At 45.6% G+C, this 61544-nt stretch overlaps 1 protein-coding gene across 1 annotated transcript; it reads left to right on the forward strand.

Moving 5' to 3' along the window:
* Positions 1-13158: 13158 nt before the first annotated feature.
* Fndc7 (fibronectin type III domain containing 7) lies at positions 13159-57468 on the forward strand. Its single transcript, XM_041658051.1, has 13 exons — positions 13159-13221; positions 13710-13728; positions 21448-21702; positions 23633-23893; positions 25245-25502; positions 30117-30371; positions 31780-32037; positions 33564-33818; positions 44038-44292; positions 50577-50837; positions 54551-54580; positions 56749-56810; positions 56893-57468. Exons 1-12 carry the CDS (start codon positions 13159-13161, stop codon positions 56790-56792), a joined length of 2214 nt encoding a protein of 737 aa, XP_041513985.1. The 3' UTR covers positions 56793-56810; positions 56893-57468.
* The last annotated feature ends 4076 nt before the right edge of the window (positions 57469-61544 follow it).

The following is a 61544-nucleotide window of genomic DNA, read 5'->3' on the forward strand; positions in this document are numbered from 1 at the left end:
TATGACTTGTATTCTGATTTCAGAAAACCATCATGAGTATGGAATAAATACTGGATTAAATCCTTTATCCTGGGTGTTGGCTTCCCCACATTTGTTAACATGTAAGGAAAAGCATTGTGGAAACTGGTAAAATGTCTGCAGTTTTGTGAAGGGAATATCTTGAGCAAAAGTGTCTTTTAAAACAGATGTGTAGCTCAGGTTGTAAAGGTGCTTGCAACCAAGCCAGCCATCCAGATCTGAGTTCATACTGGCATGGAAGGAGAAACCTCTGGCTTCAACCCCATCCTGTGCACATGTTCCCTGTGCACTTTATTCCTTGTATATTAGGATTTCATGTGCTGTGCCCGATATTACTAGAATTCTTAATGACAGGGGAGTGTTTGCTTTGTCTACGTCAAAAGTAATTGTTGACGTTATACTTGGATTGTTTGTATGAACACCATTTTTTTTTAAAGTTCTGTTTTGTAGAACAAACTGGATCAAAAGAATGTTGGGATTGTCTTAGCCCACTGGCTGTTTTGGCCAGTTGAAGAATACTCAGTTTACTTTACAAAAGTGTGGAGCAGGAGACAGTTGTACCAACTACGTTTAAGGAGAAGAAATACTCATGGAGGAAATGCTCTACTTCAAAAAAAAAAAATGTAGTCGTGTTTCACACTGAGCAGCTAGTCTGTTATGACTAGAAATTAAAGGTCAGCAGGATGGTTCCATGGATGCTGCCGAGCCTGCCAACCTGAGTGAACTTAGAACCCGCGAGGTGTCCTCTGCCCACACACAAAAAAACTATAAGTCAGCTTTACGTTAAATTCAATTTTTTTATATTACAGTGATGGGGAATGTAACCCTGGGCTACCTGATAGGAAAGTGTTCTCACTGAGCCTTTGAGCATGCCGGTACTGCTATATTTGAAGTGTGTAGTGCTATGTTGTAGGCAGAATGAGGAAAACCGAAAAAAACGAGTCTCATGAAAGGTTTGCAAAGGATGCCCTCAGTAGGTCTGAGAATATATAATGCCATTGTTACATGTATGCCTGCCTGTTTTACTTGGAGAGTGGCTTCCTATGATGAAAAGACAAGTTGGCGCCAAAAGAGGCATTGATGATTTCTTGGAACCTGGGGAAGTTGGAAGAGTGCTTTAATGGGGGCTAATGTAGATCTGGGCATTAGGTAGGGGTGCATACCTTTAATTCTAGCACTGGGAGGCAAGGCAGAGCAGCCTGCTCTACAGAACAAGTTACAGGACAACCAGGAGTACACAGTACTGTATCTCAAAAAAGCTAAAAAAAAATAACAGCTTAATAAGCACCTTTCATTTTTTGTAAACTTGGAGATCCCTTTGTGTTCCCTTGGCATCTGCTTTATGTCTGTGTTAGGTCCTGTAGATTACTTAATATAGTACAGCCTTGATGCTAAGTTTTGATATAACACAGTGTTCTGCTCAATCGAGTTCATAATTGAGGCTTTTTGTCCCATTCCCATCCCCATGCTGAGGCTCAAACCCAATGCCTTGCACACTAAGCAAAGATTCTGTGGCTACACTACAGCTATTCAAGGGGGAACAAGTTTTGCCTCCCTTTGATAGCATCTTGTCATTCCTTATAGGTCCTAGAGAATTTCCACATACCTCTGAAGTTACATTTTTTTTTTTTGCTTAAGGACCAGTCTTAACGTGTTACAATAAGGAACAGCGTGGAAACACCCACGTGTGTTAAAGCTCACTTCAGAGCCGGTCTACTCTGCATCGTTAACTCGGGGACTGTCTGCTGGGACATAGTCTGTATGTGGGGCACAAGTGAAGTGTAAGGTGCTGAGTGCTGTTGCCAGTGAGGCTTGTTAGGTGCAGCAACTGCCAGTCTTGCCTTCATTAAAATGCCTAAGGAAATTGATAGTTTTATTGATCTGCAAGTATAGCTCACCACCTTTTTTTAACCATTTATTTTTAATTATGATATGTGTGTGGGAATGTTCAAGGTGCACTTAGAGATCAGAAAGTTGTGGTGTCGTGTCCCCCCACCCCCAGAGCTGCAGTTAGACCTAGTGCTAGGAACCAGACTCTAGAACCAACCATGCTGTGCTCAGCCACTGATCCCATCTCTAGCCTCTTCATGGTACCCCTAACATCCTAAACAATACATGAAGTTAAGCAAATGAGAAGTCCTGTCTTCTGATCGCCGCTTAGAAGTCAGTGTCCTAGATACCCATATACCACTAAGTCAGCAGTCTTACTACTTAACTATTATGAACATTTTCCCCAAACATCCTTATCTGACTGCCCCCATCCCCTTTGGTGCCAAGTTTTATCAAGATGCATATGGAAACCACTGCTCATTGTATATTCCATATTGGCTCCAAATCTACCCTTCCCGGCCTGTCTTGGGATCTGGAGCTGACCATCCCACATTCCCCTCCCAGCTGCCATCAGAATGCAGAAGGGAAGTGCAGCAGTGAGGATCTGGCTTCTGTTTAACTGCACTGTGGAGGAGCTTAGCTTTAGGACATTGGTGGCACTCCGCCATCAAATTGCAGTGGCATCTCAAGAAAGTGAGCCGGGTTTCCAGCAGTTCCACAGGAATGCCAGCCAGCCTTGCTGCAACAACTTCCCTGTGAGTATCAGCAGTACTCAGTAGAGCCTTACTGGGGGGAAGAGGCAATCCAATATGGTGTTTTACTACATCATAATTCAATTTCTTTGTTTCTAAGTCATCTAAAGTCATGTGTTTTATAATATGCGTGTTTTTTAAATTGAAAAATATATATTCTGATCATGGTTTCCCCTCATCTCCCAAATTCTCCCAATCCATCCAACTCCATGCCTTCTTTCTCAAACAGGCAAGAAAAAAAAAAAAAAACAACACACACGGGGGAAAAAACATAAAAATACAGAATTGGAAGCCATAATATATAAACAAAAGGTCAGCAAGATTAAAAATGCACAAACAGAGCAATGTGAGACAATAAAAACCCACTGAGTTTGTTTGGTCATCTGCTGGACATGGGGGCTGCCCACAGTGTGGTTTATATACCCAGTGAGACTCCACGGCAGAAAACAGTTGTTGATTGGAAATGGCTTCTTTGTTAGGGATAGGAGCTTGTGTCCATAGCCCCTTCTCGGCACTAGGACCCTGTGGCCTAGCTACCTCGACACCCCAGTTCTCCAGCCTTCAGCATCTCAGCAAACAGAGCCACAGCTATATCCTCTCCAAAGGCACTTCATAATTTTGCATGGGTACCAGTTTTTTTTTTTTCCTTCCTTGGCATCTTTGCTTCATCCATAAAGGTAGCATTATTTCCCTATATATACCATTTCTCTATTTAGTAGATGTCTTTATTCTTAGTAACTAATACTCTATTGGTTAATCTTTCTTTGTCTCAAACTTTGCCTGCTGAAGTTGTGTGTTTTCTGTGTTGTATGAGGGCTCTTGTTTGTTTCCTGGCCACCCAGCAGTTCAGACCCAAAATAATCACACAGAAACTATATTATTTAAATCACTGCTTGGCCAATTAAGCATATTGCTAGCTAGCTCTTAAATCTAGAATTAACCCTTATTTTATATTTTACTATGAGGCTTGTGGCCTACTGGCAAGGTTTCAACATATCTGTCTCTGGTGGCAGCTCCAAGGCTTCTCCTCGACTCTGCCCTTCTTTCTCTGAGCATTCAGTTTAGTTTTCCCTGCCTAACTCTATTCTTTTGCCCTATCAGGTCAAGCCAGTTTTCTTTATTAATTAACCAATCGTATTTACAGCACACAAAGGGGAATCCCACATCACCTTCCCTTTTCTGTTTAAATAAAAAGGAAGGTTTTAACTTTAACATAGTAAAATTACATAAAACAGTTATCAAGAATTACAGTTATAACTAAAGAAAATGATAAAAATTACTATCATCAACTCCATCAAAGACTCCAGAAGGATGTATTATTACCTATGTTAACAGGAAGTGCATTGTAAGCAACTTCCAAAACTCTGGAAATGACAGAGACATCTCATTGCCTGGACAGTTACCCAAAGTTCTTCTGTATTGTTGGGGCATCCAATCTTTAGCCTACAGGCCCCATTGTATCCAGCAGACTTACATGAAGCAGGAAATTTCAAAGACAGTTTTGCCTATATTGGCAGTTTGTCAGTCACTTTTTTCTGTGCACTGTAGAATGTCTAGCAGACTCTTTCAAGAAGCCGGACCACCAAAGTATTATCTCACCTTTAGGCAAGTTCAGCAGTCATTTATCTGTGGGTCCTGCATATCCAGTTTATCAAACAGTCCAGGCAAGAGTAGTTTCTTGCCCCTCCCCTTCCTCCCATCTCCTGCAGGTCTCCTTTGTACCCTTAGCCAGTTTTACTTTTTTCTTCCACATCAAATACATACACAGGCTTGAATTTTCTACACAAAGCGAGATTGGCTTAATTCACTCATTGTGGTTACGCTCAATTACTTCATAGCCTGTAAAACCCATAACTTCATTTTTATGGCTGAAAAGCACCCCACTGTCTACATAGACTGTGCTTTCTTCCATACCTCAGTTTTTGGACACCCAGGTTAGATCCACAGCTTAGCGATTGCGAAACCAGTTGCAGTGAGCACTGGTGTGTAAGGTTTTCTGATATGTTGACTTTGGCAGACCACCAACGTCTGTATTTCCTACTTACTACTCTAATATCCCATCTAATCATGATTTGATTCCCTGGATCTTCCAGTCTGTCGCCCTGTCAGTTTTTACTGTCCAGTAGCCCCACCTCAGCCTTCACTGTAGTGAATTAGTGCAAGCCTCACTTCCTTGTTTACCCACTTTAGTCTCAACTGTCCCATAGCATAAACCACTTCCTGGTAAACGTCTTTGACTCCTAGGTGACATCTCTTCTAGCGTGTCTCTCCCTAGTTGTTAAATGATACCTAGACACACATTAAATACAGCTCCCAGCCTGCTCTGAGTCTGTACACAAACGACTGAAGAAAAGACAATAATACTGACTGGTGTCTATTTCATTAAATACCAAATCAGTCGTGACCGGTCAAAGAGGCAGGAAAAGTACACCTGGGCAGAGAATCTGATAGGAGAATAGGGCTTAATCCTTCCAGATAGAGTGTATACCCTAAGGCAGTGAGGATGATTCCACTGTATCCCAAGCAAGGAAAGCAAATGAAATGGGCCTTGAACCAAGAATGGCTGCAGAAGTGGCCTTTTTGATCATCACTCCCAGGGGGTGAGCTTTCCACCTCTGGAACTCTGGACATGTATGCACTTAGGTTGCTTCTCTTACAATACCCCATCCCTAGAGGATGCCATGGTGTGTTACCCAGAACCCCTCACCAGAACTGTCCTGGATTCAGGAAAGGGGTCCTGCTAATCCTTCATCCATCAGTCACTGGATGAGTTTGGGGGTGTGTGGCTTTGAATAAGGAAGTCTCCATCAGTCAACAGCAGGTCAGAGAAAGACTATCAGAGCTCATAGGCGCTGATACTCCCTGTCTCTGGGCAGTGAGTGCCCACAGTGTCCTGACCAAGCCCTTGGCCTCCCGGAGTTCTTCCTGGATTTGTATAAACTAGCACCGTAGCCTTCAGTACTGCCCCATCACTCTGATCGATTTTCCCTTTCAATGTTTCACAACGCTGGGCATATTTTATCACCGTAGCTGTTTCTTTCGGTCTTCCTCTACTAAAGTCTGTGCTCAATGAGAGCGGAGCTGCCATTCCCTTAGATCTGTAGCCTGATATCCAGAACAGTTCTGGTGTGAAGTAGTTCTTCCACATGTTCTTATTGAATACACAGTCGAAACTCCCTAGCTTCATGGTAGTCATGGAAGGGTCAACAGCAGGAGCCTGGGATGCTGCAGTTAGACTGGCTTTGCTTTGAGACAGGTCTCATGTGATCGACCTTAAATTCTCCATATTGAAGCTCATCTTGAGTAGTTGATCTTCCTACCTCCATTTCTCTAGTACTGGGAATATAGGGTGTATCACCATGCCTACCTAGACTGATCTTTTTAGACTTTTTTTTAAGTGTGGTGTGTGTGTGTGTGTAAAGGCCACGGCATGCCTGTGGAGGTCAGAGGGCGACTTGGAGGCATTAATTCTACTGTGTAGATTCTGAGACTTAACTCAGGCTGGAAGGTATCTACCGAGGCATCTCACTAGCCCCAAACTGATTTTATTTAGTATAACTGACTGTGCTAGTTAATAATAATTGTCAGCTTGACCGGATCTAGAATCACCTGGAACACAAACTTACTGATACCTGAGGGGTTTTCCAGATTAGCTTCATTGAGACAGGAAGGCCCACCCTAACTGGGAACGATATCATTCCAGGGGTTAGAGTCCTGGACTGAATAAAAGAGAATGCGAGCTGAGCACCAGCCTTCATTACTCTCTGCTTCCTGACTGTGGACATGTGACAAGCCCCCCTGCATGTCCCCACCTAATGGACTGGACCTTTGAAGTGTGAGCCAGGGTGAGCACTTTCCCCTGCAGGTTGTTAGTCCGTCTGGTTGGTGTGTGTGTTTACTCACAGCCACAGGAGAAGGAGGCAGGGCCGTGAGTTTCATTTGAAAGTTACCCCTGAAACATAAACAGTAGTTGACATGCGTGCACAACCCACGAATCCTCAGCACCTTTCGGATGGGGAGCAAACCTTCCACCCCCGAGCTGCCCCCTCAAATTTATCCTTCCTTCTTGTTTCTAGGCGACCATCAATTTGCTTTCTGCTTTTAAACAGCTTGCATTTTTTTAAAGAAATTTATATGTGTAAAGCCAGCCAGCTACATTCTTCTTTCTTTCTTCTTCCCCCTCTTTTTCTCTCTCTCTCTCCATTCCTTTTTCTTGGCTTTCTTTCATTCAGTTTTTTAAGTCAGAGTCTTATGTAGCCCAGGCTGGTCTCCAGCTAACCATGCAGCCTTATACTCATACATAATCTTGCCTGCACTTCTTCCATCTTATTTATGTATTCATCATCATCATCATCATCATCATCATCATCATCATTAGTGTGTATGTAAGAAGACATCTCAGGTCTCTAGGTTTACACAGCCTTTACCCACTAAACAACCCTGCCTGCCTCCTGTCTGTACCACCTGAGTACTGGGGTTACAGATGTGCCCCACAGCAACTAGTCTCAGACTGTATTTTATTTTATGTGGACAGGTGTTTGTTTGCATGTGTGTCTGTGTACCGTGTGTACCTCTGTCACCTTTGGAGGCCAGAAGAGAGCAGTGGATCCCCTGGGGCTGGAGTTGCAGGTGCTTTTAAACTGCATGTGAGCGCTGGCCATCTCTCCAGCCCCTCATTCTTTTCTTACTGAGATATCCCACGTGTTCATAATTCATCTTGGTTGGTAAACAGTTGATTTGCTTATAGCTTAAGGATTACTGAAAGCAATACTATTGGGACTGGAGAGATTGCTCACCAAAAAGGGCCTGGGTTTGATTCCCAACATGGTAGCTCAAAACTGTCTGTAACTCCAGACCCATGGGATCTGTAGACCTCTTTGGGTCTCTCCACCATCACTGCACACACATATAAACATGCATGAAGCCAAACACCCTCACACAAAATAAAAATAAAGGTAAACATACATTTTAAAGATAAATAAAAACAATACTATTCTGAGTATGTATTTTTGTGTGAAGATCTGCTTTCCTTTTTCTTGGGTAAACATCTAGTCGTGAAGTACTACAGGTAGTTCAGGTTGGCTTTAAGTCCAAAATCCTCCTGCCTCAGCTTTCTGAGCATTAAGATTACAGGCAGGAACCACCACATCCAACTGATATTGTTCAACTTTTTAAGAAACAGCCAAATTGTTTTCCAAGGTGGCCAAACCATTTCACACGCCTTCCAATACACGTATTGCAATAGTCTTTCCTGGGGAGACGAAAGAACACCGTGAACACAGTTCGCCCCAGGTGGAATAAATACACAATTTCACCCTGGTCCAGCTTGATGAAGCCATAGCTTTACCTGGGGGCAACCTAACAAAAGTGTGGGTTAAGGGTGACTTACAGGAACATGGGCAATTTATGGCAGTTACACAACAAAGAGTCTCCACCAAGCAGTTGTGAACTCCTTATGTATCCTCAGAGAGGGGCAGCATCTCATGTACCACCTTCCGAGCCTTGGGAAACCCTGCCCTCCCCCACAAGGGAACATTGGTGGGCTCAGTCTTCTGAGGGTCTCTGTGCAAGTGTTCACAGCTGCTCCGATGTCAACATGGAGGCAGCCATGTCTTGCCCGGGAGACAGAATTCCACCACAATGAGATGGCTGGTTGTTTTACACCTGAACCAATACTGGAAGTAGTCTTATTAATTTTGCTTTGTGAGCACTTGTTAGACTGGAGATCAAATCCAGGGCCTCCAGACACATGCTCTTTTATTGAGCGACCGCCACGGTTTAATCGTTCTAATTGCAGACATTTAACAGGTATGTAGTGGTGTTTCATTGTCCTGATGTGCATTCTCCGGATCATTAATGATGCTCAGAATCTGGGTTGCCTGGGGCTCACACCAAGCTAGGCAAATGCTCTTACCCTGAGCTAAACCGTAGTCCTGTTTCTGTTTTCAGGGTTTCATTACGGAGCCCAGGATGAGCTGCAATGGCCTTAAATGTGCATCTCCCTGCCTCTCCCTCCTCAATACTAGCATGGCAGGTATGTGCAGCTCTTGATTTATTTGAGACATAGTGTTGTTGTGAGGCCCAAGCTGGTTTCGATTTCATGATCCTCCTGTCTGGAATTACAGGTGTATTCCAGCATATACATCACTACTTTTTATTTAAATTATTTACTTAAAATATATGTGTATATTATGTAATGTGTGGGCATGTGTGCTGGTTGTTTTTTTGTTTGTTTGTTTGTTTTTGGTAAACTAGGAAACCTCGAGATTGGCCTAAAGGCGAGTCTAAGGGTTTTTCTTCCTTCTTTCCTTCCTTTTTACTTCCTTTCAAATTTATTATTTATTTTTTAAAAAAATGATCTTTTGTCATTTTACATACCTATCCCAGTTCCTACTCCCTCCCCTCTTTCTGCTTCTCCACCCCCATCCACTCCTCAGAGAGGATAAGGTTTCCCATGGGGAGTCAACAAAGTCTGACATATCACTTTGAGGCAGGACCAAGGCCCTCCTCACTATATTTAGACTGAGCAAGGTATCCCTCCAAAATGGATGGTCTCCAAAAGCCAGTTTAAGAACTAGGAAATAAACCCTGGTCCCATTTTCCATGGCCTCACAGACTGCCCCAGCCATACAAGTATCAGCCACATTCAAAGGGCCTAGTTTGGTCCTGTGCTGGTTCCCCCACTATCAGTCTGGAGTCAGTGAGCTCCCCTAGCTCAGGTCAGTTGCTTCTGTGGGTGTCCCCAGCATGGTCTTCACTGCTTTGCTCCTATTCTTGCTCCTCCCTCTCTTCAGCTGGTCTCCAGAAGCTTGGCCAGTGCTTAGCTGTGGATCTCTGCATCTGCTTCTATCAGTTACTGGATGAAGGGTCTATGATAACATTGGGGTAGTCATCAATCTGATTACAGGGGAAGGCCAGTTCAGGCACCCTCTCCACTATTGCTTAGGGTCTTAGTTGGGGTCATCCTGTGGATTCCTGGGAATTTCCCTAGTACCAGGTTTCTCGCTAGCCCCATAATGGCTCCCTCAATCAAGATATCTCTTTCCTTGCTCTCCCTCTCTGTCCTTCCCCCATCTCAACCATCCCATTCCCTCATGTTCTCCCCCTCCCTCCCTGTCCCCTTCCCTTTTCCTTCCACCCCCCCCCCCGCCCCCACTTCCAAGTTTCAGGAGATCCTGTCTATTTCCCCTTCCCAGAGGGATTCATGTCTCTTAGGGTTCTCCTTGTCTGGGGTTGTGGAATATAGGCTGGTTATCCTTTGCTTTACATCTAATATCCACTTATGAGTGAATACATATTGTGTTTGCCTTTCTGAGTCTGGCTTATCTCACTCAGGATGGTCTTTTCTAGTTCCATCCATTTGCATGAGAATTTCAAGATGTCTTTTTTTTTTTAATGCTGAGTAGTACTCCATTGTGTAAATATATTTAAGGTCATTTTCTTCTGCTTCTTCTGGGTTAGGATGTTCAGGTCTTCCTGTTATAGGACCACTAGGTTCAGGTGTTGCCATGTTGTTCTTTAGGTTGATGACTGTATTCTTGCATCGGTACCTACCCATCTCTTCCTCTAAGGGGTGCAGGTGGGGCCTGTGGCTTAGGTGGTCATTCTTCCTCCTCATGCAGGCCAGGCCAAGCTTCTGGTAGTCGCTGGTATGGCTCTGGGGGCTCCTCTCCAGGTGCAGTCAGGGCCAAGGTAAGGGTGGTAGTAGGTGCAGTGGGGGACGGTTGCAGGTGTGTGAGGCGGCTGCTCTGGGGTCTCAGGGATTTGGTGGTTGGGGGGTGGGGCACAGAATGTTCCTCCATGGACTAGGGCCTAGAATGCAGGGCCCTCCAGCTGTAAATCAGTCATTCACCTCTCCAGGGAAAGTAGGGTCAAGACTCCAGAGATGCAGCTGGGGATGATTGCAAGTGTGGAGGGTTGCTCCCAGGTCGCTGGGGCTTTGCTGGATGGGGGTGGGGCATGGGATGTAAACTCTGGGGACTAGGGTCTAAAGAGCAGGGCCCTCCAGCAGGGAACACAGACACTCACCTCTCCAGGGGCAGTCAGAACCAAGCTATGGAGTATTTTCTTGATTAATTATTGATGTGGAAGGACCCGGTCCCCTGTGGGCAGTGTCACCGATGGGCAGGTGTTTATGGATGGAATAAGACATAGGGTGCTTCCAGGACAGGCTCCAAAGCTACAGAGAAACCCTGTCTCGGAAAACAACAACAACAACAAAACAAGAAATAGGATGAGCAGGCAGTGGCGCACGCCTTTAATCCCATCACTCAGGAGGCAGAAGCAGGCTGATCTCTGTGAGTTCCAGGACACCCAAGGCTACACAGAGAAACTTTGTCCCAAAAAGGAAAAAATAAATAAATAAAACGAAAGCAGATTGAGCAAGCCATGTGGAACGAGCCAATAAGAATTGCTTCCCCGTGGTCCCTGATTCAGTTCCTGCCTCCAGGTTTCTGTCTTGGCCTCCCTTGATGAGACACAGTCGTGTGGGACTGTAACCTCCCCGAGTTACCTTTGATCATGGTGTTTATTACAACAATAGAAAGCCTCCTGGACCCCATGCTTGCCATGGCCTATGCGTGGCAACCGGACAACAGCTTTGTGGAGCTGCTTTTCTTCTCTCACCTTTACATGGGTTCTGGAGAGCCAGCTCTGGCAATCAGGCTTCCTGGCAAGAGGCTCTAACTGCTGAGCTCACCAGCCCTCAGTTGTTCTCTTATCGGGTGTTGAGAGTAGTACACACCTGTGCTCACACACACACACAATTTTTAAAAAAGAAAGTAAATATTTTCCTTTTCAAGATCATAAATATTTCCTTCTACACATTTTGTCGTTCCTGATATATTTTTAAGGTTTTGAGTCTACTTTGATTAATAGAGTAATAATTTTGGGGAGTCCGGGCTGGAGAGATGGCTCAGTGGTTAAGAGCATTGCCTGCTCTTCCAAAGGTCCTGAGTTCAATTCCCAGCAACCACATGGTAGCTCACAACCATCTGTAATGAGGTCTGGTGCCCTCTTCTGGCCTGCAGACATACAGACAGACTATTGTATGCATAATAAATAAATAAATAAATAAATAAATAAATAAATAAATAATTTTGGGGAGTCCTACTATGTTTCCCAGGCTGGTCTCAAACTCATGGACTCAATAGATGCTTCTGCCTTCTGAGTAGCTGAGACTAAAAATGAATGCCCTCACATCTGGCTTGAGTCCATTTAGTTATGTGTTTTTAGTCTTTAAAACTTTTATTTTTAATTCAAATTATGTGCATGGATATTTTGCCCGCATGTGTGTTCCCTGCGTGTGCCTGGTGCCCACAGCCAGAAGATGACACACAATGCCCTGAAACTTGGGTGTTTTGTCAGCTGCCATGTGGGTGCTGGGAACTGAACCTAGGTCCTTTGCAAGAGCAGCCAGTGCTCTTAACTGCTTGTAAAACTACACCGGTTCCATTCCGCAATCTACATGTTCTGTGCTATGGGAACTAGGCAGAAGATTTAAAAACACACAAACACAGACAGAGACAGACAGACAGACAGACAGACAGACGGGACCATGGGGACATCCTTGAGACAAGAATGCCCACTTTATTGTGCTCAGGGACAGTTTCTATAGGGCTCTGGCCACGCTCCAGCTCTCGGGATCTTTCAGCTGCAGACCCACCAGCCTGTCATCGGGGTCTCGTGCTCAGAGCAGCTGCAGGCTGCTCGGAGCAGAGGAAACAAGATGTTTACAAGAAATTCAGGGTTTGGTGGTCCACAGTCCCCAACAGCTGCTAACCCATCTCTGCAGACCAAAGTCTTGTTTGTTTGTGTTTGTGTGTTTGTTTTAAGACAGTGTCTCACGTCGTTCAGGCTGGCCTCAAACCATGTCATTGAGGACTTCGGAATGTCCTTCCCTAGCAGATGGAGCTAAACTGATCTCTCTGAGACCGTGAGCCAGAACCATCCTTCTCGCTCTTAAACTGTTTATGTCAGGTCTTTTGGCCATAATGGCAAAAAGATGACTAATATATCCACAATCTAACACACTAACATCAACTAAAGCAGAAAAATGAGACAGGAATCCTGAGCTTAAAATCAGTCACCGTATCAGCAGTTTCTCTACAGCTCTGTACATTTATTCTTGTTTTTTGGAGACAGGCTTCTGGCTGTTCTCGAACTCACGATGTAGACTAGGCTGGCCTTGAACTCACAGAGATCCACACGCCTCTGCCTGCTGAGTGCTGGGAGTAAAGGCTTGAACCACTATAACCAGAGTAAAATTTATTAAAAGGAGAGCATTGTACATAGTTCCTTGAAACTAAGGTTACAGGAGCTTCTTTGGCCCTCCTGGCATTGCTTCCTCAGGCTCTTTTTTTCGGTCTTTGCAGTCAGTACCTGTTCCTGCCAGTCCCAGTGTCTCTCATTACAGGTGAGCCCTACACACAGAGAGACTTCCAGAGTCTGTTCCCAGTGTTGCCAGCCCCACAGCCCTGCGACCTTCAGTGCTGTGCTTCTGGGAGCCAAAGAGGAGCCAGATCACAGTTTATGCTATGTGAGCGCTGTGTCTAACAGGATGGCTGGGAGACTTGAGAAGTGTTCCTCTTTGATGGGATTCGCTCTCCTCTGTCTGCAAATGGTGAGTCTGCCTCCTTGGCTACCTACAGTTAAGTTTGCGGGAGAAGATACCATCTGTCTCTCTTTATGAAGGGCTGAGGAGTAGGAAGATATAACCAGATATACCTTTAAATCATACGAAGACGGTACATTTTTGTGTTTGAGAACTAATGTGTTGTACTAAAGGAAGGAGACAAGACTACCATTGTGTTCAAAGAACAAAGACTCCTGAAAAAAAAAAAATCCGTCAGCAGTTTCTGACTTGGGCAGATTCAAGGGGAAAAGGAAATAATAACACGGTATCCAGCCTCTGTGTCATTTTCAGCTGTGCCTTATGGTAGATCTGATCACTGGGAAATGAGCTCAACAGAAAAGCTCTCAGGTGAACAGGAGAGTTACTTACTGTGTACATAAACATTGCGATTGCTGTGTTCCGGTCAATGTGTTCGTTTCGTTTCCCCAAATGCTGTTTTCCCTTATTCTTCTAACTTTCTAAATTTTCCTTTTCAGGTTACTTCATCCAAAACAGGTAACAATTTCTGACATGCAAGTTTTCTCTTTATATTTGATTTTAATATCCACTGTCGATTGGTCTAGCCTCATGCAGAAAGACCATCCCAGAGGGCTAGTATCAACATTTTCTGAGCATGCATACCCGGTGCTAACACCACTGAAAAAGGTGCTGGGGGAAGACCAGAATTAGTAAAACAAATCAACTGGGCTATATTTACAAAATAAGTCCTTTGAAGGTATTGCTAGTGAGAACTGTACTACAGCTCCGAATTTCCCATTCATTTGGCTGTGGACAAACTATTGCAGGGATCACTGCCAGTCAAAAATTAAAATTGCACCACAGACAATCTCCTTATATAACTTTCCTACTTCTTTTTGGGACATTAGAAGGAAAAAACAGAAATGCTGGCTCAGGTGCGGTGGTGCACACTTGTAATCCCAGGACTTAGAAGGTGGAGGCAGGACATTCAGATGTTCAAGGTTACCTTTGGCTACATAAAAATATGGTTCAGGAGATTCTGTCTCAAAAAAGCAAAAAACTAAAAGCAAACCAGAGCGAGACAGAGACAGAGAGGAAGCTTCGCACATCTAGCCTTTTCCTGAGATCAACACAGTAATATGATTCAGAACTGTAAAAGGTTTCCTTATTTAAAAAATATTTCAATCACTATTTTTTTCTTGAATAAATGGCCGGAGGCCACTTTAATTTTTCTAGAAAATTTTCATGCCTTATACATCTAGAAATCTAAGTTCACAGGATAGGAATTTATCTTTAATAGGCTTTAAATTATCTGCAAACACATATACAATCAGTTCTCTTAGAGATAAGCTCGCACAGTGATTCAATACACATGGGAACAACTTTTATTATTTGCCAACATCATAAAAAAAGGAAGAATAATTAGGAATTTTTACATTGAATAGATGGCTGCATTTTAATAGCTCATAAAATCCATACCCATACAGTTGTCGTTTTGTTTGGTTTTTGTTCTTTTGTTTTCTCCAGACAGGATTTCTCTGTGTAGTCTTGGCTGTCTGGGAACTCACTCTGTAGATCAGGCTGCCCTCGAATTCAGAGATCTGCCTGTCTCTGCCTCCCTAGTGCTGGGATTAAAGGTGTGGACCACCACATCCAGCTATGCAGTTGACTTTTAAAAAATCATTTCCTTTATTTTTAATCGTTACGTTACTCTTTAAAAAAATTAAATTTGTTTATGTGGGTGGGTGTGTTGTCTGCATGTATGTGCCCATGTATTACATGCATACATGGTGCCCGACAAAGCCAGAAGAGGATGTTGGGTCCCCTGGGACTGGAGTTACAGATGGTTGTGAACCACCGTGTGAGTACTGGGGATTGAACCTGAGTCCTCTGACAAAGCAGTCAGGGCTCTTCACTGCTGAGCCATCTCTCCAGCCCATCGTTATTATATTACTCTTGAGAGACCTTCATGATTGTACAGGAAGCTATGAGAAAGAGTGTATAATCATATTACTAATTTTGTAAATTTTTTTACTATTGGTTTTATTTACTTCATTTGAGATGCATCCCTCTGTTGATCAGCCTGGCTTTGATTTCCTAGGCTTTAGTAATCCTGCCTCAGTCACCTGAGAAGCCGACACTACATACACACACTACTCTGCTTGGTTTATAAGTGATCAAAAAATAAATATCTGCCCCTTGTATAGCCAACTTCACTGTGCCTTACAAAGTCCCAGGAACCACTGAGACCCTAGGACAGACTCCTTTTAGTCCCAACATGACCCGTCCCATTGGAGAGAAATCAGGATGACCAGATTTCAATGCCAGTGATGCTGTTAACAGGTTCCTCTTGGTTTTTCAATAGTCGGACTGTGTCTGATTTATACTGCGTAGAAGGCTTCATCTTGGGTGTGTGTATTTGATTCTATTTGGGCTTTGGCATTGCTGTTGATCTGTGCCTGGGCTCTGAGGACTTTGAGCTAATTTAGATTCTCTGAGTTGGTCAAAATCACAGATGCTGAGAATCAAAGGTTTCATTTTGGATGCATCAGTGTGGCTGTATGCACACCTAGGGAATTAAGACTTCCCTTTCATCAACATGAGAAGTGCCTACTTCTCAGCTCGCTCTCTCTCTCTCTCTCTCTCTTGGATTGAGAGAGTGGGGAGCATAGGACTCATTATTTCTCTCATTCTTCCCCAGCTTTTAATACTGATAAATACAACATTATTAAAGCTGGGCCTGGCGGTGTAACTCACACCTTTAATCTCAGCACTCGGGAGGCACAGGCAGGTGGATCTCTGAGTGGAGGCCAGCCTGGTCTACAGAGTGAGTTCCAGGACAGGGACAGCTAGGGGGCTACATAGAGAAATCCTGTCTTGTAAACAAACAGCCGGCTGTGGTGAACTCAACTTTCGTCCCAGCACTCAAGGAGGCCAAGGCTGGAGGATCTCTGTGAGTTGGAGAGCAGCCTTGTGTTCACCCAGACACCTCAGGACCTGACTTTCACTGGAACCCTCCCATGGCTATACTGTATGATCTGGCTTTTCCAAACTCATCCACACTTGCTTACCTTGGCAGACAGACAGACAGACACTCTACAGAGTGAGTTCCAGGTCAGTCAGGGCTGTTATACAGAGAAACCCTGTCTCAAAAAACAAAAGAGAGAGGGAGACAGAGAGAGAGAGAGAGAGAGAGAGAGAGAGAGAGAGAGAAGGGGGAAGGAGGAGGGGGAACACAAACAAAACAAAAAAACCTCATGTTATTATTAAATGATAATAGAATTTAATCATCATTTAGCTTGGGGTGGTAAGCTCAGTTACAGAAGCTTGCTTAGCCTGTGTGAGAGCTTTCATTCCATCTCCAGGCCTCTTACTGTCAAGAAATAGATGCTCTCTGTTCTCAAAAGAGAAACTGTCAATAGATGTGTCTGCTTCCTTGGAATCAGCTTCGTCCCCTTCAACTGTCCCTTTTCAGGCTCTATCTTCCCAAAGTCCTGCATTTACTTTATTTTATGGCAAGGTCTTATGTCCCTCAGACTAGCCTAAAATGCACCGTAGAGTCAAAGATGACCTTGAACTTGCAATCTCCTACTTCTGCCTCCTAAGTGCTTAAATTATAGGCGTACACTGTGTTTATGAGTGCTGGGGATGAAACAAAAGCTCTGTGCGTGCTAGGCGAGCTCTCTACCATCTGAGCCACATCCCAGCATGCTAAGGGAGCTCTCTACCATCTGAGCCACATCCCAGCATGCTAGGGGAGCACTTTGCCATCTGAGCCACATCCCAGCAGCTAGGGGAGCACTCTGCCATCTGAGCCACATCCCCACCACGCTAGGGGAGCTCTCTACCATCTGAGCCACATCCCAGCATGCTAGGGGAGCACTCTGCCATCTGAGCCACATCCCCAGCATGCTAGGTGAGCTCTCTACCATCTGAGCCACATCCCAGCATGCTAGGTGAGCTCTCTACCATCTGAGCCACATCCCAGCATGCTAGGTGAGCTCTCTACCATCTGAGCCACATCCCAGCATGCTAGGTGAGCACTCTGCCATCTGAGCCACATCCCAGCATCTAGGGGAGCACTCTGCCATCTGAGCCACATCCCCACCATGCTAGGGGAGCTCTCTACCATCTGAGCCACATCCCAGCATGCTAGGTGAGCTCTCTACCATCTGAGCCACATCCCAGCATGCTAGGGGAGCACTCTGCCATCTGAGCCACATCCCAGCATGCTAGGGGAGCACTCTGCCATCTGAGCCACATCCCCACCATGCTAGGGGAGCTCTCTACCACCTGAGCCACATCCCAGCAACTAGGGGAGCACTCTGCCATCTGAGCCACATCCCCACCCTGCTAGGGGAGCACTCTACCAACTGAACCACATCCCACCATGCTAGGGGAGCACTCTACCATCTGAGCCACATCCCCAGAGGCTCAACAGCTGCTTTGCTTCTTCTGTTCTTTGAAGGTCTGCTGAAATCTGTCATAGCACAAGATCTACCTACCAGTCCATCCCTCTCATGAGAAAAATGTCCCCAAAGTCTGGTGTCCTCCCCCACCCCCTGTCTCATTCTACCGCACTAGAACTGAGCACCCAGGCTCATGTGCACTACAGCAGATGATCACACTTGCTCCTGACATCAGGCTCACCAGGCGTTGGTAGACGCAAATGCTGCCATTCAGAGCATCCACGATGCCTTTCCCCCGTGAACACAGGGATTCTGCTAGATCCCCTAGAGCAGAGGCTCTCAACCTGCAGGTTGTGACCCTTGGGGTGGGGGTCGAATGACTTTCACAGGGATCGCCTAAGACTATTAGAAAACACAGACATTTGCATCATGATTCAGAACAGTAGCATAATTACAGTTATGAAGTAGCAATGAAAATAATGTTATGGTTGAGGCCACTACAACCTGAGGAACTGTGTTTAAAGGTCACAGCAATAGGAAGGCGGAGAACCGCTGCTCTAGAGGGTTCAGTTGATTTGCTTTTGTGACTGGCACTAGTTAATCTCCTGAGAGCCAACTGTGCATCAGGCATACTCTGTCTCTCTGTCTTTGTCTGTCTGTCTGTCTGTCTGTCTGTCTGTCTGTCTGTCTGTCGTCTCTGTCTCTCTCCTGCCTGTGTTCACCCCAGACACCTCAGGATCTTACTTTCACTGGAACCCTCCCATGGCTATACAGTATGATCTGGCTTTTCCAAACTCATCCACACTTGCTTACCTTGGCAGACAGACAGACAGACAGACACACACACACACATACCCACAGTGGGGTATGACACTCTCAAAGTACCTTTACATATACTTTTATTTAATCTTTAAATAATCATAAATTATAGGCATTTTACACATTTCCAAGTAATTCGTAATTCCTAAAGCATAGATACTGTTGAGTCGCCCTCTTTTCTCAAAGGAGGAAACTTACACTAAAAGACCTTAAATGTCTCACGGTTACTCAGACACAGAAGTACAAAACAGAGCCAGGCCTTAAACCTAGAACTCCTGCGTCCAAATTCTTTGCTGTTTTTCCGACCCTGGTTCTCACTCTGCTGATAGCGCTTCCTATGGGGACTCCTTCATTGCTCGGCTCGCTGGGGGACAATGTGGAGGCCTCAGGCAGTATGGCCGCCTGTGGGACACTTGTCTGTGCATGCTGGCCTTGGAGCTCTTCTCCAGAGTGCAGCCTCGGGCCGTCTATGTCTGCAGCTGGTCACTCTCCCAGGGAGTTTGTCTGTTCCAACCAGCAGGCCTGTCTGTCACAGGCACTAAGATAAACTGGAGGGCAGAGGAAACAGAAGGCGTTGAGAGACACCAGAAAATGAGAAGAAAGGAGGCACAGACCGCAGGGAAATGACTCCTGGAGGTGGGGTGGGAGGGCGTGCAGATGAGAGATAGGGGTTGGGAGAGGAGGGCCCTACTGGGTCTTTTTGTTCTGAGGGGCCAGAAGGGGCATCCACTCTTCCTGCAGAATCAGCTTCACTGGCAAAAGGCCACCAGGCCCCCACCCTTCCCCAGCATATATGAGCAGCATAATTTTCTTTCTGTGACAGAGATACTCCTGGATGGTGTTCCAGAAGTGTCTGGCCAAAGAACACTGGAGACTTTGTTCATTTTTGCAGCCTGGGTATTTCTGAGAGACTGCCAACATGAGCTCTCTTGACTACAGAGACAGAAAGAGAAGGTTGTCTGTATTGTGTACCTAGGGGTTCGGCTGAAGGGAAGCCAAGAAGAGTTGATGCTGGCAAACCACTGGGCTTTTATTCTGTCTTCTTGCCTTGTAGGTTTTCACCTAATCTCTTTATGTGGTTGGTTTGGGGAGGTTGGTTGGCCGATTGACAAGTTCTGGATTTCTTGGGTGGCTGTTTTTGAGATAGGGTTGTAAATAGACTGACCTCCTCCAGCCCTTTATTTAGTTGAGGAGGACCCCACCACCACCACCACCACCCCCTCCCATGATGGAATTGCAGGCTTGCATGCTGTACCTGGCTTTGGTTTGTTGTGGTGGTTTGTTTCTTTCGTTATTTGTTTGAGATAGGGTCTATGTAGCCCAGTTGGGCCTCAGTCTTGAGATCCTCCTGCCTCAACCTCCCAAGTGCTGGGTCACAAACATGCACCGCCATGGCTGGCTTGCCCTTCAGCTGTGAGTTTGGCATAGGGTGACTGTGTTCAACAAATAGAATACATTAACATTGACAGGCGGAGAGCCAGTTTCAGAATTAAAACACAACATACATTTGTTGAGCTCTTCTGCTTGGATCTCTTACAAGACACAGGACATTGTGTGTGTGTGTGTGTGTGTGTGTGTGTGTGTGTGTGTGTGTGTCTGCGGGTGTTCTGAAGCGGTACATCTGAGTCTCACACTGCATGTTCCATCCTGTATTGGACGCAGAGGGCTCTCCTGCATGCATGCTCATGACATAAACATTCCCATTCCCATGGTGAACTGCAGACAGCCCCCGAAGGCTTCGGTATCAAGACTTAACACTGAGGCCTATATTTTGAAAGGCAAAGGAAGAATATATAGAAGAACCTGAAAATTGTTCTGCCCCGAGAGTAACAAAGCACTCGGTTCTCCTCCTTCCTCTGTTAGGTTAGAGCCCACTGGGAAATGTGCAGACTCATTAGAAAGCGACCACAGGCAGAGAGGTGGCCATGGAGGGCCCAGCTGGCAGCAGTGCTGCCTGTGTGGGGGCAGGGAAGGACAGCCATGACAAAGCAGCCTTGGAAACTCACAGAATACCAAACCAGAGTGGAACCCTCTGGAATAAAGCCCCTCCATTATCTTCTGCCCCTTCTCAAAGCTCTTTCCCACAACCTCTTTCCACTCACACTCAACTTACTTAAAAGCATAGAAAGTACAAGTGGCCCCCAGGCAGCTGGCCAGTGACGGTTGTGCTCTGGCTGGCTTTTGCAAACAGTTGTTCCCCCTAGACTCCCCCCCCCCTTCTTTGTCACTTTCTACTCTTTTTTTTTTGTATTTTAAAAATTACATTTACTTATTTGTGCATGTGTGCCTGCGTGTGTGTATGTGGTGTATCTGTGTGTGTTGTGCCTGTGTGTGGTGTGTGTGCATGCCTCTGTGTGTGTGTATGTAGTATGAGTGTGTGTGTGGTGTGCATGTCTGTGTGGTATGTGTGTGTGTGTGTGGTGTATGCATGCCTCTGTGTATGTGTGTGGTGTATGCATGTTCTCTGTGTGTGTGATATGCATGTATGTAGTATGCATGCATGCTCTGTGTGGTGTGGGCACCTGTGTGTTACAATGCCCATGTAGAGGTTAGCAGACTTTAAATGTCAGTTCTCAGCTCTAACACATGGATCCCAGGGATCAAACTTGCTAGTCAGGTTTGTTGGCAAGCCTTCTGGGCCCTGGCATCAGCCCCTCTGTTCTTTTCTTTCTACTTTGTGATATTGGACATTAGGTCCAGGGGCTTAATGTATGGTAGGCAAGTGTTCCACCACTGAACTACATCCTAATACCTATTATAATCATAATCATCATTATTTTAAATTTTGAGACAGAGTCTTGTTAAGTTATCCAGACTGGCCTTCATTTCGTCCTCCTGCCTCCACCTCTTATGTAGCTAGACCACGGGTGTGCACTACCACACCCAGATTCCTTTTTTTTCTGGAAAATGAAGCAAAGCTTACGTTCATGGGAAGACATCAGAATAATGTAGGTGAGGGAGGAAGAGGCGAAGAGTGTCATCCTTGTAGGATATCCTGGCTAACGCACAACTTCATAACTTCTTTCAGCGCCTGAAATACCAACTATTGATCAGGCATATTCAAAACTCAGCAATAGCATCACTGTAGAGTGGACTGCTGTGCCAGGGGCCACAAGTTACCTGCTCACAGCTGAAGATGGGGACACAGTCATTGAGACCACGGTGGCCAGTTCCCCAGGCACTGTGACAGGCTTGAAGGCTGCGACCTTGTACCGAATCACCATCAGATCCATCAGTGCCTCTGGACAAAGCCAGGCGTCATCTCCAAAGCAGGCGAAGACAGGTAGCTAACCAGATGCTCATGCTGTCTGGAGTGTTTGCTTGTGACCCAGATCAGTTTTAACAGCACCGCAAATGTGTTGTGTGTTGTGTGCACACGTGAGTTCCACAATGCACGGCCCAGAGGCCAAAGCCACCATCTTTTGTTTGTTCATTTGTTTTTGTTATTGCAACTCAGCAATCTGTGGAGAAGGTGACATTTAGATGTCTAGTACTTTGCTTCGGGATTTAAAGCCCATTTCTGGGCAACTTTAAAAGTAGAATGCTCTTAAATCCCTGAAAAAGCGATTTCTGTTTTTACCCACGCCAAGTAGGGAACAGAACAGATTTTGTGGCACACTGAGCATGTGGCAGATGCATTAAATAAAAGTTTGGGGATTTGCCGTCAGCATTCAGTTTACTTCCCAAAGTTACACCTGGGCATATTTGTGAACAGCTCTGTGCAGGGCCTGGTGTGTAGTTCCATGCTAGAGTGCTGGCCTGATGTGCACGGGCTCAGAGTTCACTCAGCATTAAAAAATAAAAGTAATTTGCATACTAAAGCAGTATAAACTGCTGAGGACTGTTATTTTCAGGTGTATGGCTTCTGTTTATGCTGCATTTGTTTAACTCTGTGAAGCTGTGGTTCTTTGCCTGTCTAAAACACCTGATGGTCTAATAAAGAGCTGAACGCCCAATAGCGAGGCAGGAGCAAGGATAGGCGGGGCTGGTATTCAGAGAGTATGAACAGAAGGGGAACTGAGGAAGAGAACAAAGAGAGTGTGATGTCAGGGGCCAATCATCCAGCCATCTGTGGAGTAAGAAGGAAAGTAAGACGTAAAAAACAAACAAAAAAAAAAAACAACAACAAAAAAACCACATTCAGAGGCAAAAAGCAGTTGAGATAATTCAAGTTAAGAAAAGCTGGGTAGCAACAAACCAAGAAAGGTCAGGCATTTATAATTAAGAATAAGCCTCCGGGCCGGGAGGTGGTGGCGCACGCCTTTAATCCCAGCACTCAGGAGGCAGAGGCAGGCGGATCTCTGTGAGTTCGAGACCAGCCTGGTCTACAAGAGCTAGTTCCAGGACAGGCTCCAAAACCACAGAGAAACCCTGTCTCGAAAAACCAAAAAAAAAAAAAAAAAAAAAAAAAAAAAAAGAATAAGCCTCCGGGGGCTGGAGAGATGGCTCAGAGGTTAAGAGCATTGCCTGCTCTTCCAAAGGTCCTGAGTTCAATTCCCAGCAACCACATGGTGGCTCACAACCATCTGTAATGAGATCTGATGCCCTCTTCTGGCCTACAGGCATACACACAGACAGAATATTGTATACATAATAAATAAATAAATAAATAAATATTTAAAAATAAATAAATATATATAATGTCTTTTAAAAAAAAGAATAAGCCTCCGTGTGTGATTTGGGAGCTGTTGTGGGCCCCTCAAAAAGCCAAAGGAGTAAAACACCCACAAAAAATAATTATTTTCTGTATTAATTTATATGGATACTCTATCTAACCTCTGATCAACTGCAAGTTGTAAGTATTGCCTGGTGTTTTCTAGTGTCTTTGTACCTCAGATTTTTTTGAGACAGGGTTGCCTAACCTAGCCTTAAACTCAAAGCAATTCTCCTGTCTCAGCTTCCTGACTGCTGGAATTATAAATGTGCACCACCACTCCTGACTTGAGAGTCCACATTTCCTGCCAAATCATTTCTTACTAGTATAGACTTAAATAGCTTTCCTAAAAGTCGCACTGTGGAGTGGACCACAGACAAGCCCTCTGCCACTGGGCTGCATTCTCAGATCCATTGAGCAATTATTAAATGAACTCTGCCGTTATAATATGAATAATAGAGAGAATCCGCCTGCATTTATTTATTCCTCGATAATCTGAATTATCCTCTACAGAATTCTATAAAACGCATTCATGGTTTCATTTTGTTTTTACTAACAGTCTTGGCGGCCCCCGTTCTGGAAGTTGGTTCTCCAAGTCCAGACTCCATCCTTGTGAGGTGGGATGCCGTCTATATGGCAATCGGCTTCTCTGTGTCTGTCATGCGAGCCAATGGCTTGGGGAGAATTTGGAAGGAGAATACTACAAACACCTCCTTGACCTTCAGCAGCTTGGATGCTGGGACTCTCTATACTATAAAGGCCTACGCCTGGAATGCCAATGGAGTCCCTGGAGACGACTCCACCTGCAACCAGAGAACCAGTAAGGACGCCTCAGCTCTGAACAATCTCGGTTTTGATTAACGAGGGGGCTGCGTATCGCAGTCGTGGAGATCACTGCAAAGTGATGAGTACGGAGCAGCTGGCTACAGCTGTTTAAATTTATTATGAAGTTATTTATAGTGCCTTGACTATTCCTTGGCAGCGGTTCAAACGCTTGCCCAGCGACGGGGAGCGCCGCACTTCCCCCTCTGCTAGTCAAGTCCGCTGGCGCATGCAAATTCCAAATCGCAGAAGGGGCGGGCTCTTGTTAGGTTGACCAATCCTTCCTTGTGCATTCCTGGTCTTGTTGGGTCAACTAAAATATTCCCTGCTTCTTTCCCTCCTGCATTCAAACCAACAGTCTAAACAAGAAGGAACAGGAATTCATTCATTCCAGACATTTAGTGAGTGTGCGCCAACCTGAATACCGCGCTGTTCCGGGCACAGTCACAGAAAGAGTTCTGCTGTGCCCATACTTGACATGAGAGTGTGTTTCAGACATAGTTCCCCAACACGTCAGCACCCTCCCATCCTGGGAACACCGGGGGGGGGGGGGTGCTCCTAAGCGCCGGAAGTCCAAATTCAACTGCTAGAGCGAGACTGGAGAATCAGGGAGCAAGGGAGCGCGCGCGCGTGTGTGTGTGTGTGTGTGTGTGTGTGTGTGTGTGTGCAAAATAAATGCCAGACTGGAGAATAAGGGAGTGTGTGTGTGTGTGTGTGTGTGTGTGTGCAAAATAAATGCCAGACTGGAGAATAAGGGAGTGTGTGTGTGTGTGTGTGTGTGTGTGTGTAAAATAAATGCCAGACTGGAGAATAAGGGAGTGTGTGTGTGTGTGTGTGTGTGTGTGTGCATTTGACCTGCCATGTGATAACAAACTCACATATATAAACTCATTTTGTTCTTGTTCGGTTGGTTGCTTGGTCTTTTTGACACAGAGTCTCGCTATGTAGCACAGGCAGGCATGAGCTTCCAATGTTCCTCCTTCTGCATCCCAAGGGCTGGAATTATACCATCATCCTAGGCTTCTCCAATGTTATTCTTCACCACTTGTTAGGTAGTATATTCATGCATTCAAAGTATGCTTTTAAATGTCAGTTATAGGTTAAATAGTGCTCTTATATCAATTTTTACAAACGAAAAAAAAAGATTAAGTAATATGACCAAGGTTGCATAGCTCAGAATGATTTTGCACAGTAATGGCCATTACGTTGCCAATTCCCAGATACACTAAGTCCCAATTTTATGCTTTGAACAACTTAATGTTCTCTAGCTACTAGGGTCTCGTATCTCCTGAAGACCTCAATATTACTAAGCTAAATCTTACACGGGTTCTTGTTTCTCAAAAACACAGGTCCTCGCGCCCCTGCCAACGTTCAAGTCCTCTTTGACAGCGGGGCCTTGAAGGCATCTGTTTCCTGGACACCAACAGAAGGAGCGTTCAACTACACTGTGTTGGCGTCCAGCGAGTCTTCCCAGCGGAGCTGCAGCACGGCTCTCAGTTCTTGCAGCCTCAGTTCCCTGCAGTGCGGAACCGAGTACCTGATTTCTGTCTCAGCCAGCAATGATGCTGGCTCCAGCTGGTCCTCCTCTGCCGGGACCCTGAAAACTGGTACGTGAGAAAGATCGAAAGCTCTGCAGGGCTGGCGATCAGAGTGGCTGCATGCGGGGAACAGAAATCCCCAGCAAACTTCTAAGATCTTCTGGAGGCAGTGACAAACCAAGTCTAGTCATATTTGTAATCCCAACATTTGGGAGGCTGAAGCAGGAGGACTGCCGCGAGTTTGAGGTCAGTCTGGGCTACGTACTGAGTACTAAACCAGCCGGGGCTGCCTAGCAAGACCTTGTCTGAAAGAAAAGAAAAGAGAGGCTGTTAGGATGGCTCAGTGAGTAAAAATGCTTTCTGCACAAACCTGAGTTCAATCCAGGAACCCACACAGAGGTATAAAGAGGCCAGCTCCACAAAGTTGGGTCTGCCTTCCACATTCATGCTGAGGTATCCTCCCCCAGCACATTACACACACAATATAATAATAATAATAATAATAATAATAATAATAATAATAACCTTTTTAAAAAAGAAAAAGGAAAGCTAACCCTGGTCTAAATGAAAGTATTGAGATTGAGCTGGGGATTTCGGTGACTATATGAAAGCATGTATCATAGATTGCTAAACAGTACATCTCTGACTACTCATGGGCTTGGCCTCTATTCCTGTCTTTTGTTCTTTTTCCTTTTTTTGTTTTGCTTTTGTTTTTTAAGACAGGATTTCTCTGTAGCTTTGGAGCCTGTCCTGGAACTAGCTCTTGTAGACCAGGCTGGCCTCGAACTCACAGAGATCTGCCTGCCTCTGCCTCCCGAGTGCTAGGATTAAAGGTGTGCACCACCACCGCCCGGCTCTTTTTCCTTTTTAAAAAATGTATTTATTTTATGTGCATTGGTGTCTTCCCTACATGTATGTTTGTGTGAGGGTGTTGGAGCCTCCGTAACTGGAGTTACAGACAGTTGTGAGCTGCCATGTGGGTGTTGAGAATTGAACCCGGGTCCTCTGGAAGAGCAGCCAGTGCTCTTAACTGCTGAGTCATCTCTCCAGCCCCTCATTCTTTTTCTTTTTCATCTTTCTCTGATTTCTTTAGATGCTATTTTATTTTACTGTTTGAGACAAGGTCTGGCCTTGCTATCCAGGCTGATCTGGAATTCCAGGGCTCAAGAGAGCCTCCTACGACAGCTGGGGCCAAGGTGGTCATCGTTGTAACTGCTTGCCGTTTTAATTTTTAAAAGTTTTGAAAATTCTAAGATCCAGTTTTTATTTACAGAAACTAACTGGTCCTTCATGTGTGTCAGTGCATGTGTGGTATGTGTGTGCACGGATGTACACGTGAGGATGCTGGCGGCCACATGTGTGCTCACGGAGGCCAGAGCAAGACGTCCAGTATCCTCCCCATCAGTCTTGCCTTCTGGCCTTGGCAAGGACTCAGCCGTCTCTCACTGAACTTCAGCGAGTCTGGAAGATCTTCCTGTCTCCATCTACAGATGCTGGGCTCACACACATGTGCAGCCATGCTCAGATGTTGTGCGATTCTAGGGATTCCAACTTGGGTCCTCATGGCTGAAGAGAGAACCATCTCCCCAGTCCCTGTCTCTTCTTGACATGTTTCACAATTAAGACTTGGTAGTAGCTCTTCTTAAAACTAAAGATGGGAAATTTCTAGCTCTAAATGTGTTTCAGCATTTCCCGAGTTTTATTCTTGGTGGAAATGCAAAGACACAAACATGGAGGTCTGGGAGGTGGAGCTAACATTTAGTGGGATCTACTAAATCTCAGGCACCATGATTCCACTCCTTAAGTCTCAGGATAATTTTGTGAGTCGTCTCCTCTTTTTGCTATGTTTTGCCTATTTGTTGGAATCAGGGTCTAGCAAAGCTCAGGCTGGCTTCAGAGTCCCTTCCGCAGCTGAGTCTGGCCTTGCACTTCTGACCCTCCAGCTTCCATCTCCCAAGTGCTGCAATCACAGGCATGCACCCCCAGGTCTGGCCTGGCTCTTTCTTTTAGATATGAAGCTGAAGCTCAGAGACACTGAAGGCTGTTTTCCTCCGGTGCAGCCGAGATCTGTGCTCACGCTTGCCTGACCTCCATCCTCTGGGCTGAAGACAATGTAACAATGTCCACTCTATTCAACGATCAGAACTATGTCTCTGTAAGGAGAAAAGGACCCTGTACAGAGGACTGGAGCTCCCCCAAACTGATGTCCTCTCTTCCTCAAGGGGAGAAACACAGTCAAACCCTCAGATCCACAACTTCTTAGAGTTACGTTAAACTAAGGGCACCAACACAAGTTAGGTGATTAGACTTCTTTTGACAATTACAAGTTCATTAAGCAGGTACGGAAAAAGTGACCCTGAAGACAGCGGCCGAGGGTGAAGGGAGAGATGAACACTTCAATGACACAGGCATTCTGAGTGAGAAGTGTAATACAGGGAAGAACCATCCTGCGTTTTTAAATTCAGGTGCATAACAAAAACATCTCGGGGATGCTCATAAAATCTAAATACCCAGGTCCCACCAGGACCAGTTAAATTGGGATTTCTGGGAATAGAGTCTCAATAGAATACTCTTTAAAAGCTCTCCAATTGATTTTCAACATGTTGGTGGTGTTAAGTGCTGCCGAAAGAGTCCTTCCAACTTTCAGGTCCTGCCCTTACTGGTCCAGGAGTTACCACTGTAGTGTGGATATGACATAATCAGTACTGATCATGAGAAAACCTTGAGTTATCAACAGAAGAAAGGATGTTTAGAAAGGATTTTAGTTTCCTAGGGCCCCAAAATGTGAACTCTAGCTAATTAGGTCTATAGGACTTATTTAGAGATGACAAAACTTTTAAGAGCTTGTGGATTGGATGGATGGCCTTCACTTGAAATCATTCCTTCACAAGACTTCAGTCCTTGCTGGTCTTAGATAAAAGAACTATTGCCTTGACAGAAAAACCCAAGCAACATTAGTCAAGGAGATCCGTTTCTGGAAGAAAGAGTGTAGCATCATGTGAAATAAAAATTGAGTGCATCTGAGCACATCTCCTTGGTTTGTACCAAGTTGTGCTTAGCGTTTGCGTTGGAACTTGTCTGAGCATCTAGCATTTTAACTATCTGCACGGGATGTTCTCTGGAGACAGAATGGGCTCTGGGGTGTCCTGCCACTGCATAGAAGGCTTCGGTCAGAACTCTCCATTCTATCGTGGCTTTGTACGAAACCCCAGAAAGACCCCGTTACCCCTGTGTCTTAGTCACAGACGCCGTCACCATGGCAACTCTCACAAAGAAGAACATTTCACTGGAGGCTGGCTGACAGTTTCAGAGGCTTAGCTCGCTATCGTCATGGCAGGGAACTTGGTGGCACACATGGTACTATAGCAGTACCTGAGAGCTACATCAAGAGAGAGAACTCGGCCTGGTGTGGACTTTTTTTTTTTTTTTTTTTTTTTTTTTTTTTTTGGTTTTTCAAGACAGGGTTTCTCTGTGGTTTTGGAGCCTGTCCTGGAATTAGCTCTTATAGACCAGGCTGGTCTCGAACTCACAGAGATTCACCTGCCTCTGCCTCCCAAGTGCTGGGATTAAAGGCGTGCGCCACCACCGCCAGGCCTGGCGTGGGCTTTTGAAACCTCAAATCCCACCCGCAATGACACACTTCTTCCAACAAGACCACACCCCCTAAGCCTTCTCAAATGTGCCACTCCTGATGACTAAGCATTCAAATGTATGAGCATATAGGGGCTGTGCTTATACAAACCACGCCTTACCTTTCTAGCTGTATTACCTGGGGCAACTCACTTATCCTCTGTGGGCTTCATTTTACTCACTTGTAAAATGGTAATTATTGTGAAAATAATAGAAGGTGTTAGCAGAAGACATAATGGGTCTATTTTTACCTCAAAAAAGATAACTTACAGATATTTACTGTTTGGCTCCCATCAAAAAGTCTTCATCACTGAATAAAGTCAAAATCTCTCCATAAATATTCTAAAAATGAAAATCCACACTTTCTTCCTTAGACAAGATATCTCTCTATAGTCCTAGCTGTCCTGGAACTTACACTGTAGAACAGGCTGGCCTCAAACACACAGAGATCTTCCTGCCTCTGCCTCCCAAATACTGGGATTAAAAGCACACATACCCCTCCCACACACACCTGACAAAATCCACACATCTTAAGTTGACTCCCAAACTCCCATGGCCTATGCTGGGGATATAGGTTAGTTGGTAAAGTGTCTGTCTAACATACACACAGCCCTGGATTTGACCCCCAGAAGCACATAAAAAGCTGGTGTGGTGGTTCACATCTGTAATCCAGACACCTAGGAGATGCAGGCAGGAGGATCAGAAGTTCAAGGTCATCCTTGGGATATCTAGTAAGTCTTACTGAAGCCTGAGGTACAGAAGAAGTACAGAAGTGTTCAAATAAACACTTCCAATGGCCTAGCATTTCAAATAACATTCATAATAATGAAAGAGTTAAGAGAGATCATTGGTGTTTAGCATAGTCTTTGTTTCTACAAAAATATCTCCCAATGTTTCTGGTACATGGTTCTGCGTGTTTTGCATCAAACTCAATCTGTTACAGAACTCAGAGCTGCTGATCTGGGTTGTCTTGACATCTCAGATAACTGCCAAGATGCAAAGAAAAGTCTCCTGCAATGGTCACATGACTGCTTCTTTCCGATTGTTTCCTAGTGGCTTGTGCACCTGGAAGAGTGACAATCCAAGAAGCACCCCCTGGTCACTTGTCTGTGGCTTGGTCTAATGTAGAGCTGGGTGAATACTACGTGGCTTTCGTGAAGAGTGACGACGGCCTGGAAGTACACTGCAATACCTCCCTCACTCGGTGCCACTTCCTGTCCGAATGCGGCTTCACGTACTTCATCAGCGTATTTGCCTACAACACTGCGGGGCAGAGCCCCCTGGGTGACGTGTTCAACTACACCACAGGTAAGTTGCGGTTGATGCTGGTAACGGGGATTCTGCGTTCGGTAAACTCAGCAACAGGATGAACACCTCTTGTGTGTACCACTTCACCATCCGGGAGCTGTTTGAGGGCCAAGAATAGCCGTTAAAGCCCTCGTCTCTCGTGCTTTCCAGAGTAGCAATGAACTGGCTTTGGAGACCCAGTGTAACCAGAATGCAAGGCTGAGAAATGGGAATGGAGGGGAAAGGCATTCGTTCAACCCTCCCCTGAAAACCTGAGCCTTCCACAAAGTTCTCACTCAGACCTCAGGCCTGTTTGAGGCCCTGAGGGGCCACAGTTTCCTCCATTTCAGGATCACAGTCCTTCCCTGGACATGACAGATGCTTCGTGGTGTGGAGGGCTCTATAGTAGGACACCTAAGATGAAGTCCAAGCTTCATCTCCCTCACTTAGACAGTAGGATAACGACTTGTGCCTAAATTCCCTCAGCATCCTTCCCCCACAGCACAATGGGACAGACAATAACAACACTGGTCGGGGACAGGTCTTTATATGTGATAAAGCAGAATGCCACTATTTTTATTAGCATCATTATTATGTCACTGTTAGCATCTGTTAGCTTGGTGACCATTACTGCCATCTTCCTCCCCTTGGCTTGGATCTGTCGGGGTGGGGGGCAGGGAATGTGCTCTATCTATTTTGCTGTCGTCCATGCTAATCCCAGTGCTAGTAGCATAGAAAGATACTAGAGCTTTAGAGAACAGTTGAGTGGGTGCCTTGAAATGAATTATTTATAGAGTATTATAATTGTAAAGTGTTCTAAAGGCGGATTGTGATAAATTCTACCAGGGTGAGGGATCTGAATAATTGGTGCTTTGGGAACTTTAGAAGAGGCAGTCAAAAGAACTGAATTCCAAAAACAAAAACAAAAAAAAAAAAAAAAGAAGAAGAGGCAGTCAACAAGGTCTCAAGGAGCACAGGAGTGGCCTTGACCAGGAGTGCAAGAATGGATGGAATATAGGTGGGAAAGACCGGGAAATCTCTAGCTGGACAAGATATTCATCAGTGGGGTTCTTTGGGCCTCCTTTAAGAGCTACTTGTACAGTCTTCATCTCTGTACACTCAAACCCCATCTTTATCTGGTTTAAGGTCTAACAGACTGACAGGTGCTGAGGACTCAGGCTCAGTATGACTTTATCAGGCAGAAGAGATCAGGTTTTCTAGCAGAGAGACCAAAAGTCTATAGAGAAGTGAGAGCAAAGGTCGGGTGTAGACCTGGGAGATCTGATCTGATGCGCCCTTGGGTGTCACAGCGAGGATCTGCCCAGGTGCAGTGGGAATGAGATGGAGGTGGAAGCTGATCAGGCAGTGGAGGAGGACTGGCCATAGGGCGGTCAAGACTCAACATCCCCCTCTGGGCTCCTGCTTGCAGCGCCTTGCTGTCCTAGCGACATTAGCGCAGTGTTGGTGTCCAGCGACAGAGTGGAAATCGCCTGGTCTCCTGTGCGCGGTGCTGAGCTCTATGAAACCAAGGCCATAGCTGGGTACAGCGTGGTGGAGTGCAACGACACCGCTCCTGCTTGCACGCTCTCGGCTTTGGATTGTGACACTAAGTACAACATCACCGTGTACTCCTTCAGTGAGATCCGGGGCAGCAATCTGTCCTGCTCGTCACACTACATCACCACGGGTACGGTACCACTCGGCTGTCATTCACCGGTGTCTAAACCGTCATCCTTGCTGTGAGCCTCAGGAGGGCTATTCAGCAAGACCTACACAAGAGGGGGCTGGAGAGGTGGCTCGGTTGTTGAGAGTCTTCCTGCTACTACAGAGGATAGGTCAGTTGCCAGCTCCCACATCAGAAGGCTCAAGAGCTCACGTAGCTCCAGATCCAGTGATCTGGTGCCCTCTTCTGGCTTCTGTAGGCACTGCAAGCATGTATCCAAATCCACTCTCAGGCAAGTATTGCCTGAGGCTTTTTATCCAACAGCCCAGGCCAGGGCTGGGATTGGAATTACAGCTCTAGGAATTGGAACCCAAACCTGGATTCAGGAGAAAAATGAACATTCCCAATTCCCATCCACCCCAGATTTAACTTCCATCATTGGATTGAGGAGAGGCAGGGAAGAAAGTTAAGAAGGGAAAGTGTGTGTGTGTGTGTGTGTGTGTGTGTGTGTGTGTGGTGGGTGGGGGGGGCGGGACAGGATCACCTTGAGGGGAGTTTGGGGCAGGGATTACTGACCTCAGCCACCGGGTTCCTGTTGTCACCGGGGACTGCCTGATCATGAGGAATGCAGATGTTTGTCCTGGTTATTTTGGATTTTGAAGTTCAAAATGTTTTATTTTCCAGTTAGCACAAAACAGCAGGAACCTAATGCTCTATGCCAACATTTTTCTGCAAAAAAAGTTCTGTGAATTTGACCTATATGCATATATGACTGAAAACCATAGTTTTGATTTCTCAAAAGAATATTTTATACACACATAATGCATTTTAGCGCCGGGCGGTGGTGGCGCATGCCTTTAATCCCAGCGCTCGGGAGGGAGGCAGAGGCAGGTGGATCTCTGTGAGTTCGAGGCCAGCCTGGTTCTACAAGAGCTAGTTCCAGGACAGGCTCCAAAACCACACAGAAACCCTGTCTCGAAAAATCCAAAATAAATAAATAAATAAATATTGCATTTTAGCACTACGTCATTTCCTTGATTATTCCTTCCCCTACCAGGAGATCTTTCTTTAAAAAAAAAAACCAACTTATTTATTTACTAGATAGGGTCCCTTTAACTTAGGGTGGCCTTAAACTCGCAGCAGTCCTCCTGCTTCCGCTTGCAAGTACTGGGATTATACCATCACACCTGGCTCCACGTCAACGTGCTTTTCTTTTTTGAAGTGGGTCTCATGTAGCCCAGGTTGGCCAGACTCACTGTGCAGCCCAGGACGATCCTGCACTCCTGATCCTCTTACCTCTGCCTCCCAAACGCTGGGGTTCTAGGTGTGCTTGCCAGCCTAGATGATACAGTGCAGGGGATAAAAGCCAGGACTTGGTACGTGCTGGGCAAGCCCTCCACCACTTAAACCATATCCTGAGCCCTGGGGTCTGTTGCTGGAGGTGCAGGGGGTCTGGGAAGGGGAGGTAAGGAGAGGAGCCCGTTTTAAACCAATGGCATGTATAGCATTTTTGACTCTGGTGTTTTAATTAATAATCTAACACTTCTTAGCTCCTTGCAGTCCTGAAATAAAACATATTTCAAAGGATGCATTCTCCACGATTAATGTGCACTGGCGATCAACGAATGAAGGCGCCACTTACACCGTGACCGCCCAGGGGAAGAAGGGGCTGTTCCAGTGTAGCAGCACAGGGGAGACCTGCATGATCGGGGGCCTGCCCTGCGGTTCCGTGTTCTCTGTCAGTGCTGTGGCCGAAACTCAGGCGGGAAAGAGCCTACCCAGCTACAGTGTGCCCCTGGAAACAGGTATGTAGCAACATTGACCCTGTGAATCCTTAGGACTTGCTTTAGGACAGGCATTTTATTTAATTTGCCATAAGTGTGATGGAAATTCAGTACTACAGTACTTGGTGGCTTTCAAAAAGTCTCAGTCTTAGAGGAAAATAAAACTTTTGTCATTTTACATGTTGTGTAAACATAGCTTCAAAATTCTCTTGTCTTGCCCAACATTCCTATCCAAGGATACGCTGACCCTGTAGAAAACCTCCTTAGAATTTATATCATCCCGAGCCAGGCGGTGGTGGCACACGCCTTTAATCCCAGCACTCGGGAGCCAGAGGCAGGCGGATCTCTGTGAGTTCGAGACCAGCCTGATCTACAAGAGCTGGTTCCAGGACAGGCTCCAAAACCACAGAGAAACCCTGTCTCAAAAAACCAAAAAAAAAAAGAATTTATATCATCCCAAGCCACCGTCAAAACAGCCAACAAGAAACCATATTTATTATTCATGTCTTTGGTTGAACCCTTTCGATTGTTCCTCTAAAAAGCACTTTTCTGAGTATAGTTTCTAGGGCTGGAGAGATGTATCAGAGGTTCAAGGGCATTTTCTGGCCTTGCAGAGGACCTGAGTTTAGTTCCCAGCACCCATATCAGGTTGGCTAACAACCACAAGTAAATCTAGCTTCAGGGACCCAACGCCCTTTTCTGGTTTCCACGGGCAACTGTACTTGTATGCATACACACACACACACATATGTACATAGAATTAAAAATAAAATAAACATTAGGAAAACATGTTCCGAGTTTAGTTTCCTAATCAGGAAGAGGCAAGTAATAATTTTTTTTTTCCTTTTCCTGAGACAGGGTTTCTCTGTGTAGCCCTGGCCATTCTGGAACTCACTCTGTAGACCTGGATGGCCTTGAACTCAGAAATTCATCTGCCTCTGCTTTGAGAGCTGGAATTAAAGGTGTGTGCCAACACTGCCCACAAGGCAGGTAGGTAACAGCCTTCTTACAGGGTTGTCGTGAGCACTAAGCTAACTATGCCGCAAAGCTCTCAACATGGCGCCTTCTAAACAATGAGACCGCCATGACAGGAAGCTATTATTGACTGAGAGCGCTGTGTTTGAAAAACATTTATCAGACAGGCTTAGTGGTACGCACCAAAGCAGGTGAATTTCTATGAGTTCAAGGCCAGCCTTGTCTAAATCGTGAGTTCCAGAGCAGCCTAGGGCTGCACAATGAGACCGTGTCTCAATGCTCCCCCAAGAGACATCTAACAAAATTCTTACATTAATATGGTTATTATTAGCATTGGTGGAGGGCTTGCCTAGCACGTGAGAAGCCCTGGGTTGAATTCCAAGCACCACACAAACCTGGTGTGGTGGTATACACCTATAATCCCAGCATTCAGGAGTTGGAGGCAGTAGATTAGAAGTTTAAGGTCATCCAAAGATACATGTAGACTTTAAGACTAACCCACATGAGACTCTATTGAAGGCGTAAGTCACAAACAATGCCACACCAATTCGGGGTTATGATTATTAGGGTGGTATTTATTTAAAGGGGAAAAAACTTACAGATCACTGTCCCAGGCAACAGCCCTCTACGCAACCAGGAAAGGAGTCTAGTCGCCAGCGGAGCAGGAAGTGAAGAGAAGAGGAGAGGGAAGTGGCTGCTTTTTTAAAGGGAGAGAAACCACGCCCCAATGGGTACCTCAGCGGTGATAGGCTGGGAGTGGGAGGACCTCCCGCAACACCTCCCCCTTTTGTTTAAATAAGAGAGTTCTAAACCTACTATGAAATTATATACAATAAGTACAAATATCCTATTCTAACTAGCTTAGGTCTTGTATAATAAATAACTTGGCCAAGTCATGAGAGAAAGTAACTACATTTATATAGTCTTCAACCCCATCAAAGATCTGAGAAGGGAAATAATGTTACCTGGGTAATTAGGAAGTTTAGTAAAACAACTTCCAAAACATGCAACAAATCACAGAGACAACTGGCTACCTGGGCAATCACCCAAAATCACGTTAGCAGCGTTGAAGCAACCAACTTTGGCTAAGGCCTAACATAACTGACATACCATTTTCAAAGGCAAGCAACTTTTCAAAACTATCTTACCCTGTCTTGGCAGGATATGACAGCCCTGTTTTATCCATTGATGCACGCTCTGTATCTTTGTCAGTCGTTGAGGTATGGGCATTTCTTTGCCCCAAGGCCAGTTCTGCCAAAAAGAAGGCTCCAGGTGGAGTGTCTTTGGTGCTCAACATTCTCTCGGGAATAGAGTGGTGTTGCCAGGAGCAATTGTGTCTCACTACCACAAAACTCTGAGTTAGATTAAAGGCCATTTTCTACAACTCTTTGAAGAAGTTGAAGATTATCTATCTATACTGAGTATAATCTCTATATATCTAAAGAACCTGATTAGTCTATTATAAATGACAAACTTAGATGACTATTAGTCTATATAATTCTCAATATCTATCTAACTTAAAGACTAAGACAATAAACGACTGTGAAACAAATGAGGACAATGACCTCCAAATATAAACAATGTACAAATATACATTGCAGTAGGTAAATATATATCAATACACAATCATTATATAAGTATCTTAATCAGAGGTAGAAATGTACACTGCAATATGGTAAATATATACAATATATATATATATATCAATACAATATATGTCAATACATAAAAAATGTTTTAAACAGAGGTAGAAACATGCATGCGTACAATAGTCAATATAATTTAACTTTGTATCAATATACAAGAATCTATACCAATGTATTTGTCTAAAAACAGTAACTCACAATTACAAATCTATTATCCCATCATCCCTCTTTTTTTTTTTTTCAAAATGATCCCTGAGCGTATAAAATTCCTCCCCCAACCCTCAATCGTATACTAATTATAATCAACCCCTAAATGATGTCCCTAAACCCAAGGGCAAACTTTACTGGGAGAGGGGACGTTGTCCTCTAGAATTACTTCCAGCTGTCATGGGGGCGACGTTCTTTCTGGGGGATCCTGTGAAAGTGAAATGATGGTTAAATTTCAAGATCAATGTCTTTTAAAATTGCCAATAGTCTCTGAGTATTTTGTGCAGGTCTGGCCAAAATGTTGTATAAGATGTGCACCATTTCAGCTAACCAAGTTGGAACTGTCTTGTGCAGCTGGTACCAAAAGCAGGTCTTGTAGTAGCGCTATCAGTATCATGACGTCATATCAACCAGGTGGAGTTGTTGTTATGGGGCCCCATCTTCTTCCTGGAAACTTCAAATGTCACTTCAGGAAAAACTCATTGTTCATTATGAAAAACTTAAACATTAATCATATAGACATATATAGACATATATATATTCAATGAAAGACATGATAGATATATTCAATGAAAAGTATGATAGATATGAAGAAAAGCAAAGATGTTTTCTAAACTCATATTTCTTTCTGTCCCATATCATGGCTCTTGACATGAGACAGAAACTCCAGAAACTCTGGGTTTTTCTCTTACTAACAGGCTTGGAATTGGAGAGGGACTGAGCCAGAGTCCAACTTCAAAACCAGCTTTATAAATTTAGAAATATGGTTTAATATTACTTACACAACCCATTAAGCTGTCTTGATATTTCCTATTGGGCAGGTATTTTTCCATCTGTCAGTATCCAAACATCCAGGGTCCCTTGAATTTCTCAAAGATGAGTGTTTTCCTGTGGAGATAAGAACAGAACCCTGCCCCCATTCTATATGTTTTTCTTACCACCTGTATGAATATCATCGTTGTGGATTAGTTGTCATTTCTCCTTTCCAAGAGGTTTCTCCTCTTCAAATCGAAACTTTATTAATTTTGATGGTATCCACAATTTTTCTTCTCCTGTGGAAACAAGAGCAAAACCCCTTCCCCAACGTAGCACATCTCCTGGCTTCCACTGAGAGGTCAGCACATCTTTGAAATAAATCGGTTGATTTAGTTCAGCAGACTTTTCCATTATCCAATGTCTTTCTGCTGCTGTCGTTCCTTTCTCATTAGCGTTAAGAAAATTCAAGGTTAATAAAGCATTATGTAATCTATTTCTGGGGGTATTTTCAGTCCCTTTCTGTTTGTTCAGCATATCCTTTATAGTACGATTTGATCTTTCTATAACTGCCTGACCTGTAGGATTATTTGGTATACCTGTAATGTGTTTTGTATTATAATAATCAAAAAAGCGTTTCATTTTCTTAGATACATATGCTGGACCATTATCTGTCTTTATTTGCGCAGGTATACCCATGATGGCCATAACTTCCAATAAATGTGTGATTACTGAATCAGCCTTTTCTGAGCTCAGGGCAGTAGCCCATTGAAAACCTGAATACGTGTCTATGGTGTGGTGTACATATTTTAATTTACCAAATTCCATAAAGTGGAACACATCCATCTGCCAGATTTCATTTCTCTTAGTACCCTTTGGGTTACTCCCTGCAGGCAACGGTGTTTGATTATAGAAAGAACAAGTAGGACATCTCTTTATAATATCCTTAGCTTGTTGCCAAGTAATGGAAAATTCTTTCTTTAGGCCTTTACTATTGACATGATGCTTCTTATGAAATTCCGAGGCCTGCAACACACTTCCAATCAATAATTGATCAATCTCAGCGTTGCCTTGGGCTAGAGGACCAGGCAGACCTGTATGGGACCGGATGTATGTTATGTACATTGGACAAAGCCTGTTCCTGATTATGTCTTGTACCTGGATAAACAATGAAGTCAACTCTGTGCCATCTGGTATAAATTCAGCGGTTTCAATATGCAAGATAACTCTTTCTGCATATTGTGAATCTGTAACTATATTAAGAGGTTCTTTAAAATCCCTTAGCACCATAAGAATGGCATATAATTCTGCCTTCTGGACAGAATTATAAGGGCTTTGTTCCACCTTACTCAATTCATCTGACTTGTAACCTGCTTTCCCTGATTTATTTGCATCAGTATAGAACGTACGGGCTCCAGTTATTGGAGCATCACGTACAATTCTAGGAAGAATCCAAGAAGTTCTTTTTATGAGGTTAAGTCTACCACTTTTGGGATAGTTGCTATTAATTTCTCCCAAAAAATTAACACAAGCTCTTTGCCACGGTTCATTGTCTTCCCATAACTTTTTTATTTCTTCAGTAGTAAAAGGCACTATAATTTCTGCTGGGTCTATACCTGCTAGTTGACGAAGTCTCAGCTTACCTTTTATAATTAATTCAGAGACTTTTTCCACATAAGTTTTTAATTTTTTACTTGGTTTATTAGGTATAAATATCCACTCTAAAATAATATCTTCCCTCTGCATTAGAAGTCCTGTAGGAGAAATTCTGGAAGGCAATATGACTAGCATGCAGCTAAGATTTGGGTTCACCCTATCCACATGTGCCTCCTGTAATTTTTCCTCAATCATTGTCAGTTCCTTTTCTGCTTCAGCTGTCAGTTCTCTTGGACTATTCAAATCTTTATCACCATCTAAGGTTTTGTTTAAATGAACTATTAGATCAGGTGTTATCCCAACAACTGGTCGTAGACTGGAAATATCTCCTAACAATCTTTGGAAGTCATTAAGAGTCTTTAACCGGTCTCTCCTAATTTGTGCCTTTTGTGTTTTAATTTTCTCTAACCCTATTCTGTAACCTAGGTAATTAATAGAATTTCCTCTTTGAATCTTTTCAGGGGCAATTTGTAATCCCCACCTAGGCAAGACTTTCTTTACTTCTTCAAACATCCTTTCTAAAGTATCTTTATTTGAATCAGATAACAAGATGTCATCCATGTAATGATAAATGATGGACTTGGGGAATTGTTTACGAATTATTTCCAATGGCTTACTTACACAATATTGGCACAGTGTAGGACTATTGAGCATACCCTGTGGGAGGACAGTCCATTGATATCTCCTATTAGGCTGAGAATTATTATAAGTAGGCACTGTGAAGGCAAATTTTTCTCTATCCTTTTCTTGTAATGGTATAGTGAAAAAACAATCTTTCAAATCAATAACTATAAGAGGCCATCCTTTTGGTAACAGAGAAGGCAAAGGAATTCCAGATTGTAGTGGGCCCATAGGTTGAATTACTTTGTTGACAGCTCTTAGATCTGTCACCATTCTCCATTTACCAGATTTCTTTTTTACAACAAACACAGGAGAATTCCAAGGGCTGGTTGATTCTTCAATATGGTGAGCATCTAGTTGCTCTTGCACCAGCTGTTCCAATGCCTGTAGTTTATCTTCAGCTAGAGGCCATTGTTTGGTCCATATTGGCTTTTCAGTTAGCCATTTTAAAGGTAGGGCTGTTGGTACCTCTAAAGGTTTGGTATTTGCTGTATGTTCTTGTACAGCCTGAATGGCTGGTGACCTTTTTCCATAATACCTCATCATATCCTTCCCAGAATTATGAGTTCCTGGAAATACAGGAATGTTAATCTGGGTATCCCATTGCTGTAGCAGGTCACGGCCCCATAAATTTATGGCAATATTGGCTATATATGGCCTTAGTCTTCCTATTTGCCCTTCGGGCCCTATGCATTCAACCCATCTTGTGCTTTGTTTTACACGAGATAGGGTTCCAATTCCCAGGAACTGAACATCTACCTCTTGAAGAGGCCAATTCGGATGCCAAGATTCTGGGGTAATGATACTTACATCCGCACCTGTGTCTAATAAGCCTTCAATAAAAGTGCCATTTATACAGACTCTTAGCTTTGGTCTTTGATCATTAATAGAAGTCTGCCAAAATATACGTTTACTCTGTCCTATTGGGTTTTTTGACTCATCCTCCACACATAATTCTTCATTTAGACCAGTATTACTTTTTACAGCAGAAATTGGAGCTTTTAATTTTCTTGGAGAAGCACGTTCTCCACTGTGACTGGGAATGACTGGGCCACTGTTGGCTTGGGGGCCTGCGAGAGGCCCCCCAAGGAGTTTCCCGATGATATCGGATTGCCCCGTCTGTCTGTTGTTGACCTACATTCGTTGGACCAATGCCTGCCTTTACCGCATCTCCTACATATACCTGAAGGCCGAGGTCTCCTATTTTTGCCATTCCCAGAAGAGATATTATTCCTAGAAATTCTTTGCCTGCAATCCCTTTGCAAATGTCCTAATTTACCACAATTAAAACACCTGGCAGTTTGATGTCTCCTCATTGCTTTGGAAATCGCTTCTCCTACCCAAGATTCATCATTATAGCTAAACGTCTCAACATTCATTGTATGCTGAATCCATTCATCCATAGGTGCTGATCTAGACTTTAAAGGCCCAATTATCTTTTTGCATTCTATGTTTGCATTCTCAAAAGCTAGAGATTCAAGAAGTATTCGTCTAGCTTCTGGGTCTGTTACCCCTATGTCCAGAGCCTTAATTAATCTTTGCAAAAAGTCAATAAAGTGTTCTCTCTGTCCCTGCCTAATTCTGGTATATGATTCAACCCTTTTTGCTGGATCTTGTATCCTATTCCAAGCATTTAAAGCTGCTTGGTGACATAGACACAGTACTTCATCGTCATAAAGAGCTTGGACCTGTGGATCAGCATATTCTCCTGCACCAAGAATTTGATCTTGGGAAACCTCAATACCTTTTGCTCTTCCTTGCTGTTCCATATGTTTGGATTCTTCTCTGAAATAAATTCCAAACATCAAGGAAGGTCCATTATCTAAAACTGCAGACACTAACTGATGGAAATCATGGGGAGTAGCTCTAGCATTAGAAGCCCAAGTCCTTATCATTTCCTTTACATATGCATTGTGCAAGCCAAAATTAACAACAGCTTGCTTAATTTCTTTCAGATCATTCATTGCTATTGGCGTCCATCTAGCTTCTCTGACTCCCTTTGAGCCTTTAGAAGTTGATGCTTTTTCAGAATTAAGTATAGGGTATGTCGCTAGAACCCTGGGTAAGCCAGTTCTAATAGCTGGTGGAGGCATTGTATCCTGTCCTTGTGCCTCCTTACTCTGTTCACCAGCTGCAATAATTTCCCCAATCTTTTCAAATCTTTTTATCATTGTCTCTCTTAAATCCTGAATCTCCTGACCTGTATATATTTCCAGTGATTTCACTGAGGTATCAATTTTTTGGTCCCCATTCTGCACCTGTGATTCCAAAGCTTTAATTTTTTCCTTCAAAGATAACATGTCCTCCTTAAACTTTTCTTGTATATCATGTAGATTCCCATCTTGGAGGTACATTCTGTCTGTTACCTTATCAAAACTTTGTGATAAAGTCTGAAGGTCAAATTCAACAGCCTGAACCCTTTCAGGTAACTTTCTAATACCCTTGGATATGGAATCAATTTTGTCTGTCATAGTATCCACTTGTTCAGATAACCTCTGATTTTCAATAATTTTAATCCTGTCAATTAGTTGTTCATTATTAGTTCGTAAAGATTCTATCATTCTTAGGAGTGCCATATTCTTCTGTTCATTATTAGTTTGTAAAGATTCTATCGTTTTTAGGAGTGCCATATTCTTCTGTTCATTATTAGTACGTAAAGATTCAATCGTTCTTAGGAGTGCCATATTCTTCTGTTCATTATTAGTACGTAAAGATTCAATCGTTCTTAGGAGTGCCATATTCTTCCTTAATGATAGAATATGGAAAAGAAAACTGAGGCCTAGTAACAAGCAAATTAAGGTATCCCCATAATCATATAAACCTTGTATGATGTAATTCATTGTATTAGTAAATATAAGTTTACTAATCCATTGTATTAGTGAAAACAAAGCAGTAAAATTTGCGTTAGAAACGAAAACTGCCATATTACCTATTATCCAGCAGGTGGCGATGTTGCAGAGTCGCGGTGAAAACATGGTCCTGTTTCAGTGCCTTAGTAGATGTTAAAAACTGGAAAATGCAAGTTTCTCAACAAAGTAAATATAATTAAATCAATTCCTGAGACGGAACCAGAAACCCAGAATCCAGGGGTAGAGAAGAGCAATCTGGAAGCCGCTTATGACTCCACGTGACAGAGTCACCCTGAGGGGTTGCAGCTTTCAGCAACCGCGTGCTCTGGTTCGTGCCACTTAAGAGCTGTACTTGCAAGGGAGATTTAAAAATGACTCAGAAAAGAGCAAACCATGCGGGCAGAGACTATGCGGGCCTGTGGAGTTTAAATCCACATGGGGAGTCCAAGGCCGCCGCTGCAAGGCACAGGCGGGGCTGAGGAAGGGAGGGCTCCCGCCTAGCCAAACTCTCGGCTGCCAAGCTGGACTCACGGCCGCCAAGCCGAACTCGCGGCTGCAAGCGGGGAAAGGAGAGGTTCTGAAACCAAACGTTGGGTGCCAAAATGAAGGCGTAAGTCACAAACAATGCCACACCAATTCGGGGTTATGATTATTAGGGTGGTATTTATTTAAAGGGGAAAAAACTTACAGATCACTGTCCCAGGCAACAGCCCTCTACGCAACCAGGAAAGGAGTCTAGTCGCCAGCGGAGCAGGAAGTGAAGAGAAGAGGAGAGGGAAGTGGCCGCTTTTTTAAAGGGAGAGAAACCACGCCCCAGTGGGCTGGTACCTCAGCGGTGATAGGCTGGGAGTGGGAGGACCTCCCGCAACACTCTATCTCAGAAAAGAAAGAAAGAAAGAAAGAAAGAGAAAGAAGGAAGGAAGGAAGGAAAAAGGAAAAAGAAATGGGAGAAACAACATATGATCCAAAGCCTATTCTAGAGCACTGCATTCTTGGAGAAAATGCTCACAATACATGGTTGATATTACAAGGTGCATCAGAGGGTATGGACAAAGGAAATTTTTCTTTTCTTTTCTACTTTTTTTTTTTTAAAGACAGGGTTTCCTCGTATAAGTCCTAGCTGTCCTGGAATTAGCTCTGTAGACCAGGTTGGCCTCAGACTCACAGAGATCCACCTGCTTCTGCCTCCCGAGTGTTGGCATTAAAGGCGTGCGCCACTACTGCCTGGTGAAAATTTCATTAAAAAGAGAAAGCATGAGAAACTTAGGAATTTAAGGGAAGCGTGAGCAAAGTTCCTTTTATTAGTTACTTGTTATTGTGTGTGAGTGTGCATGTGTGATGGGGAGGGTGTGAACATATCACACGTGTGTAGAGTACACTCTCTGCTTCCACTGCGCATGCCCAGAGATTGAACTCATTGTCGGCTTGCCCGCTGAGTGCTTTTACCCAAAGTGCAGCCGCGCGGTCCCATTGTGGTTATTGTCTATAAGGAATCTGGAAGAAAATGAAATTCTTTTCTGTTTTCCGTTTTAGTACCATGCTGTCCAGTTGGTCTGACGGCGGTGCAGGTCACCCAGTCTATAATCAACGTGAGCTGGACTATTGGGACAGTGGCTCAGACCTACGTGACAGTGCTCGAGTCACAGATCGGACAGTCCAAGTGTCACACCCATCAGAACCACTGCCTTCTGGGATGCATCGCATGTGGCATCAACTACACGGTGGCACTGAAAGCCATTAGCCCCACTGGACTGACTGCAGATTGTGCCTACCAAAGTTATTCTTCCAGTAAGTGAATTCTAAACTCTAGCCCTTGAGTACTGATGTCTTAATTGCTGTTCTGTTGCTGTGAAGAGACACTATGACCAAGGCAGCGTTTTTTTTTTTCTATTTGTTTTTGTTTTGTTTTGTTTTTGTTTTTCAAGACATGGTGGATCTGTGTAGCCCTGGCTGACCTGGAGCTTGCTCTGTAGACCAAGCTGCCCTGGAACTCAGATCTGCCTGCCTCTGTGTCCCTAGTGATGGTGTTATGGGTGTGTGCCACCACTGCCCAGCCCAGGACAACCCAAAAGAAAGCATTTAATTGGGAGCTCATTTACAGTTTCGAGAGTTAGTCCACAGTCCATGATCACCATGGTGAGAAGCAGACAGCCTAGGGCTGGGGCAGTAGCTGAGAGCTTTACATCCTGATCCAAAGGCAGCCAGCAGAGAGACTGGGCCTGGCATGAGTGTTTGAATCCTGAAAGCCCACCCCCAGTGACACACCTCCCCTAAAACGGTCACACCGCCTAATCCTTCCCAAACAGTTCTATCAGCTGAGTACCAAGCATTCAAATAGACGAGGCTATGGGGACCATTCTCATTGAAACCATCACAGTTGCTAAGGATTCCATGATCTCCGGTCTAGGCTCAGTCCATCCTTCCCATTTAAAAAGATGGTGTGGGACTGGAGAGATGGCTCAGCAGTTAGGAGCAGTGGCTTAAGAGGACCCAGGTTCAATTCCCAGCACCCACATGGTGCTCACAGATATCTGTAATCCAGCTCTAAGTGATTTGACACCCTCATACTGACAGAAATGCAGGCGGAACATCAATGCACACAAAATAAAATTATATTAATCATTAAAAAGCAATGGTGACCTCTACCTCACTTTCAAATTCAGATTATTTCCTAGTGTCATGTTGCCAATCATCTTCAACCACTCATCACCTTGTTTTTTGAGATAAGTTCTCTTACCAAATTTGAAACTTGTAAATGAAGGCCGCACTTTTGTTTCCCAACTGTCTAGACCCAAATAATCACAGAGAAATTGTATTAATTACTGTTTGGCCAATGGCTCAGACATATTCCTAACTAGCTCTTACATCTTAAATTAACCCATTTCTTTTCATCTATGTATCACTAAGGAACTGTGGCTTACCAGTAACCTTCTGTCATTTTTCTCCTTCGGCAGCTGTGTAGCATCTCCTTCGACTCCACCTATTCTCTTCTCTTCAGATTTCCCGACTGACTTTACCCTGCTAAGCCATTGGCCAAAACAGCTGTGTTCAGTAACTGATAAAAGCAGCATGTATACAGAAGACACCCCACATCAGAGACTCACCAGTCTGGCTAGATTAGTTGAATAGTAAGCACCAGGGGTGGTCCTGTCTCTGCCTCCCCAGTGCTGAGATTATAGGCACATGGCATCATAGAGCTGTTATGCTGAAATTTTACATGCATGCTGGAGCTCGAACTCACCGACCTAGCCCTCTCCTCACACATGTGTGGCAGAGGCTTCACTGACTTAGCCCTCCCCTCATGCATGTATGGCAGAGGCTTCACCATTCTATCCCTCCTGTCAGGCGTGTGGGGCAGAGGCTTCACCATCCTAGCCCTCTCCTCAGCCCTAACCACACAGAGCACTTTCCAACATGTTTACAGTTCCCTTGGACTTGGAACTTCAAAGCTCAGCAGTTTCTGTCAGTCCTTGGTGCTTTGCTTCCCCTGGTAAAAAGGCCAGGCTGTTTCTTGAAGGGGATGATGGTCCTTTTTTACATGACAGAGAGATCTGTAGTGAACTCTAACAGCCTGGCAGAGGTTCCCGGAAGCGTTTGAGCGTACATCCTACCTGGTTTGCACTGTCATCACGCTGCGTTTCTCTCTCTCTTCTGAACCACTCCAGCCTTCTGTAGTTTATCACTTTAACAGGCCAAACGGGAGCAGAGGCTTCTTCCCACAAATGCCACGCCATTCGGGAATAATGGAAAGACACAGCAAGCAGAGCAAGGCTAGCAAAGTTTCCTCTCATACATCATCCTAAACCTGCTGAGGCAGCTGCCTGGAGGGCTGTTTTGGAACAAACTCCAGAGACCGCCTCCAGGCTAGAGGAGAAACTGAACGGTGGTAATTAGTTCTCGCTTTGCTGGGCTCGGGACAGTGGGGTTGAAATATAATTTTGGCTTCTTGGAGGCAGTAGAAAAGATCTTAACTGGGAGCCGAAATTAGAAATGGCTGCTTACAACTCGGGTTGCCTTTCTTTTCCATGATCCTAGTTCCTTTTAGGAAAGAAGAAAGCAAAGGTAGCAGCATCTCCCTGGCCTCCGGGTGAAAGAATCATAATGATCTGTACAGTGTAGCGGGTTTACACCTCCCTTTGGCCCGTGACTTTCTGTTCTGTTGGTTGCTCCTTTCTCATCTGCATTGCCAGTTCTGAGAAGATGGTTCATTGCTTATTTCTCCACCTAACATTTTAAATTTTAATCAATTAATTGATTTGTGTGTGTGCTCCCACAAACACGTCAGGGTTTGCTTGTGGAAGTCACAGGTCAGCATACAGGGGCTGGTGCTCTCTTTCCACCATGTGGGGCCTAGAGGCTGAAATTAGTTGATCAGGCTTCATGGCAAGCACCTGTACCAGCTGAACAACTTTGCCAGCCTTAAAACAATTTCTTAAAAAAAAAGTCTAGAAAAAATAAATAAATAAACCAGTCCAGAAAAGGTGGCTCATAACTGTAATCTCTTTACTCGGGAAGGACAGGCAGGAGGGTCAGGAAATTAAGGTCATCCTGTGCTGTAGAGTTGTTTATGCTAATATTGCGAACAAAATGGAACAATTGTTTTCAACTAAGTAAAAAGAATAAATTAAGCCAGATAGATTAGCTCCCCTTTTTGTTGCTTTGACAAAAAAATCTGACAAGCCAGGCGGTGTGGTGTACACCTCTCTGAGGTAGAGGCCAGCCTGGTCTACAAAGTGAGTTTCAGGACTGCCAGGCTACACAGATAAACACTGTCTAAAAAAACAAAACAAAATCTGACAAAAAAGCCAAACAACTCAAGGGGCCAGAGTGGTAGTCCAGCAGCTAAGATAGCCACTGCTCTTGCAGGGGACCAGTGTTCGGTTCCCAGCGCCCACGCTGAATGTAACTCCAGTCCGCCCTCTCCCAGCCTCAGGCATTGCGTTCACATGTACACCCCACCCGTGTGCACCCACACTGTACACCCCAACCGTGTACACCCCACACTGTACACCCCAACATGTGTACACCCCACCCTGTACACCCCACCCTGTACACCCCACCCTGTACACCCCACCCGTGTGCACCCACCCTGTACACCCCACCCTGTACACCCCACCCTGTACACCCCACACTGTACACTCCACCCATGTACACCCCACCCTGTACACCCACACTGTACACCCCACCCGTGTACACCCCACACGTGTACACCCACACTGTACACCCCACACTGTACACCCCACCCTGTACACCCCACCCTGTACACCCCACACTGTACACCCCACCCGTGTACACCCCACACTGTACACCCCACCCGTGTACACCCCACACTGTACACCCCACCCGTGTACACCCCACCCTGTACACCCCACACTGTACACCCCACCCGTGTGCACCCACCCTGTACACCCCACCCTGTACACCCCACACTGTACACTCCACCCGTGTACATCCCACCCTGTACACCCACACTGTACACCCCACCCGTGTACACCCCACCCGTGTACACCCACACTGTACACCCCACCCTGTACACCCCACCCGTGTGCACCCACCCTGTACACCCCACCCTGTACACCCCACCCGTGTACACCCCACACGTGTACACCCACACTGTACACCCCACACTGTACACTCCACCCGTGTACACCCCACCCTGTACACCCACACTGTACACCCCACCCGTGTACACCCCACACGTGTACACCCACACTGTACACCCCACACTATACACCCCACCCGTGTACACCCCACCCTGTACACCCCACCCTGTACACCCCACCCGTGTACACCCCACACTGTACACCCCACCCTGTACACCCCACCCTGTACACCCCACCCTGTACACCCCACCCGTGTACACCCCACACTGTACACCCCACACTGTACACCCCAACATGTGTACACCCCACACTGTACACCCCACACGTGTACACCCCACCCGTGTACACCCCACCCGTGTGCACCCCACACTGTACACCCCACACGTGTGCACCCACACTGTACACCCCACACTGTACACCCCACACTGTACACCCCACACTGTACACCCCACCCGTGTATACCCACACTGTACACCCCACACTGTACACCCCACACTGTACACCCCACCCGTGTACACCCACACTGTACACCCCACACTGTACACCCCACACGTGTGCACCCACACTGTACACCCCACACTGTACACCCCACACTGTACACCCCACACTGTGCACCCCACCCGTGTGCACCCCACCCGTGTGCACCCCACACGTGTGCACCCACACTGTACACCCCACACTGTACACCCCACCCGTGTACACCCCACCCGTGTGCACCCCGCACGTGTGCACCCACACTGTACACCCCACCCGTGTACACCCCACCCTGTACACCCCACACTGTACACCCCACACTGTACACCCCACCCGTGTACACCCCACCCTGTACACCCCACACGTATGCACCCACACTGTACACCCCACACGTGTGCACCCACCCTGTACACCCCACACATGTACACCCCACACGTGTACACCCCACACTGTACACCCCACACTGTACACTCCACCCATGTACACCCCACACTGTACACCCCACACTGTACACCCCACACTGTACACCCCACACTGTACACCCCACCCGTGTACACCCCACACTGTACACCCCAACATGTGTACACCCCGCACTGTACACCCCACACTGTACACCCCAACATGTGTACACCCCACACTGTGCACCCCAACATCTGTACACCCCACACTGTACACCCCACACTGTACACCCCACCCGTGTGCACCCCACATGTGTGCACCCCACACATACCCACAATTAAAAATAAATAAGCAATGACATCGCTGAGAAAATATGTCAGAAAGGGGTTGATTTCATTTGCAGTTCCTGGTGAGATCATGGCAGCAGGAAGAAGCTGGTCACCTTGTCTGAAGTCAGAAATTGGGTAGGTGAATGCTTGTATTCAGTTGGCTTCCTCCGTATTTAGCGCTGCCCAGGCTCCCTTCTGAGGGAATGGTACAGCCCACATTTAGGGTGGGTCACCCCACCTCAGTTAACATAATCTACATATCCCTCCCAGGCATTTCCAGCCCTCTCAGACACGCCTGACACTAACTTCCTCTAATCCCTCGCAGAAGAGCCTCTTGTCTCTTCTCGGGGGTGATTCTGGAGCCTGTCAAGCTGACAGGGTTAGCCATCACGTGGCCTCCTGACCAGCATCCCAGCACTCAGGAGGTGAGACAAAGAGGTTCGCCAGACAGCCATGATTTCAAAGTCAGCCTGGGCTACATAGCGAACGAGACTCTGTCTCCAACTGCCTTCCAAATAATCAACCAGACAAGCAGTCAGTCATGCTGGGCATAGTGGTGCACACAGAATCCAGCGCTTGAGAGACTGAGGCCGGAAGGTGAATTTAGGGGCTAGCCTGGACTACATAGCAATACCCTGTCTCAAGCAAATGAACACACACACAGGGAGAGAGAGAACATGCACAAATCAAATGAGCCTGATTCTTCTTTAAAAAGTTATACATGACCTTTATTTTAGTTCGTGAGCATTCCACCATCTGGTGCCCTGGTTGATACCTAATGTTTGACTCACTCAAAATATTTGGGAAACAGGACCAGAAGAGTACCCAATCGGTTAGCACAGATGAGGCCAGTCATAGAGGTGGCTGCCTCTAAGGTGTGCTCCTGCTCATAGCTTCTAGGGTGAACACAATGAGGTAGTTTAGTCCCCCTAAAGTCAAATGAGATCGGGGCATCATGCTATACCTCGATAGGACGGTGTACATTTGACTCAGCGTTTGCACCTCTCTGCTGACTGTAGACCTTTGACCCTCCAGGGTTCTATGTTAGAAGCCCCTCCCCCTCCCCACCCACACATGGACTTCTGATCGTGCAGCTCACCACGGGAAGAGCGCACACAGCCCTTCAGACCTTGCTCTGATCTAACCGGAGAGCAATCGTTCTCTGCAGAGGTCTCCAGTTCTGCCTTTTCCCTCTGTAGTGATTGTAAACAAAGCCATGCTCGTGTGGTGATGAAATAATAATTTGGGGCTTGTTTTTATCCTGTAGGTGCCTGCTGCCCACTGGGGGTCAAATTATATAGGCTGGGCCCTAATGGCATCCGGATCTACTGGCAAGCCTCCAGGGGCTCTGTCAATTATAGCACCGACCTCCATGGGTCCAAAGGCATCTTCACGTGTGTCCCAAGTGCTGGCTTAAGTTTCTGTGATGTCACTGACATCCCCTGTGGGGACGTATACACTGTGATGGTCTCGCCAATTGCTGAAACAGGACTGAAGCTCACATTCTGTCCAAAGAAAATATACTCAGGTAAATCAAGTTATGACCTTTAATTTACAACCAGCCCAGTGGTACAGCCCTTGACATAGCATGCACAAGGCCCCAGCGCCCAAAAGTAAAACATAAAAGGAAGATTAAAACTAACCCTTGGGCTGGCAAGATGGCTTAGGGGTATTCTCATTTGCTTTCTCCTACTGAGAGAAACACCAGGATCCATAGCAACTGAGGGAGGAAAGGGTTTGTTTGGCTCATAGGTCACAGCCCATCCTCAAGGGAAGTCAGGGCAGGAACTCAAGCAGGAGCAGAGGCAGGAAACATGGAGGAAAGCTACCTACTGACTTATTCTCAGGCTCAGTTACCTTTCTCAGAGAGCCCAGGCCCACCTGCCTAGGGATTGTACTGCCCACCATGGACTGGGCCCCCCTACATCAATCATCAAAGAAGACAATTTCCCACAGCCATGTCCACAGATCAATCTGTTGGAGAAAATTCCTCAACTGAGGCTTCTGCTTCCCAGGTGACTTAAACTATGTCAAGCTGACAATGAAAACTAAGCAGTATAGTGGGTAAAAGTGCTTGCCTGGCTGAGTGCAATCCCTCGAGCCCATGTTGTGTGTCTCAGCCAGGGTTTCACATCATGACCCAAGCAACCTACAGAGGAAAAGTGTTTATGCGCTTGCATTTCTATCACAGAGGGAAGCTAGGGCAGGAGCTGATGCTGAGACAGTAGAGGGACACGGTTTACTGGTTCGCTCTCCCATGACTTGCCCAGTCAGCTCTCTTACAGAACCCAGCTGAGGGGTGGCACCTCCCACAATGAACTGGACCCTCCCACATCAAATGCCCCGCAGACTTGCCTACAGCCCAGTCTTAGGGAGGATTTTTCAGCTGAGGTTCCCCTTTCTCAGATGACTCCAGCTTGGGTCAGCTTGACATGAAACTGGCCAGCACATGATAGAGGGAGAGAACTGGCTCCTACCAGTTGTGTGGTTTATATCCGTGAACCCACACTCTCACATGCACAAATAAACCCCCAAAATATTAAAACTTATCTTCAGGTCAGAATTACCTGTGAATTAAGAGGCAGGGCAATCCCTCTTAATGGCTAAGTGTGAATTCTCTGCAAGCTGCAGGAATTCAGACTTCTTTGGAATTGCGGTGTGGACCCGTGTGCCTCTCCCCCTTCAGAAAAAGGGCCAGATCCTTACTATTTTCATAGTAAAAAGGATTAAAGTGATTGGCGATTTGGGAACAGATTTTTTTTAAATGTATTTTATGGTTTATTTAACTTTATTTTTATGTGCATTGGTATGAAAGTGTCAGATCCCCTGGAACTGGATCTTCAGACAGTTGCGAGCTGCCATGTGGGTGCTAGGAATTGAATCCAGGTCCTCTGGAAGAGCAGTCAGTGCTCTTAACCGCTGAGCCATCTCTCCAGCCCTTGGGAACAGATTTTTAAACATAGTCTAGAGATGTCATTTGACAACTTGTCATGTTGGACCTTAAAAGACTTGGCTTTCGCTGTACCATAGTGACGCACACTTTTTATCCCAGCACTCGAGAGGCAGGCAGATCTCTGTAAGACTGAGGCCAGCCTGGTCTACAAAGCAAGTCCCAGAACAGCCAGGGCTTTTACACAGAGAGACTTAGTCTCAAAAACAACAGCAGCAGCAGCAGCAGCAACAACAAAGCAGTTTTGAACTTTTATTTGCACAGATTGAGAATGAGGACAAAGGGGGAGTTTGCAGATCAAAGGAAAGGGAATTTATAAATCCTAAATAAGGGCTAGAAATCTGAGTGGGTAGACAGGCTGTGATCACAAACCAGGGCTGACAGCCAGGCCGGCTCACCAGGGCTGGCAGGAGACATTAGCCATTCTCTTGTTCTGTGTTCCAGCACCCTCCGCTACCTTGCCCAGGGCACAACCATATATTTTTCATGTACTTCTAAGAGAAGGAAGAGAAAAGCAATAACGAGGCCCTAGAATTTTGCAGGTGAGCGCAGAGAGATGAGAAGATGCCTCAGGAGCCTTTCCTGATAAGCAGTCCGCATTTTCTAACTAAATTCAGGTGACAAGAGGTTCACGATGGCTCTCGGTGGCAGAGCATGGCCAGCTCTTCCAAGGGGAGCGCTCTCCTTAGATGCCATGCTTTGATTTTTATTTATGTTTTAATCGTGACACTTTCCCCCAAATCTGGTCCATAGCACGTCCTTCTGAGAAGAGACTGGAGTGGACTCGTGGTGTGCAGCTGAGCTCTTTGGAAGACAAGCTCACCACTCAATAACAACATGTCATGTTTGCTGGATACTTCACAAACTTAAGTGCCCTCATGCGTGGTTAGGAGCACACAGTCCCTTTCCAGCAGTCCTGAGTTCAATTTCTAGTCCCCACATCAGATGGCTCAACCACCTGTAACTTTAGCTCCCCTGGCTTACACACACACACACCACACACACACACACACACACACACACACACACACACACCCTATTACATTTATGTCTGGTTGAATGCTCAAAATAACCATAAGAAGTAGATTCAGCAGACCTTACTGTTTCTGGTTTATAAGTGAGACCCAATGGCTCCCAAGCCTGTATCTACAATTCTCTGCAAGTCACTAAATTGTATATGACCCGATTATGTGTGGACATGAAATAGCAAGCGGAGGATCCTTCCTGAAAGCACACTTGGGGGACATAATTTGCCTTACTCCTCATGAGCCAAACCAGTTCAGGCCAGATAGATCATCCTTTCCATTCTTCCCGCCCTGATACATTTAGAATATTTTTAGTGGAAATTTTCCAAGTTTGGTTGCTCTTAAGAGTGGAGAAACCTATCCCACAGTCAGAGAGGGGTGTATGTGGAGCTCGGAGCCAATGTGGGCCTGCAGTTGCTAGGTGTGTTGTTTGGAGAGGGATGCGTGGTGTGTGCAGCCTGTGCAGGCAAAGAAGCTAGGCTGCCAAGTTCATCTTCAGAAGAGGGCCTGTGTACAGTCTGAACCTAGAAGAGTCCCAAGCGGCCAAACCATTCACTATGCTTGCCTACCTCAGCATCTCCTTCTCTTATTTGAGTCTTCTCTTCTTCATCTTTGGTCTACTTTCCATTTACTGTTTTTTTTTTTTTTTTTTTTTTTTTAGCAGTTCTGGAGTTTAGACTCAGGACATAGTACAAGCTAGACAAATACCACACTGCCAAAGTAGCATTCCCTCAACATCCCCCCTCCCTATCCCTGGGCCTTTTCCTAAAACTTTCTTTTGAAACAATGGCTTGCTAAATTGCCCGTACTGACCTCAGCTGCTTAAGTAGCTTGCATTACAGGCTTGTACCACCGCGCCCAGTCCTTTTTCCTTTTTTACAAATGTGTGACTTTCCCGTCTGAAATACATCAACAGGGCTGGGAAGATGGCTCCTTGGGTAAAGCATCTACCACACGATGGTAAGGACCTGAGTTTGGATCCCCAGAGCTTAAGTAAAAGGCCAGGCATGGTAGCGCACACAGCTATAGCCCCAGCGCTTGGCGGTGGTGGGGCTCTAAGCAGATCCCTGAAGTTTATCAGCCAGCCTAGCCGAATCAGTGAGCTTCTGGTTCAGGGAGAGAGACACCGTCTCAAAAGCTAACAGTGGAAAGCATCAAAGAAAGACACCGGGATCAGCCTCGGACCTCCATGCACACAAACTCCCCATAAAAAAATATATCAACGAGAATGTTTTCAACGCTTATGTTTTGCTTGTTTTTTTACAGTTACTTGTTCTGGAAGTACACTAGGGATGGGTAAGTGATTTTTCTCTTCTGGATAGAGTTGGAAAGAATTTGTGATGCTATGTTTCGGAGCTACTTAAAGAAATCACGATTACAGCTAATGCTGTAATTACTAAGAATGCCAAGTGTCTCTTTGAGGCAGTGTCCTGCTTCCCTGCTTCCCCATAGCCTTTCCCTGATCAGGGTGCTTCCCTTCACCTTGCACAAACCGAGATGGATTCCTTTAGATGTTGAAGTCTTTTTAGTCTGAAGTCCCAGGGGAAAATGCAAATAATTTTCAGAGGGCAGCTGATTATTCCCCTCCCCTCATACATGCTTTCGAAGAGGATTCCAGCCTTGCTGCACATTCAGATTTCTTGGCGCCCTTAACATTTTACTGATGCTGGGGCTCCGGCCCAGAAGGTCTGCCATCATTGTCCTAAGGTGGAGGCTGGGCGGCAGGATCTGTGAAAACCTCTCTGGTGAGTTTAGAGGGAGTGGAGGGCCGAGAACTGCTGCCGTAAGCAGAGCTTCTCCATGCTGTGCACACAGCTCCCAGTGGCCCCTCAAAGGCACCTTGCAACTTGGCAGGGACAGAGGCCTCACACTGCTAATGAGGTGAGCACTGGGCACGCTTTGGACAGAGCAGCGGTGAGAGACTTGACCCCTCCCCCTCTCTGAGTAAGTCTTTTGCTGGCCTCTCCATGACAGTGGGAATCATACCTAGGAAGAACTTCCAGACTTCCTCTCTCTCTTCCGTGAAGACAGAACTGGTCACCTCAGCATCCTGGCTGGCAAGGGCCCTCTGACCTGCTAAAACGAGTCCTGGGATTCTGTTTGCTTAAGACTTTTGGTTTTTCTTGATCCTTGGATTATCCTAAATCTTGTCAGCCCCATGAATTAACTTATTTTTTGGGGGAGTGGGCCTCATCTAGGCTGAAACTCGCTATGTAGACCAGGCTGGCCTTGAATTCACAGAGCTCTGCCTGCCTCTGCCTCCCAAGTGCTGGGCTTAGAGGTTTACAGCACAATGCTGGGCTGAACTAAGAGGCAGTTTTGGGTTCAAAACCTGCTGCTTTTATTTGCACTTTGCCAACTTAGTTATAGTCCCTAAGCCTAGTTTTCCTCATCTGAAAACTGAAGTAATAGTCGCTTCATAAAACATAATAAGGGTTAAATAAAATGTGATTGATTGGACACAGTGAGAGACCTGTAGTAATAGTAACTGGTAGTTATCAGTTCAGGATCAATTTCGTCTCATAACTCTCTAGGATCTAGATAGTAACATTTGGATGTGCTACTTCTAACGGAATTCCAGTTTTAACCTTACAGCTCATAACACTTTAACACGCTGGCTTTCAAAGTGTGAGTCTAACAACACCAGCATTTCCTAGAAAGCTCTTAGAAATGCCCTCTTACTAACGGTGGCCCACACTTTTAATCCCAGCACGGGAGGCAGAGGTAGGCAGATCTCTGTGAGTTCGAGGCCAGCCTGGTGTACAGAGGGAGTTCCAGGACAGCCAAGGTTACACAGAGCAACTCTGTTGTGAAACAAAACAAAACAACAACAACAAAATGAAAGAAAGAAGCTGCCTCTGGGATTGGTCAATGGCCTTGTAACTGGGAAATTCTGAGGCTGAGCCCAGCAACTTGGTTTTAACAAGCCCACAAGGATGAAGAAACAGTCTCAGGTCTGAAGACCAGGGCTGCAACTCACGAAAGCCCTTGTGGCTGGAAACTTGATGCCTGGTTGGAGGAGAGAGCGACAGGTGGATGTCTATGCACTCTCTGTCACCTGCCCAGCCTGGGGAGCTTTGGGGACTTTCCTCCCCAGGATGTCCTTAGCAGTTGAAGGTTTATGTTCCCCTTTTGTAAATGCCTGAATGACTGACAGGTGGTGGTGCTTGCTAGGGGACAAAGTCAGTTGGCCTCGGGGTGAAAGGAACGCTCCTCATCCAGTCAGTACTCTGAGCTCAGAGACGCTGGGAGGATTCGTTTCATGAGGCAGGCATTTAGTCACGCTAGTCAGTCAGAAACTCCTGGTCACTTGGAACAGTTTGGCTGCTCACTTTCCTCCTCGCTGGCTGTGGCGTGTCACAGAAATAGCCATCTGACCATCAGCATTGAGAAACTCTCAGCATTGAAGCCGATGTCTGCATGGGTAATGGATCTTAAGTGTGTCCTCTCCCTTGTCCCTTCAGTGATTTACAGAGGGAAGAGGAACGACACCGTGAGCCCCCGGTAGAAGCAGACACTCCAGGAGGTAAGTAGTGAGAGGTAACTCTGGAGGAGTACACAGCAAGATTTTCCCTCTGTTTTAAAGATTTTCCTCATTTCTCTTGCAGAGTTAAGAAGCAGCGACGGAAATAAGCTCTTAGAACACAGAACGCCCGTAGGATAGGAAAAGCTCCATCGGCCTTGAAGGGAGTAATTCATACTCTGTATCAACAGGGCAAGGTCAAGGGTGTCATCAGCTGCAGAGAAGTTCCAGATGAACTGTGTGAGGAGAGGTGAGGGCTCTACAAAGGAATGATCCAGAAAGTCCCCTGGAAGGCTGCCAGAGTGAGTCAGCGTGGAGTCAGAGCCTGCAAGCGTAAAAGCGCTGCTTAGCAGGAATTTGTTCAGAGACTTCACATCCAGACACGCCACAGAATGTTGCCGGTTCCAACCAGCTGAGGCTGGCATCGGATCCTCAGTCCTTCTGCAGCAGCCTCCCAGAGTGCTAGAATTACAGGCCTGTACCGGTTTGCCCAGCGCTCCATTACAGACTTCAACAAGTCCTGTTCACGAGTGTCTCAGTAGTTTGCCATACAGCATCTTCCCTCTAGGGAGGATGGGCGTGGACCCCCACAGTAGTCAGCCCCCCTCCCCCCCCCCTCAGGAGGACAGCATCCACCCTGAGACAGGCCTCAGTTGGGACTTTTTAGCTGGAAGTTGCACAGCAGCGGTTGCTAGGGCAACGCGGGGTAACAAACTCCCTAGGCACAAGTTCCCGGGGAAGCTGAGCTGCCTGCAGATTTCATCCAGTCAGAGAGGCATGTGAGCAGCCATCTGCCAGAGCCTCGGGAAAGCAGAACTGTAGGCCCGTGACTGGAAAGATCGCCATCGGGAGGGAGCGAAGACGGCAGGTGGAGCGGTGGCCAAGGGCAGAGTCTCAGACTATGGCAGACAGACACACACAGCTTCTCGGGGGCTCAGCGATCTTGTAGCCTGTTCTCTACACTCTCCTTACCTTGTAATGGCTTCTTTCCGGGTCTGGGTAGGGAAAACAGCGCTAGATAACATAAATCTGTTGCATCTGGAACAGTGTGTGTCTGTCTAACGCCAGAACGCTAATTTTAGAGTAGTGTGAATAAGATTTGTGTCACGCGTGCGCACGCGGCTGTGGCGCTTACTCAACTCAGAGGAGTGGCTGGAGGGTCCGAAGAAATGGCTCAGTGGTTAAGAGAACAGGCTACCCTTGTAGAGGACCTGGGTTCCATTCCCAGTCCTCACACCTGGTAGCTCACAGCTGTCTCTCACTGTTCCGCGGCGCGGTGGTGATAAGTATCCTCCTCTAGTCTCTGAGAGCGCTGGGCATGTAAGTGAAGCACAGTTTCACATGCAGGAAAAACACCCACACTTATAAAATAAATAAAAAAAATTTAAAAAGCATGGCTCTGGAGTCAAGAATGTATATGCTTGGAAGCAACTCTAAAAGTCTACCCAAAGAACTGGAGCATGAAGTTAGGCACGAGGCAGGCAAGGAGGAAGGAGCAAGTTCCCTTCCTATATCTCCTTTACAAGGAAACCAATCAAAGTCCAACAGAGAGGATGATATATGTAAGACCGACCAGAAAGCCAATTATGAGGTCTCATGCTGGTAATCTCAACACTTAGCAATCTGAGGCAGGAGGATCATGAATTCAAGGTCAGCTTGGCACACATACAGAAATATCTCTGTAAATCAGAGATGCAAAACATGTCTCTGGTAAAGAGATCTTTATAATAAATATCCAATCTTTAAAAGATTTATTTTTATTTTATGTGTATGAATGTTTTGCCTGGATGTATGTCTGTGTATCACGTGTGTACCTGTAAAAGCCAGAAGATGGCATCAGATCCCTTGGAACTGGAGTGGTGGTCGTGAGCTGCCATACAGGTACTGGGAACTGAACCCAGGTCCTCTACAAGAGCAACAAGTGCTGTTCACCAAGAGCTGTCTCTCTAGCCCATTATTATTATTGTTGTTGTTGTTATTTTATAATTTCACACATGTATACTTTTCCCAACCATCCCTGACCATTCTCTCCACTTCTCCACAAAATCTTCATCATGTTCATATCTGTCTGTTTTGTTTAGTGACCCGGCCAAGATTTGCCAGTGCCGCCTGCACGACTCTGGGTTGGGTGTTATCTGTTTGGGTGTGGTGGGCTCAGCAGAGGATACACAGCTAAAAACAGCACCCTCCTCTCATAGGCTCTACTGATAGCCAATGCCCCAGGGGTGAAGGTGGGGCCCCAGGAGCCCCTGGATAAAGAGAAGCCAGTCCTAAAGGCGGAGTTTAATGCTTCAAGTGCACAGATGGAAGAGTTGAGTTTTGTTCAATTTAAAAAAAATTGCTTTTGCCAGCCATGACAGTGCATACCTGTAAGGCCAGCACTCAGGAAACAGAGGCAGGTGGATCTCTGTGGGGTCAAGGCTAGCCTGGTCTACATAGGGGGTTCCTGAGGCAAGTGGATCTCTGTGGGGTCAAGGCTAGCCTGGTCTACATAGGGGGTTCCTGAGGCAAGTGGATCTCTGTGAGGTCAAGGCTAGCCTGGTCTACATAGGGGGTTCCTGAGGCAAGTGGATCTCTGTGGGGTCAAGGCTAGCCTGGTCTACATAGGGGGTTCCTGAGGCAAGTGGATCTCTGTGGGGTCAAGGCTAGCCTGGTCTACATAGGGGGTTCCTGGCCAGCAAGAGCTAGACAGTTAGACCCTGTCTCAAAAAACAAAAATCATTTTTAACTGGGTATGGTGGTGTACACTTTTTATCCTGGCTCTTAGGAGGCAGAGGCAGGTGGATTTCTGTTAGTACCAGGACAGTCAGGGTTACATAGAGACTTCCAGGACAGCCTTGACAACATAGTGAGTTCCAGGACAGCCAGAACTGTGTAGCGACACCTATCACGAAACAAAAACCAAAATTTATTCATGTATTTTAATTAACTAGTTTTTGTTAATGAACAACATAAGCGTCATTATGAAAACGTTACATGTATATTATACTTAGCTCATGTTCAGCCCCCATTATCCTCCCTTGTCCCATTCCACAGGTCTCCTTTCTCCTTTTGTTTGAATACCAGTGATGCAACAGCAATCATAGAGTCCCAGCTGTCACTCTAGAGACTTGAATTAATTAGGTATGGGGTCAGGCCCCAAAATAGTTGTTGGGTTTGTCTGTCTCATGCTCACCAAGCACTTCCGACATGTCGGAGTTTGAGAGACTTTCTGTTCTTGCCTAGGCGAGTTTCTCAAAGTCAGATTTCAGTGGTGGGACACTGAAACCATGGAGGAAACACCAGTGAGACCCAGTGTTCAGAAGAGGTGCATGTCCTGGTGAGAAGCCTATTCTGGACTGTGGGGCTAGCACCCATGAGAGACTACGTGGTACACTCAATTGATAACAATGCACCTTTCAGAATGGCACCTCAGCCTCGGGTCTATGGCTGACTGGAAGAGAAACTGATAAACCTAATGGAAGGGCAGGATCTCTGTCTTCAAAGATCAGTGCAAGAAAACGCCCATATCCTCTGAGTTATGTGTCTGAGGCTAAGACGCACTGGCCAGAGTTCCACAAAAGACAATGTGGTCCACACTGGCGGGGGGGGGGGGGGGGGGGGACACACGGACGGACGGACAAATGAGTGTTTACCTAATTTACTTAGTCTGTATGATGCACAGACCACACACTGCTAAGAGCTTTCTGCATATTCATTTCGCTTCCACAAGGACCCCACAAGCTAAATAAGAACCTCGTCCTCTTTCCACAGATGGAGAAAAGGGGCCCAGAAAAGACAAGACACTCATCCGTGTTCACACAGTTCACTGGTGCAGACACCTCCAGGGGTCATCAATATTTTGTTTGTGCAAAGTCTTTCACTAGATTTTTATGAAAACTTCGTCATTTGCTGGAGAGAAAGACCAGCACCGGATAAAGGGAAATGGGCTCAAAGGTAGGTAACCTGCTCTAACTTCACTGCCTGAAACTCAAGCTATTTTATCTGTTCAACGGCTCTACGGCCTGTGCAGCTTTTCATCTCTGGCCAGTGTCGGTGAGTTTTGCCTTCATTCGGCGGTGTCATATTTGAGAAATACAAACACACTTTTTAATCTGTGTAGGAGAGCCAACTAGAGGAGACCTGGTGAAACAGCTCAGGGAGATTATGCAAAACCAGGGAACGTGGGAGGACAGCCGATAGGATGCAAGAGAAGAGGCGGTTATGATCTTGAAGCCAGACAGCTTCAGGTCCTAGCTCATCCAGAGATTTTTTGTTTTGTTTTGTTTTTCTAGACAAGGTTTCTCTCTGTCGCTGTCCTGGAACTAGCTCTTGTAGACCAGACTGACCGTGAATGCGCAGGCCTCTTCTGCACACCCCCCAGTACCAGGATTAAAGGTGTGTACCACCACCACCCGGCTTCATCCGGAGATCTTTTTATTTTTAATTTTTATTTTATTTTTATTTTTTTCAACCAGAGATATTACATGATGTGCTTACCCTTCTTCAGCCTTGTTTCTCTCATTTGTAAATCAGCAGTAAAGATTTTCATTTTGCTGGGGTTTGCAAGGTTTTAGATGTGTATTCATGAGCAGAGGAGATAGCTCAGTTGGTAAAGTATTTGTGAGTGAGCATAGGACCTGAGTTTGGATCAAAAGCTGGGCAAAAGTCAGCTGTGGTGGTGTGTGCCTGTGATCCCAGTCCTGAGAGGTGGAAACAGGAGGATCACTGAGACTTGCTCATCAGCCTGGCTGTTCC

Source organism: Microtus oregoni, unplaced genomic scaffold (assembly GCF_018167655.1).
Source record: "Microtus oregoni isolate MIOR12 unplaced genomic scaffold, Mior012 000000F_ref0000247, whole genome shotgun sequence".
Taxonomy (NCBI): Eukaryota; Metazoa; Chordata; class Mammalia; order Rodentia; family Cricetidae; genus Microtus; species Microtus oregoni.

Bases quoted from the DNA above. Each gene is read 5' to 3' on its own strand.
- Fndc7 (XM_041658051.1), top strand. From the start codon at position 13,159: ATGGCTGGGAGACTTGAGAAGTGTTCCTCTTTGATGGGATTCGCTCTC. The intron at 25,503-30,116 runs GTACGTGAGAAA...ATTGTTTCCTAG, and splicing joins TGCCGGGACCCTGAAAACTG to TGGCTTGTGCACCTGGAAGA. The intron at 50,838-54,550 runs GTAAATCAAGTT...GTTTTTTTACAG, and splicing joins TCCAAAGAAAATATACTCAG to TTACTTGTTCTGGAAGTACA.